Source organism: Paralichthys olivaceus, chromosome 12, assembly GCF_024713975.1.
Source record: "Paralichthys olivaceus isolate ysfri-2021 chromosome 12, ASM2471397v2, whole genome shotgun sequence".
NCBI classification, from domain to species: Eukaryota; Metazoa; Chordata; class Actinopteri; order Pleuronectiformes; family Paralichthyidae; genus Paralichthys; species Paralichthys olivaceus.
In genome coordinates this window covers 13,672,154-13,744,242 of record NC_091104.1, presented here as the reverse complement: position 1 = coordinate 13,744,242, position 72,089 = coordinate 13,672,154, and the positions used below count along the sequence as shown (strand labels likewise).

Sequence of the window (72,089 nt, the reverse complement as noted above, 5' to 3'; positions counted from 1 at the left end):
GCAGTATTTGCTCGTGAGGCACAGTACATGTGTGCAGTTCTTTCAATGTCGACTTAAACGTTGATAGACTTCTGAATTTATATTTGACTGGTGGCGACTCACTTGACTGTGCCAACCTTTGAGAGAGAGGAGAGAACATGGAGGTAGCTATACAACTTTTTATAACTAGTCACTGATAAATGAGACACAAAGCTAATATAGGTTTTCTGTTCATATCCATTTTGCTTTAAATAAAACTACTCAGTTTCTGCTGTATATAAAAATTGATGATATGACAGCTCCCTCAAAAGTGAAGCCAAAGTGTCTCAGTTGCCACCTGGTGGCTGTAAACAGTAGATGTCATACATTCTGCCTCCTCCATGTTAGCAAATGGGACATCATGGACCAAACTTAAAAGTCATTTTTTTCTCAAAGATAGTTTCTGTCATTTTATCACACTGATTTGTGTTCAAGTGGAAATTTCTTGGTACGTTTGGTTTACATTAGTTATTTAATGATGTAGAAATGGAGTAAAAGTGTGTCTACGATATCACAGCTCCATCCCCCTATTGCTACTGCTCTGACATTTGTACCACGTTTGTATCTGAGATAATTTGACAGATATTTTCTAGATAGTGATGGGGAAGTGGAGTCATGTCCACCAACTTTATAAACAGTATGATAGACAACAAGTAGCCTCTTCCAGCACCACCTGTTTAAAAAGGTGTTTTTTTGGTGGCTTACTCCTCTCCAACAAAGACAACAATTGTAGCATTGGTTATAAAAGCTGCTCTTGATTTAAGACTACAAGTGCATATCCTTGTATCACCGTGTTTCTGTGGCAGTTTCTGTAATTCACAAACTTCAATTTTACCTCCTCCTGTTTTTATTCTTATAACATCTGTCAAGTCTCTGTTGTTGTGGAAGTTGCTTTTACCTTTCTGGAACAATGTTTTCATATTGCCCTCGTGGTTCTTGCATCGCTTATTATCACTTGAGATTTTACTCTGAAATAGAGGAAGAGCTGAGAGGTAGATATAGTCAGAGAGAGGTAGAGAGTGAGAATGTGTGAGAGAGAAAAAAAGAGGGAGGAGGAGAGGAAGGGGAGGGGTAGAGACAGAGTAGCACATCTCTTCATCGCAGGATTTTATCTGACTGTTTGGACAGATTGGTAGAATTCAAAATGCAGCAGGGGCCTGTGATGTGGCAATGAAGCGTTTGCCTTTGATCCCGCCTCACTATTTTTTTCCCCCCTGCACATGTGCACGTCAAAATCAATTAGATCAACTCTGAAGAGGCGAGGCAGCTGCGCATCCGCACAACAAACCTTTGCATCACCTTAGTTTACTAACAATCTGGTTATTATTCTCACTGTCAACTCACTGATACAAACTCCAGCGCTGCCGTCACCTGCATGCACAACAAACTTCAAGGTGTGTGAAAGAAGAAATGGTACACAAATAGAATATCCATCTTAACAGACAGAAACACATGCTTACATCCTAGCCGCAGCTGTCAATTACCTACAAAAAAACCCTCTTTGATAAGAAAAATTTGAATCCCCCCCTCCTTCGTTGCTCGTGGAGTGGCTTTTTCAGATGTCGTAGCACTTATGAGAAATTTGTGACAGCATCAACAGCGCCTATTCCCCATTCAGCAGCATTAACTCTGTGCCATGTGTCTAACAAACGGAGGCCATTCTGGAGCCCTTAATGACAAGGCTGCTCCGCTCCTCTCCTCTCCCCCTCGCTCTTTTCAAATTGCTCTCTAAATGAAGTACAGCTGTGTGGACCAGGTGCTGCCATCCCCCTTTCAGAAAGAACAGGAAATTATGAAATCCCCAAATCCTTCACAAATGGCGGGCAGGAGGGAAGGTTGGAGAACGTCAGCTCGGCTTGCCTGGTCTGTAGCTACATGTCTCTTGTTGGTGGATTATCTTTCATTCGCGTTCGCCGTTGAGCTCTATCCATCCACCGCTCCGAGCCCCCGACCCGTCACTTACGAGTGTCAGGGCATACACCAAACGTGCTTATAGGTTCATTCAGTTGCAGCGTAATTTTGACTGCTGGTGTAATTTTTAGAAACATGTATTGATACCGGTGGGTGTTTCTCATCCCTGCAGACTTTGGGAAGCAGCACGAAATATGCGGCTTGATACCTGATGTTAGGTAGGTTGCAATTACTGAAAATAGTTTTTTCATATGCACTTGTGTTCCAGAGGCTTCCCCTGACATTTATATCAATCCTATAAAAGGTTTATGACTAGGCTGAATAAATGAACAGTTTTTAACATAAACGAACACCCTGTGATCTTTCTTCATCCTTTCATATTAAGGTTTTACTGAAAACCTGCTCTAGCAAACACAGAATCCTGCTAATATTCAAAAAGCTCTGTGTTTTTTTCGTCTGTGTTCTAAACAACAGAAAGAGCACAACTGCTGAAGTAGGCCTCCTGCTCAGGAGACTGTCAATGTGCAGCTGTCAATGTCTCCATAAAGCCCCATATCCATAATAGACAAAGCACTCATCAAGCCTCAGCTTCATCTGGCCTCCCAGATGCCCCATCACCAGGGGCAAATCCCATCCAGGACTGAGCGGCGCACCATGCAGCCAGATGTGAGCTGGCAACATGGCCGTGGGGTCAACACATGGCAAAGGTAGACTCAATAAATGAATTATACTCTGATTATCATAAATGTGGCATCTGAGCATGGCGCTTGTATTAGTTTGGAGGGGAAATGCTGGGACATACTGTATCAGCTGCACTGCTGCCTCTTAAACACACAGTCACACAGAAGCACTGTATGAAATAGTATGAAATGGATGAGGTCCATATCACATCAACATTAAGGACATAAGAACCTGCATATTTTTTTGGTGTTCATTAACATACTACTCAAACTTTGTGCAAGGAAATTACAGGAGGTAACATGATGGAGCCAAAAACATATTTCGGATTCTCAGAATGATTCCATGCCATATGCCCTGTATTTGTACATAATTCCACAATGTTCTAGGTCGCTCCCCCAAACATATTCTGTTTCGTCATATGCCAAAAAGACCTTTTTCCCCCCATCCCTCCCTTTCTCAGTTTGACACGTTTGCATGCGGTATCTGGCTGCCCTGGCTCCCTGTCTTCCCCTTTAAAATGCCATGCCAACTTCAGAGGACCCAGGTGTATGGGTCCGTTATCAATTCCACTAACAAGCGTGCTTACTGGGATCACAGGACGCGTTGTGGTTTGCTTTAAAGTCCCCGTCTGTAGCCAAGGCTGACCTGAATTGGAGACATGCAGCCCCCTGCTGATAGCAGCCAACCTCTGATGGGCAGTCCCTCTCCGAGACTTGGCCAGCACTCTGCCTGGGAAGGAGGAGGGGAGAAAAGAAGAACTCTTTGAAATGCTGGAGTTCCATGAAGAATTGAGAAGCAGGACAGAATCAAAGGCTTCTGTATATAGGAAAGGAAGAAGAAAAAATGTAGAATCAGACTTGGAGATGAGGAAAAACGGATGATCAGGAAAAAAATCCCACCCACACATGCATAGGTTACATATACACTACTAACAAAGGACATATCTTAAGTTGCAATGGAGACTTGTCTATCTCTTTGCCACAGAGGCTTTCACATGAAACCTACAGTTAGAATGATGCTCCTGCAGCAATGAAAATCACATCACACTCTGCAGTACATGCATGTGTTGACATCAAATAGCTTATCTTTACCGTCCCACATTGGATCATGTGGCCACAGAATATTCAAGTATGAGATTTGTATGCGTAGAATGTTTGTGCATATGTGGGTTTGCACAAAGAAAAATAAGAAAATGGGTGCATGTGTTAGGAATAAGTTTGCAACTCAGCTCTCGTTGCTGCTTGTATTAGTGGTGGTGGTGGCAGCCCAAGGCCATTATGTCCAGGTGGCCTGGAGGATGCAGAGGCTTTACTGGGAGCTGACACCAAACACACATACACACACTGTGCATGCACAGAAAGCCTCGCAGCTGCTCAGGCCTGCTGCATGTCAATTAGGACTGCAGAGGATGTACAGGGACACATGGACATTCACACAGCACATGTATAATGCATGGCAGGTTGGGTGGACTGGTTTGAGGTCTACCAGTAGAGGCCTATAAAGAGAATAAATATATAAATATATATATTGAGTTGAGTTGATGCTTGGGCACCATTTGTGTGTGTACCTGTGTGCTTGTGCTGTGTTGTTCATGTGGTTTACTGTATATTTATTGGTAGAGCATCTTCTCCTGCCCCCATGTACCAAGAAATAAAAAGGGGGGATGGAGGTTATGTGAGAAGAAATGAAATGAAATTGTTTTGACAGCCATTAATTCCCCAGAATCTTCCCTCATTTCCACTCCTGAATCAAAGTGATTTCCACAGCGTAGTGTTCAGTCTCAAGCCGGATACTGGATGATAAAACATTTAATTAGCCGTTGATACCATGAGATTCAATAAGAACATTTTCTTTTTTTTTTTAGCATCGGGGTGAAATTAATAATTGCATATCTTAAAACCACCATTATAAGTTTGCATACTCAAATATTCTATTTTTGTTTAAATTACGATGTGAATGGGAAGTTTTCCCCCCCAAGAAAATATCGCTTTTAAGGTCAGAGCAAGTCAGAAGTTATCTGCAGGAGCTCGCACATTATGCTGATTACTCTTATGAAAATTGCATGTAGAGGGGTGAGGGGTCACCGCATCTTAATTCCGTTTTCATGTTTTGTTTCACAGTAGCCAAGCTGTGGATGTCTGTGTGTGAGGCGCTGTTCGCTATTGGCCTTGACAGCACGTGGTGTAATTGGCTCACTAAGGTGATTCAGTAATCGCCTGAGTGACACCTTCCCTGGCAAATTTTGACACTGGAGGTGGATGAGGATGCGGTGGGCTTCAAGTGCCAAGGGAGCTAACCTTGTACGGGAAACCAAATTTACAGCAGGGAAAACCTGAAGGAGACCCACTTCATTCAGTGTATCTACATCCTACTTCTTTTTCTCTTACCTTTATTGTCTTGAAACATCATTTATCCTTGTTCTGTTTTTGTCCGTTCTCTGTTTGCTTCCTTTTGGACCTCCTCCTCATCATCATTACCTTTCTTCTCCTCTTCTCCCCTCAGTCCCCACTTAGTTGTTACCACTGCAGATGATCGCTGATACTGCCCGTCCTCTCTTCCTTCCATCTTCCCTCCTCCCTGCCTTCCCCTTGTGCACTTCCTTAAACTCCACTTTTCTTCTGCCTCCTTCACTTCCTTCTCCTCCCGTTTGCCCCTGGCGTAGCTCATGGAGAGGAGGAGCAGCCAGCGCTGTTCTGTTCCTCAGGACTGTCCTCCTCGTGCAGAACACAGATGGTTATTATGGAGCTGCACATAAATTGATTATGTTGGAAATTAACTGTTGCTGTCAAAGGCAGCCGCCAACCTGTCCCAGTGTGTCCCTGTGCCCGCTGATGCATAGGATCCAGCTGATGGACCAGATGTTTGCACAGTGCGCCACTCCTTTTAAGGTCAGCACAAAAGTGGTACGGGGGCTCTCTGATCTCCGTTACTTTGTACTTTCAGCCTGTACGCTTGCTTCTTGACATTTTTAGAAAGTAAAAATTGATCTTCCGAATTTGGATCAGATGGTTATGGAGTTGTAGCGATTGATGTGTTTCATTTCATATCATTTTTAAATTTCATCAATATATATTTCTAGCGTTTCTTTTATTTAGATTTTTTGACTGCAGGATTTCTGCAACATCTTCCAAGAATGGAGGCTTCTGCTAAGTAACATTTAATCTATGGGAGGTTGAAGTAGGCCCAGTGCTTGTGCCAAAAAACCATGTAGTCTCTTCCACAGAAGCTGCATGCCAAGAGCCTCCAAACGCCGGCTCTAAGTAGAACTGTCTTCCAGCAGCTCATTACAGGTTGGTCTGGATAAGCATGATGGGTGACTCCTGGCTGTGGCCCTCGGGGGACGGAGCCACAATGCCAAACTCAGCAGAAAGTCAGGTCTTGGGAGTATTGCTACATCATTTTCCAGGCCTGACCTTGATTCCAGGCCCACTCCTGCATGTTTCCGTATGCATGGCAGAGTACGGAGGGCTGCCAAAATCTGAGCCAGACAGGGAAGAGGAGCCCCCTGTGATTCATACACACACACACACACACACACACACACACACACACACACACACACACACACACACACACACACACACACACACACACACACACAACACACAAACACACACACAGACATGGGCCAAATCCCATCACGAAGGTTAACTTTCATGGAAAGGTAAAGCTAAATAAGTTGTAACATATCAGATAAGAAATGAACTAGGCTACTTAAAGTATAAAAATGTCTTTCTATCTTTTACAACACGTAATATCATAATTTTAGGTATTTCCCATTTTCCTCTTCCTGCCTGTGATCATTGCAAAAGGCACACGCTGCATGAAGTCAAGTACACGGCTGGAAGCTCATATTTATAGGAACATTTTGTTCTTGTTTAATGTAAAATTCTGGTTTGTTTTTAGATTCATGAAAAGAAATGTCCTCTCTGATGCACCTCCAGTGTGGCTTCAGATATGTTAATGCCTCTCAAGAGCAAAAGTCTCTTAGAGCATTTTGATTTGCAGCACTCAGAGGAAGCTGAAGTTCACTCCAAGAACCTTTCTGGTGGAAAGTGTTCGATGCTTTTAGCAGCTCGCCGGAAGAATAAAGCGTCGCTGGTCAGTGAACTAGCTGAATCCTGTCTCAGGCCAGAGAGGCATAGTGACATGAATATGAATGTCAGCAGGTGATAAACAGAGTGGATTTCTGGGACGTGTGACTGTGTGCGACACATGCCCCTCACACCCCAGATGTAGGCGAGCTGGGGAGGCTGCCACTCAATTTGACGACATCTGAGCAGTTAGCAGCAGTATTGGCCACGGCAACATGACTGTGTGACGGCAAGCCTCATAGAAAAGTTTGAATATACACAAATTATATACAGCACAGACAAAGAATTACCCTATCTACTTTCTGCTATGCAAATGTTGTTTACCTGATACTGTGTGTTTCTTACTGGGAGTGAAGTTGGTAAACTGCTCAAATGAAATCTCTATGTGAATATGACCTTACTGCAATTATGATGTTCGCATAAGTTTCTTATAGAATGTTCCATACATATTTCAGTTTGCATGCTACAGAGAAAAGTCTTATTCAAACTATTGTCTTAAAGGTACAGTGCGTAAAATTTTGTGATATCTAGTGTTGAAATTGCACTACTAATGTAAAAATCATGGCGGCCTCCATAGAGAGGGTCCCCTCGATGCAAATATAAAGTATTTAAATATAAAAGGCCTTTTCTGGGGTAAAGAAAACTACAATTCATACAATTTAGATGAAACGAACTAGTGAAAACATCATGAGGATTATTGTACATTCAATTTCTGCCAATAGATCAATTTCACCTAAATCTTACACACTGAACCTTAAATCAGGTCATTCCTCACATTACTAATACTTTGATTTAAATGGTGTGTTAGCATTTGTTTAACTTTTGAATCTTGAAGAAAACTCTTCAGAAATCAATATTTCTCAGAGCTGAAACTTCGTAACTGACTTCACTTATGGTCTAAACTGGAAAATGAGATTGTCCAGATAGTCTATTTGTTAATTATCTATTAAAGGTCAATCCCACAATTGTAACATTTACTATAAGACAAGTATTGTCACCAGTAAGTGTGCATCAGTATAGTAGTAATCTGGCCACATTTAAATGATGTATAATGACAATTTTTAAACTGCTAATCAATGTTATTCCTTAGTTACAGCGTTAAAACTGATTTAATTACTAAATCAGACTAAAAAAGTTTTTAAAAAATGGCTGAATTAGTTAAAAACTTGTTAATGGTTATAGAGTAAACAAATGAGTGTAACTAGATCTATCCAGCACTGGTCGAAAGAGACCAAAGTTAAATCTAAATTAAAGTAAATGTGCTGCAGATAGTAGTTACTGTAACTGATTTCTTACTTTATAACTTTTTTATTTCTGTAATTTCTTACAGATGCTCCTGTGCCAACATGTTTTCACTGTTTACTGTATCGTAGAGTTGCACTGTTTACTCTAGTCGGTCTTGCACATTAAGCAGGATATGTTACACACAATACTTCTTCAGTGAAGGACCCGTCGTATATTATATGGTATATGGTTTGAACAAGTTTATCTCTTTTTACAACACATTTATGTGTAATGTATTTCAACAGGCAGACAGAGTGAAAAAAGGGGCAAAGAAAACAAACCCATGATTTTAGAGCAGTACGTGTTTATTATTCCACAACTTAGATTATAGGAGAGAAAAGGCTGGAGGATTTCTGGTGGTTTACTCTCCTCTGTATGAAAAACAGGCAGGAATCTCCTTTTCTTCTCATCTCTATCAGGCTGGAACACCTTGGGCTGATAGGACCTCAGAGGTAAAAGCTTAAATGAAATTTTCCATGTTAAAAATCCGTGTGCGTGTTCCTTTTCACACCTGTTTGAGTGCATGTGTCCGTGTGTGATTGTCTGTGTGGGTATGTGTATGGTAGTGGTGGGAGATATTTTCCAATCACCGCTCTGCCGGTTTCTCATTGTTCTGGGAAGCTGTTTGCCACTCTGCACGATTAACAGTATTATCTGTACCGAGCCCAGTCAGCCAGCTAGTCCTTGGGCCATTGTGTTCCCGTCAGGGGTGAGTGCTCTCAGCGCAGCATGTCACGCTGTACCCCCCCGACAGTAGGGACAGGCTTGGTTAGGCCCAGGTGGGACGTTCTGGCATTTGGGCACTGTCCGCTGCAGGAGGGAAGGTAGTGAAGGGGGAGACGGGGGACATTTTTTGGGGTTGTGAGTGGTGGCAGAACGAGTCCCTTTGTGCAGCCAGAGCCCCAGTTCAGGGGTGAGGGGGTGAGGATGGTAGGACCCCCCGGGGGCCACCTTCATGTGCCCTGAGCATCAACCTCCATCTGGTCACTCTGCACAGAGGACAGCATCTGTGACAAGCCTGCTCTTAGAAGTCACATAGTTCTTTCTCTGCCAACCCCTCTCTCATATTGTCACTCTTCTATGTCTTTTATCGACACATCACTGTCTGCCTTTATGTTTGCCAATATGAAAACTTTGAATTCACAAAATAAATGCAGAAAGTGTGCATTTTTGTTGAAGTTTTACCTAAAAATGAAAATTATAAACAATAAAGTTTATGGTTATATCATGTGTCAGCAACATTTCTTTATCATTAGGGGTTTAATACAACATCATAGTAATCATTGCCAAATCTTTTTTTACATTTTTTACCCCGTTAGGTGAGCTCTACTTCTACTACAGTGAATGCTTTTACATTTTCTTCAGAGGCTCTCATGCTCCTGTGAAAATAAAACCAAAGAGTCAAATATCAAATAAAATGAATTGGCCTTCATTGGCCAGATGATTTCCAGTAGAGCGACAATAAATCAAAGTAAAAAGCAGATGAAAAAACTAGAGGTAAACACTCTTTTGTGTCTTATTTGATTTGTTGATGTATTCTCCTCTGATGTAAATACCATATTAGCATCTCATTGACAATCTACTAAGCTCTGCATCTCTCTTCCTCTTGTTTCCTCCCATCCTCTCTCACCGCTGACCCCTCTGCCTCCCCTTTTGATCAACTCATGAATTCATTGCCCCGCTTCTCAGGCCCTTCTCTTCCTCTGCTGCTCTTTACCCCTCTTCCCTATGCCATATAATTGACTCAGCTGCAGCCTTTGTGATATAATAGCTAGTTTACCTGGCAGAATGACATTTCACAGGCCCTGAGCCACCATAAAGCTAATTGTTCTAGAGCGAGAGGGAGAAAGCGGCGTATATGTGTGTGCAGCTGACGATAAGAGGAGAGTGGTCGCTCCATTTGTGCTGCAGAGGCTAACGGAGGGTTAGAAGTGACATTTACAGTATCTCCACACCCAACCTCAGACCCAGCCGCGGCCCGATGTTTTTCTCTCTGTCTCTGCCTCCTGCTCATTCCTGCTTGAATTCTGTCCGAATTACCTTTCAAAGGCCGTCTTTAAAATAGTTTTATTCATTTTAATAACTGTTGTGCATATGTGTGCATGCAAGTAGTCAGTACATGCTTCCTCTAGACCTCAATCAGTCACCCTGCATATGAAAGATAAGGTTTTTAATTAGGCCCAGTGGCTCTACTTCTCCTCTCAGTGTTCAGCGTGATGCAGAAGGAAAAGCATAAGGTGGTTTCTCTGCTCTGTAATTCTGACGTGCTGTTCCGCTCGCTCAGTGCCGTTTGCCCCGTCCATCTGTCTCCTTTAAAATGAATATATGGTATAAGTGCATTTGTTCTAAACAAATGTCAGCTACCGAATGAGACGCTCCTGTTTTAAACCAAATATATCACAGCACAGATGAATTGAAGCCCTCTGTCATCTTTGAATTTGAATTTGAACGCCTGTCATAAATGTTGAGGGAAAATATAACACAGCTTCATGAAATGTATGTACCTGTGCCTCAACTTCTCCACAAAACAATATGTGATTCTCATTCTGCTCCATTGTAAAATAGTGTATCACGTGGGGGACCCAGGAATTTAGATATATCTGTCCATTATTCCCCTGAATCAGATGCTTTATATAGAGCCTGACAGCACACTCAGAGAGCAGAGACCTGCCGCTGACATGTTTTGTATCGATTCTGTGTCTGACTTTCAGATAGCCTTGTCTTGTGTTTCAGCAGAGGACGAGGATGAGATGGAGGGACAAACAGAGAGGGAGGAGAGAAAGCTCCCAGAGGGAGAGCAGCTGCTCAGCAAGAAGATACGTTTCATAATGACAACATATTGCTATTGATTCCGCGTTTGAATGGGAGCATTGATTTGATTGAACAGTCATTACATCGTGGCCCTTACCAACCATAATGTGATCAGACTAAAAGCATGTCTAATGGTATCTGCTCAAGGAAGAATTCTTCTCAGTGTGCATGTTTGTACGTCTCTTTGAAAGGGTTAGATGAGGAGATACATAATGTCTGTCTCAGTTTTGTAGTTGATTTCACGACCCATAACTCGACTTGGACTTGAGTATTGATAAGTTGGACTTGGGGCTTTGTTCTTGAAAGTTGGTGACAAGGACTCTTCATTTATTTTTTTGTTTTTGAAAAAGGCCACAATATATTTGGCATAAGATATTGTAATTGATATAAATCCTGTTACATTATTCAATTTCATGCTAGTTTTGTGTGGATTCACATGCATAACGTCAGTAACACTTAGTGCTATGGTGACAAAAAAGACACCCTGAAACATAAACTTACATTAACAACAGTCTTGATGACTCAGAGTCAGAGTCAGGTAATGGGGCATGAACTTGCTAAACTCTTGTGTGGTGACTTGGACTTTGATTCTTACTTGAACACTTGACTTGAGATCAATGTGTTTCCTCCAGTAAGACACCAAAAAGGGTAAAAAAATACTATTAAATGATTTCTGTCACCATGTATTATGTGCTTGTGAACTGTTCCTGAAATGATTCCTGTTGGCTACGGGCAACAGGGAACTGTAGAGGACCTCTCCCGCAAGGGACAGACTAGGATGTTCTTTCTGAGGAGGCTCGAATCTTTTAACGTGTGAACCAGGTTTTTACTGATGTTTTACCAGTTTGTGGTGGCCAGTGTCATCTTCTTTGGTGTGGCATGCTGGGCAGGTGGCACCAACAAACTGAACAAGCTGGTGAGGAAGGCCAGCTCTGTTGTAGGGATGGAACTGGACTGTGTGGAGGCAGTGACTGAGAAGAGGATGAGAGGAAAACTAAAAGCCATCATGGACAACCCCTCTCATCCCCTCTCTGCTGAACTCATCCAGCCACGTGTTTCAAAGTGCTTGGGTGGCTCCTTTTTGCCATCAACGATTGAACTGCACACCACAATCACCAACAGTCAAATACTGAAAAATATATCACAGGAAAGAACTGCTGCACATTTTGCACTCAATATATTACAAAGAATGGACACATTGGACATGAACACAACCCTGATCCCCATCTCTATATTGCACATTTTTGAAAGAAAACAGCCTTGTGTATATATAGTATTATATCTACTTCTGTGTATACTATTTCTATTTTTATTCAAAGTTTTTGTCTTACTATATTTTCCCCTTGTGCTGCTGTGTCATTTGTAAATTTCCTCTACAGAGGATAAATAAAGGTTCATCTTATCTTTATAGTTCATCTAGGAATTATGGAAATAAATTCACAAACATCTACAGTGATGGTACATTTATGAAGCCTTCATTTTCAGGTTTAGTCATGCTCTAAGTATTTATTCTTTTCCTGTCATATATTTAATATATGGCAACACATCCATCAATAATGGCAGGTTTTGAGGAGGCATGTCCGCCTGCCTCTGTTGAACAGACTGCGGGATGTCACTGCAGCATCACTGCGTTTCTTCTGCTCTGTTCCTGTCAAAAAACCCACAGGCCCACCCATCCAAGATGGCCTCTCTGCTTCCCACTTAGAGAAATAGATGGAGTGTTTAAGTGTTTTTGTCGAGTCAAATGGCACCAGGCAGATGACTGCATTCCATTACCATAATTTACCCTGATGCAGGCTGTCTGGGTGTATCATCAGCAGGTCTGTTTCCTGCCCTGTGGAGCTACCAGGAGCTTATAGACAGGTGTAGCACTGCACAGTCTCTCTGAGAAGCTCCTCGCAGGTTCAGATTGTTGCGTAGTTATGCAAAGTTTTGTTTGTTGCCTGCCACAGCTTGTCTCCAGTAAAGTTAGCTCCACTTCCTCTTCTCTGGTGACAGCTGAGGGGTGCTGAGTGGCACTCGTCCGTCAGTCTGTCTGTGTGTCCATCCCCACCTGTCTCTCTTTGCCAAAGCTTTCTGGGGCTGCCCGCGCAAATCTGTCAGGCAGATGGGGGGCCGGCTTTTTACATGTCACTTGAGGGACGCCCAGACAACACAATCTGCGGCCCACAATGCAACGCGTTTGAACCTTATGAAACCCGAATGGAGAATCGATGCAGAGCCAAGCACGGCCCAGATTCTGTGAAGAATCCCTCGCCTGTCTGTGTCTACCTTCTGCCGGGCTCCTTTAGAAGAACTCTGCATCTTTTATTTATCCCGTGAAATAAGGCTGGACCCTGACAAGAGCATAGGCTGCACACGCAGACACACTCTCTCTCGCACATATATACACACACAAATGGGCCTCCTTCTGTTACTGAAAAGTCGGCAATTATGGAGAGAGAGGGGAGGGACAGTTGGGATTTGCATATGTCGCTGAGAGAAGAAACTACATCTCCCACAAGGCCCGGCGGTGGAAATGAACCAGCTGTCCATGGTTTGTAGATCAGATCCCATCCTCTTGATTACGAAATCACAGAATAATAAGGACCAAAAAGTTGTGGGCCACGCTGTTTGTTCCTCCTTTGTTGTTCCCTAGAACAGAAGTTATTTTGCTTCTGCTGCCTCCGAGCTGTTTGCCATGTGCCAATGTTTGGTGCACTGTGCACCACTTGTTCTCCTTCTCACACAGAAAATCAGAAGGCTCCAGCCCTGCCCCTCCAAAGCTGTCATGTGAACTCCCGCCTTTTGTTTAATTTACATTTTGAGGCACAGCCCATCAATTCCCCCTCTTGCCACTGCCCCCTGCCAACACCACCACCCCGACACACCAACTGGCTTCATCAAAAATGCAGAGTTCAAACTAATTAGTGACATTTGGCCATTTGTGAAACTTTTTTCCTCTCTGAGTTCGGCTTATGTCAAGCATGGAGGACCAGAATACTTTTAATCAGTTTGAAACATCTGAATTCTAAAACTATTTGCATGTTTAAGTAGAAATCTAATTCATGTTATATGGTATCACAACACTCAACAGACAACCTAAAGTGCGTATAATGTGATTTAATCGGTTCACTTTCAACTTTCCATGCCTCAAAATTCAACAGATCAATCGATAGCACATTAAGCAAGTTTCACAAAAATAAAAAATAGTTAGCGTGAGAGAACATATGTACAATTCACTGATGCCTTTCAGCAAATTTAGAGGTTTGCCTTTGTCATGAGAGACATCTGTCTCACTGTTTATAAATAGCTCTCTGAGTGAAGGCAAACATCTGTAGGGACAAAAATAAATAAATGATGTGATAAAATGATGACATGAAAGCTTAATTAAACAGATAAGTATTGAAGTTTTGAAGTAGAAGCTTTTGCAGAAGTGTAGATCTGGGGATTGGAGCTGTAACACACACACAAAACACACACGCACGTGCACACACACACACACACACACACACACACACACACACACACACACATACAGGTCTGTTCAGTGTGACTTGGCCTGTGCAGTGATATTTTCAAAGGGTGTGTGGTTAGGTCTCTCTGTACTGCCAGCTGTTCTTCAGTGAGGGTGCAAACAGGTGCTGTGCATATAATTTTTTTTGAAACCGCCTGTATTTTTAGCTTGACCACTGTGCATATGCATTGAAATAGTCTATAAATGGATCTGACAATCTAAAATGAAAGTCAAAGTTACCAATTCAATAGTTTCATGTTAACCAATTATGACATCTGTGACTAGAGTTGCTCATAGAGACGAATCTACAGATAATTATCTCCTGCCTCCATCAGTTCAACACAGGTTGTTCTGTCAGCAATTTTAAGTCCCACAATTTTGCTGTTGTGGTTTTCTCTGATCTCCCATATCTGCATTGTTTTTGAAATTGAAATTGAAATCCGTGAAAACCTCTGAACATCCTGTAAACTCTAACCCGAAAAGAACCAAACAGATCATGTGTTTGGCTCGGGGAACATTTAGGAGCTGAAGAGCAAAACATTTAGAAACTGAGCCCTATAGTGAATATTGAACATGATACCAGATAGCGTGAAAGGTTTTTCCATACAATTGATGCACATGTCAACTTAAAACCTAAAGAAATGTCAGTCTGTGAAGGTAATAGTGTAATGTCTTCTTTGTCTTGTATGAGAAAATTACACCTGATGATCGGAGGTTAGGTTACAGATGGTTTATTGATGGTAGAAAGTATGCGTTAGCATTTGTCAAGCCTGGACGGCCTATGAAAAGACACTAGTGGTTGTATTATGTAATATGTATTATCCTATGGTTTTGAATTTATCTGCTGCTTTGATTTATTTAAAAAACTCTTCTGAGTTCCCAAGGTAGATGGACTAATTTAATGACCAAAACTGCAGTTGGTTTTATTAATATTAATTGCAGGATTTACAGCAATGTCAACAAAGCATTTTCTAATTTAGCATCGGCACAAAAAAAATCTTTTTGTCGGGATGAGAAAGATTCCTGCTGTGATGATGGAAGTTGTCTCCAGTGAGAAATGACATCTGATTCAGCTCCACAAGAAACAAGTCATGACTATGTGTTGTGTCTCTGTAGTTACAATTTAATACAGTGGGGCCTAATTATTCATAATGTCACAGCACCCCCTTCAGCTGACTCACCAGAAATGAGTGACATCTCTAAACTGTGCTGTGTCGAGGTGTGATAGCTTTGATTTGACTTGTTGGAACTTCAAACATATTTCTAAAAATTGAAAACAAGCGTGGCTGCAAGGTCGACAGTTTCTGCCAAACTTTCCTCCACTGCTGTGTTTCCTGTAGAGTCTGGGTGAGAGGGGAGCACTTGAAAATGAGCGAGCAGCAGAACATGGTGAGGGATGGAGCAGTGCAGGTGAGGAGAGGGGAGGGGAGGTAAAAAGCTGACAACGTTAATATGGAACCAAAAGGAGAGCGCAACCTGGCAGTCACTCAAATCCTGCACCTGCACCTTTATAAAACAAGCTCTCCGGTGTGCTTCTCTGGCTCCCTCTCTCTCTCTCTCTTTGTTTCCTTCATTTCTCTCTCTTTCACCCTGCCTCTGTCTCTCTTTCTCTCCTTTCCATGTGCTGTGGCTTGGGGCGTTGTCATTTTCAGCATGTTTTCTCTACACTGTGCACTCTCTGTGTGTATTAATTGCAGCCATCCTTGGGGAAGGAGAGAACGATGAGGAGGACCTGGTCTAGAGCAATCGTGCCAGGTTCTGTGGTACGACTCAGCGTGGAGCTACAGGCACCTGGTCTGCCTGAAGGGCAGGAGGAAGGTAGACTTGCTTTTTCTCTTCTCTCTCCTTCCTTCTGCCCTCCCTCCTGTTCGACCTCTCTCTCTCTCTCTCTCTCTCTCGTGCTCTCTCTCTGCTCTCCTCTTGCTCGGAGAAAACAGCTGCTGTACAGCCTGTGTGCAGGCTTCCCACCTTACCTGCCCAACCTATCCCATCAATCATGGCACACTGCTCACCACTGTTTGTTTGTGTGGATGCAAGTGTGCTAGAAAGAGAGAAACTTTGTGGGTCAATGACTTTGAAACAATTTATCCAGGGAGGCCTTAAGCCACCGTAGCAGCAGATAATGCTTCATAATTCGTAATAATAAATCAGAAACCAACCTCAACAACTCTTGTTTTGGAGCGGACACAGGATCGCCAACCCTCTGCATCCATGGGCCGGATTATTAATATCACTTACGACTATTTTGCTTTATTACAACTTTGTCTAATTTTGAATGTGTTGTTCATCATTTCTAAAAATGTTCATCCCCAAAGTCATTGCAGGAATCTGGGAACAGGGGCGTTGCAGCAGGGTTGGACAACAAAACGGTTGATTATGTTAGTCCGCAGCAACAAGAACTTTGTGAGAATGATTGGCTTTGTACAGGATCTGCAACATTATGAACCCTTGTAATAAGGCCCCCATGCCTTTTTGGTTTGATTCGATGTTGGGCCTCCCGGATCTCTTTTGCCTAGGCGGCCCTAAAGTCCTGAAATGCTCCTTATCTGGAAGCATGGCTGAACTCTGCAATAAAGTGTTTAGATGATTAGACAGGTTGTAAATAGCTCAAACTGAAAGTGAGATGTCAGTAATAATCCCTCTTTACATAGGGAAACTTTGCTGCTGCATCTCAGTTAAAAAGAAATAGCTTGACATTTTGGGAAACTGGCTCATTCTCTTTCCCGTAGGGATTTAAATTAGAAAATTGAGGAAACTGCTAGCAGCTGGTTAGCTTGTAATTTTATGGGGGGGCTCTTGGACTGAATTATATCATGGGTGAGCACAGTAAGATCCTGAACTGTTAGATTAAATAGCTGAGCCTGGGTAGAAATAGTTTGGTCCATACTGCTTCTTAAACGAGAATGAATTGTTTTTTCACTGATTAAACAAATGCTGTGTAATGTGTTAATAAGAGACCGTTATTTGCAGGTAGATTTTGTTACATCTGAACAGAGCTGGGTGAGCTGTTTCCTCCTGTTTACAGTCTTTGTGCTAAGCTAAGCTAAGCTAGCTGACTGCTGGTGGTTTTACCATATAGGGATCAGAGTGGTTCTGATCTTCTTTGTTCACTTGAAGCATCATTAAGAACATTTTCATTTAGTGAATTTGAAGCCCAATCATAAATGATTCAACTCCTGAGGCAAAATTATTTCCCATATGATTGTTGTTTATTTACCACAGAATCTACATTTTGTTCAAGTATTTCAAGACTCAAACTCCTTTCTTTTTTTTTACTGAAATTACATTCACATGTTATAAGTGTTAAACCGGACTGTGATGTGCCTCTGAGGCCACAGTGTGACTTGGATTTAAAGTCTGCGGTGCTTTGTTGCTTCATCGCTGCTCTTTGGCCTTTCCACTCAACTCTGACATTCACCATCAGCTTTGTGGCCATATGTGCACATGGTGGTTGAGTGATGAAAAAGTTACCCGTTTTCATATTCAAGTCTGACATATTGAGAAATGGAAAGATGCTCGTGGAGCGCTTGTGGGCAAAGACAGTGACATACGGACACAGTTTCTCTCTCTCTCTTTCTCAGATACACATACATACACACACAACTCTTGGTCAGCAGCACAGATGAGTTCTGGGAAAACAAGCAGCTGCAGGAGGAGGAAAGGACCATAAGGCTGGACGGCTTGCCAAATTTCATCATCTATTATGGATTGCCTGAGATGCACACTCTACTGCAACCAGGGGCATGTCTCAGATTCACATGCAATCACAAATCTGTGCTCACACACACATGCGTGCTTTCGTGCACTTTAATGTTATGTTGACACACACTCATTCATGATGCATTGCAAGATGTCTCCTTTATGAAGTTAAATCTTTCATACAAGAGAATTCAATTACAAAAAAACCAATTATTGGCATTCATTGTTTCTTTGTGTGCTAATAATCTATTATTATTATTATCTATTATGCGTTGAAATGGCATTGCAGTGACTTTTTTCAACACTCCCACGAGAGGTCACCAAAGTTAGAAATTTTCAAATTCTACACACAAGACCTTAAAGGGATAGTTCGCCCAGAAATGAAAAGTCACTCATTACCACTATGCCAATGGAGGGTTGGGTGAAGTGTTTGAGTCCACAAAATACTTGAGGAGGTTCAGGGGTAAACAATGTTAGAGCAGACTCCAATACAATTGAAGTAACGAGTGACCAAAGCTTCAGACGTAATAAAACAACAGAAAAAACAGAACATGCTGCCATACTGCTGGTGTGGTGTCATCCAAGTGTCTGCAAGCCCAACATTCAAATTTGACTGAAAACGAGGTCATTTAGAACGTGTTTTAAGCCTTTAATTCACCAGAAATGGCTAAGCTAGCAGACTTTAGCATTTGTAATGGTCGCTAATGATGCCTTTTTGAGTCAAATTTAAATGTTGGGGCTTGCGGACACTTGGATGACACCATAAAAGCACAATGGAGGCATGGTATGTTTTTCTGTCACAAAGTTAACCCTGAGACTCCAGAAGTGTTTTGTGTTTAGTGGTGAGTAGAAAATCTGTGAATTTTAATTTCTGGGTGAACTATCCCTTTAAATTGAGAATGAATCAATACATTGGAGTGCAACTGAGACTAAATGTGTCCAGATACACAACCACTCTCTTAGTTTGAGTAAAACCAAACAGCCGACAGGACCACTTCACGTAAAGAAGCATAAAAACATTAGAATCCATTCCAGATGTCAGGTTTGTGGATAAACTTGTTGCACTGCCACTATGACAGCAAGTGTGGTGATGTATAAATGATGGGATAGATTATTACCTCCACAAAGGAGGGTATATTTTCAGCTGCGTTTGTTTGATGGTTAGCAGGATTATGCAAAAAACTGCTGGACGGATTACAAGATTTTGATGCGAATCTGGTGAATTTAAATGTGGTTTGATAAGGGGACTGTTGAGCCTTGGCGGAGGTGTGTGTTCTAGTTTGATTCTTGGACTGTCTTTAATATTGTTTTTGTGCTTTGGCAAAACGTGTAAATGCCATGCCAATAAAGTTTATTGAATTTAATTGATAGCCTACATGACATGTTCTATTGGCAGGAACTACAGATATATAAAGAACCAATATTTATAGAAACAAGCCTAGAGAAAATTGTTACCACTAAAAATGATTGATGGGTGATTTAGAAAATGTCAATAAGGTACTGGCAGATCTCCTGCAGATGTTGACATGTGGGTGGAGTTAAAATGCCTGACGTGTGTTTGTGTGTGTGTCTTTTATAACTTTTCATTAAATGTACAAACTCCACATCTATTGTGCTGCTTGTATTTGCCTCCTAACAATAAGGGTTTGTTTACTACGCGTCATGACCTTTTGTTTAATATGCTAAACTAATAATCATCTGCTGCATAGCTGACGTTTCTTTATCTGCTGCTGAATATCAGGTAGATTGTTGGGTTCACTTTTATTCATGTGAATCCACCAGATAGTGTGTGGCCTTCAGAGGCTTGTGGTGTTCGTTGGGAAATGGCGTCACAGAGAAGATGCTCAGCAGATAGTATAATCCCTTCATGGGCAGAGGTGCCTTAAAGCAGAATGGCCACATGGCAGCTGGTGACCAGTCCACATATAGTATATGTAACAGCTGTTGTCAGCCTCGGTATCTAATGTGATTTTGTGCTGAGCTGGGTGTATGGTTGCTGTGAGGGATGAGGTCAGAAACGCCAAATATCAGCTTTGTACACAATCTGTATTCACAAAATAAATGTGTTTTACGTGGTTTGGCCTGTAAGATAGAGCTAAAGCAGACATTTTGATTGAGCTATGTAGTGCTCATTTGCAAAAACTCGCTCTTACAGCGGCTCCTGCAGCTGGTTATATTCCATAGATCCAATTCATACATATAGAAACACTTTTTCTTAAAACCGTGGTTAGAAAAAGTGTAGTACGTAGCAGTTCTCCCAGAGCATAACCTGCCCTGAAGTCCAGACAAGGTCTCATAGGGGAAGAGTTTATTACCGATTCGTAGTGTCTAGTGACCATCTGACACCAAAAATGAATCGTTCTCTTCACTGTTTAATGTCCGTTATACAAATTAAGGGTGTCTTTTAATCCCAAAAGTGATTGGTCAAATGCATGACATAGAAATAACGTGTGTAAGAGATGGTCTTGTCTTGTATTAGAAGTAATACATTGCAGTTTATCTGCACATTTGTACTGACCCTTTGGTCTCATTGAGTATTCTACAGATGAAATGAGATGTTCATGGTGCTTTGTTTTAATCAGTTTGCTTGTGTTTGGTGGTAGTGGAACATTTAGGTGAGTGACTCAGTTATACCGTAGACGCCAGATATACGGCCTCAACAGCACACAGCTCATCCTGTGGTTACATTTGGTCTTGGCATTCTTGGTCCCATCTTCAGGAAGAGTGGAAATGGGATAACTTGTTGTTGTGCGTGTTTGTGTATCTTTTCAGAGGGAGCACTTTGGCAGGCACCATTACCGCCCAGCAGTAAATTGCCTTGTAAATTACAGTGCCGGGGTAATAAAGCCAGATTTGTATATCACCGGGAGTGGAGACTGTGTCTGTCTTGTAAATTTAATTAAACAGCAGGTGCAAAATCAGGTCATATGGCTTTGATGTGCCCCATGTGAGAATGACAACCAGACAAAGATTCTAATATGGGCAACATTTACATATTTTTGCATGCGGCGGGCGGCTTGTACGGAGGTAGGGGGAGCCTAGCCTATCACCTTGTAGTGTATTAAATTTCCCCCAAATTAAAGAGGATTCAAATTAGCTGTCACCTTCAATTTTAATAGATCTACAGCAAAATAAATGGCGGAGCTCTTAAAAAACAGCCTCTTGCTTGTTTGGAGTGCACATAAACGCAGCCATTACCAGCACCTAGTGCCGACTGCAACACTTTCAGACTAATTGGCTCTTATTGCCTGTCTACTGTACATTACACAACATCAGAGCTAAGCCATTAGAGTGCAATTCAAGTACTTCCCGAGAACCTCAGTTAAACAAGATGTGACACCAAGCTAAACCTGCTCATGCAGTATAGCGCATTAGACAAACTGGGATTTTCTAGCCAACTAGAATGGTGTTTTAATATAGATCTCCTTCTGGCTGATGTGCACTGAAGCCAAAAATCATCCTCTTATGGCTGCGCTTGACCTGTGACACTGTCAGCGTGCTGTCTGGGCTCCAGAAGGCCCCTTTTCGCTGTATGTCGGTTTGAGCTCTCTGCCAGAGAGCCTGCGAACGTGGCGGTGGCATCAGTTGACCTGACGGCAACACCTTCGCTTGTTTCTTTCTTTCTTTTTTTTTTTTTTGTTGGGAGGAAGTGGTTGATAATTACCACCTAGGATGTAGCCATCTGTGCCACCCTTTCACGGCCTGTTAAGCTCGCTTTTCAGAAAGTTTACTGTTGACAGAGGGCACACGAGAGGAGCGAACGCCAGAGCGTGTTAAAAAGACTGCACACTCAAGCAATATTAAAAGAAGCGCTAAGGAGCTGATTCACAGGCGGAAAACGGAGAAGGTGGCAAAGGAGAATGAGGAGGAGAGGGGTGGGGGGGCAAGAAATAACTGGTGAAGTTGGAAGGGGGGTTCGGAGGAATGGTTGAGTTTGATTTACACTCATTAATAAATATGCATCAAGAATAGAATAATGCCGGAAGTGAACATAAAAACATTGACAACAGAGTGAAGCAAATATTTTTACACAAGTTCACAACCCTGATGTAGTTTTTGTCCCAGCATGCATCCAGCTATGTAACATCTCATCATACCCATCCATCCATCACTCAGAGCTTCCTATTGTCGTCAGCCATGAGGGACACCTGTGTTTCTGCAATAAGGCAGCGGTTATCGTCAAGCTGTCGGATATCTGTCACTGTGGAAACCTCTGCTGTCAAAACCTGTCAAATTTCTCAGAGTCTTTAATGAGAAAGAGTCAAGTTGAAACCACAGGCAGGGACATGTGTGTGTGTGTGTGTGAGGGAACAGGTGCGTGACTGGAAGCTGTGGTGGTCGTAGGAGCTCGGTACAGAACATAATGTCTGATCGCTGACGGTTCCAGTTCCACTGATCAAACACCGATCCACCGTCAGCGACTGAAAGACATGACTGACGTTACATAAAGAGCAGTGAGCTGGAAATTCTTCCAGCTCCATTTCAAAAACTTCGTGTTAAGTCCACAGATGAAAATAAGTTTTTTTTTTCTGCACTGCAACCTCAAGCATTTGATAAAAGTCCGTTTGTGGGCAGCGTGAAAAGGAAAGGCTTCTGTCTAAATCTGAATCAAAAATTGGAAAACATTTATTGGAGTGGTTCTCCCACTGTTCTTCTTACACCTGGCAATAGCGGCTAAATCCTGTTTGTATTTGACTATGTGCTCATTGTGAACCAAATCCCAGGGGCCTGCGCTGTTCCCAGATATGTCATCATGACAGAAAACAGAATTTGCTACTTTCCCCGCGGCCCTCAACAACCATTATCCTCAGCAGGCAGGCCCGACATCCCAACAGGCCTGTCAGGGGCCAGGTGAGGAGGCTCAGGTGATTGACCCCAGGCAAACTTTTCCCAGGCAAAAATTGAGAGAAGGGAGGGAGAGGCATGTGGAGCAGGAGAGCAAACAGGGGGGGGGGGGTGGGCTGAGAGAGATGAGTTTTATTAAGGTGTAGAGTCAAGGTAAAGGGAGAGGAGGGATGTGATGACACATGAAGAGTGTGTCACTGACGGGTTCTTCTTCTGCAGAACCCTCAAGTGTAAATCAACAAGGACTGACAGTGTTGTATTTAACAGTATGATATACTGGATACAGCCTGAAAGGTATCAACAGTGCTGATTGAAAAATCCAGTGCACATTCACAACATGATGTTTATAGAGTAGAATAGAACATGCTAAAAGTGAGACAAGAAAATTACACCATTGTGTCTGTTCCAGAAATGTGACGCTGAAGCCAGCATCCAGTTAATTAAGCTTAATTTAGCTTATCTTAGTTAAGCATATAGTTTGGACACTGGGGGCAGGAGGAAACAGCTAAACTGTTCAAAGAAAATGAACTACAATTACACTCCGTAAATTGCTTACCTCTGCCAAGGCCCGACAGTCTCCTTACATTCAATTGGTCTGCTCCAAATTGCACACACTTAAAGATATCACTTCCCATAAATATGCCTGATTTTTATTCATCAATTCTTGGGAAATTGGTAAAATTGTCATAAAGTGTTAAAAAAATTCCACAATCCACGACTAAATTTAACATGTTCTATCTTTGCCAATCTCCCATCCTTCCACAAAGTTTTGGGGAATTTGTTTGCGTAATGCCGCTGACAAACACTCAAACCAACAAATAAACTAACCAACGTACGGAGGCAAAAAAACGTAACTTTACTTGGCTGAGATAAATACGTGTCTGAAACCACTCTCTTTGTATATTGTATCACCCGTCGACCATGAGTGTCTGAATTCTGAGTGTTGATGTATATAGGTCCTTCAAAAAATCCACACTGGAACAACAAAAGTAGTGATCGTGTCTTTGTTTACAATCCCAGAATGCAATGTCCCGCATGTTAGCGTCAATTGACATTTCAAAGTAATCACACAAGCTGAATATTATAATATATCAACTGGATTGGCCACAGCCCCCTTGTGAGCCTCAAAGGATAAGCTGTATGTATGGATAGATGGATGGATAGATGGAGATCTCAACTGACCATTGAATAAACTATCGAGTGTCTTTTGTGCGATTTCCGACACATTCTACTTTTTATGGTTGCTAGCAGTGAATTCTTTTAGTCTGTGCTGGTTGCCTGGCAACCTCACTGACTTACACAATTCAGGAAGACATTTCAGATTAAATAAATAAGATTTAACAATTTGAAGAGTGAAGATTAGAACAGCTGATCAACATTTTCTCATGTTTTACATTTTGAACAGAGCCAGACTCATTGATCCAGTGGTTTCCAGCCACTGCAGCAACGCACAATGATGAGAGTGGTACGAATCCTCTAATGTTGATGCATTGTCCTAAATGTCGAACTATTCTTCAATGTTGATGCATACCAGAAGTTAGCGTTCTGTGCATCATCGACAACACTTATTTTTTTTAGAAAGTAGCTTTTTCAATCACAATCTCAGTGATTGTCAGAACAACATCAACACACGTAGTTCATCCTTTGTTGTTGCTTTGACAAACCACAGCCCTGTCTTCCTGAGCCACAGGAAGCTAATGAGCGCTAATAGGTGTCACAGGCTTAAGGGACAAAGACCAGTACAACTGCATGCTGGGATAAAATAGATCAGAGGCGGGACCCTGTCAGCACATGTCAGTCACCGGTGGATGTACAATGGCCCCTGGTCGCAGTCAGACTCCTTTTGTGCTGCATGTGCAAGTATGAGCAAACGCACAAGCTTATTATTAATCCTCAGCCCCCATTGAGAGCTGGCAGGGAGCTCTTAGCTTTTAATGTCAACATGTGTTTAGTCCACTCTTCCCTCTGCAGGGGCACACGCCTGTCAGCGTGACATGTCAGGTCTGAGGGAAGAGCCTCTGGAATAGGAAACGACGCTCACCAGGACAGAAAACAGAGTTGTATTTTTAATGCTGTGCGGTGGACTGAAGTCTATAATTCCTGTGCTCAGTAACATGTGAGCACAAAAATAAAGACGCTGAACCACAGAACGAATCACTGCTGTTTGACCCCAGATGATTTGACATTTATTGGATGTTGGATGATTAATAACAAAAAATGTGCAAAAGAAGATTATAGGAACAGACGTGTCACTTTCTAGAATTCAAAGTATTTGAAATCGAGGTGTGTATCACTATTGAAAAACAGACTGTGGTATTTTTACAGAACTCTAGTTCCCTCTTCTGGCAAACACATTTACCATTTACAGCCAAGTGGATCTATCTGGTTCTAACTGCGTCGTAATGCTGTGTAGATGATACGAACGTGAATCCATCATAAGAATGTTAAACGTCCCTCGACACTTTTTAAGAAATTTACAAACATCAGTAAATTGAAACAGCAGTTTATTTAATGACTTCTCAAATATTTTCAGATCATAAAGCAGAATAGTGTATAGTAGCCTTGAACAGGGAAATATGTGTATATCGCTTCTAACTTAGAGATTCAGCTATGCCACCAGTAGCAGTGTTATAGATTCTAACTCAGACATGCTGTTTTAATTTCTTTAGTTGTCGGTGACCAAAGACAGCTGAGGTTTATTTAACCCCATGTATGTTTTTTTGTGCAGATTGCTGACTGGCTTCCAGGAGGCAAAGCTTTCCTGTTTTCTTTTCAACTGTTACTGAATTTGCTTTTAAAATTTCTATTTTATATGGACCACTGGTTTCCAATATGTGGCTTGAGACATCTACACAAAGTTATAGATAAAAAAAAATCATGAGCTGATTGCTGGGTAAGGATAATAATACATATGAATATGAATTTATGTCGGACTTGTCTTTTGAAATACCGGACAGTCTTTTAGCCTCATATGACAACAAAGTTTAGAGACTGCATTCTGTCACGAGGCAAGTAAACTGCAGCACATAAACTGGACGAGACTATAAACAGAAATTGATTGATTGACGTTTCCAGAGCCTTTAATGAAGCCCTTTTCTTCTTTGCATCCACTAAACACTACTGAGACTAAGTCCCGTCTGTATCTTACTTTAGAGGAGATCAGTCCAAGTTGTATTTGTTCAGAATATTGACTTGACTTCAAGTACATTGACTTGAGTGTAGTGAGATTGTTCAGGCCGGTTCTAGCAGACAGGCTGAAAGGTTGAGTTGGTTGTGTAGTTTGTAAGCACTAAGCAGAGGAGAGGGTGCTGATGGGGAGCAGGAGGACACCTTGGCAGCGGGGTGTTGGAAGGTAAAGCCAGAGCAGACCGGCTTGATCGGCCCACAGCCAGCACACGTGTGATAGCAGAACCTTGTGTTCTGTACAGAGCAGGTGCGAAGGCCTTGTCTCGTCTCTTTTCATCCATCCCTCTCTCGGTGATGCAGCTTGGCTCTTCATCTCCTGTTTCTCTGAGCCTCGGCTCTTTGTCTTCCAGGCGATACACTCCTCCCTGTCTCTCTGTCCATCTCTCCATTTCCGTCCCCCTCCCCAGGATCATACTTCATTTGCTCCAGATAACACATCAGCTTCAACGCCCATCCACAAACCCTGTCACCATGGTGCCTGCAGATGGTAACTTCCTGTGGTCTTGCCCAGTGATTGGTGGAGAGACTTCCAAACAGAGAACAGCTGGTGAGGGATGATATATCACCGAGCGTTTGCACTTTCATTTTCAGGGTTGTCTTGTTAATGCTCCCAATCCAGCATCTGGCAGGAAATAGACACAAAGGCAGAGAGAGGGAGAGAACAACCTGTTCTTTGGCAGACCTTAACAAAAGGCTGACACATGTCTGATGAACAGACAGAGCTGCAGCGGAGCACACAGTGCAGACGGCGCTGCCTCCGATATGAAGGAAAAGACGCCTGACGCAAGTAAAACACAGCCGAGACGAGAGGATGGGAGCGTTTCCTACAAATGATTGTTGTTGGTAGCAGAAAATGAAATCTGCAGCATTCAAAAAGTTAGTCTGTAAGTTATTAAGTATGAAGATGAGAACAAATACGAAATGAAAAACAAATTACACACTCATGTGTTATTCATTTTTCATCTTTGATGGAACAAGCAGTAAATTGCTAGTCTCAAATAATTGTTGAGTATCTCCTTGTAATAGTAAGAACTAGAATGGCATCCAGTCAAGCACGTGCCTCCGCCAAGGCCCAACATTCCCCTTTTGAAACCACATTTAAATTGCCTTGATCCAGATTTATGTGGCTCTGCACTAAATAAAGCACATTCATGAATACCAGTCCCTCAAACATGCCTGATTTTGTTTTTCATCAAGCTCCATGAATTATTCTCTGAGATATGAACAGAAAATGAAAATAAATGAATGCATCTACCTCCTGATATGGATCCACACAAATAAAACATTTCATGGAAAGCTGTTGAGTAGTTTTTGCATAATCCTGCTAAATAACTAACAAACAAAAACATAACCTCCTCAGCGGAGGTAATAAACACTCAAGAGAAAATGTAGATAACTCTAAATAATGAATTCTAAAGTTGTACTTATGGCTTTTATTTGTTCTGTTAAAGTTATTATTTTTCATAGTTGTGCAGACTGATTTAGAAATTATGATTTGTGTTTCTATTCGTGTGCTGCAGGTCTCACTTTCAACACCAGAGGGAAGCATTTCACAACCGAACTGGACATGGTGAGTTTGACATTTTCAAACACAGGATTGTAAATGAATGACGAGAGCAGAATCACAAAAACAACAACCTTTAATATCTGGTGTCACAGTGTTAGTGGAACTGTAGATATATGGAGATGTCGAGTCTAAAGTTGTACAGAGCTGATTCAAAATGCCAATTTACAATGTTGTTCATCACCCGGGTCAATCAACTTCCACTGACTGAACGAGAGACATCGTTTACCACCTCTATAAACACAAGCCCTGTATACACACAGCATATAATCCACTCACTGAACTGACTGATTGAAATTAAATTGACCAGTCGAGGCTGAAGAATTCTGCTCTTTAAAAAAACTTAATGCAAATACAACCACTATGATGTAACAGAGGCATATATATAAAAAAAGAAACAACAACAACAAAAAAAGGAAGATACAGACACATGAAGTTGTTCATTAAAAAAAACAAAACAACCTCTGGTCAAGAGGGTGAACACGCTACAATTTCCAAAGATCTTTTGCGGCTACAATATAGTAATATTCAACATGTAGAAGTCAGAGAAAACTCATGCAGCGCCATCTCTTGACACAACAGGTTATAAAATATTCAATTGCTGCTCATAAACAAACTCGATCTTAGGATAACTGCAAAGTAGATCTGAAGCTTTTAGTAAAATACACTTGCATCCCCTTCACGGGTCAAATGACAGAAACCTGTAACTCCGTCAAACCGTCCCGTTCTACAACTGTGCTGATGGTAGGCGACTTTAAATCTTGAAATCAATGTTATTCTGCAACATGACGGATGTTATGCTGTTTGGCCCTTTTCTGTTTTGTTGCATAATACAGCGGATACAGTGAGTAACGAAGAATGTTGTGTACAAAGAAAATGGAGGCGGCCCTGGTGTTAGTTGACAATTTTTATGCTATTTTCCTTGTGAATGACTGTATTTGAAAATGATCCTGGTGATATCAGAGCCCTGATAGATTTTAAAAAGGTGCAGATGCTCTCCCGCTCTCAACTTTTCTGTTGCGAGACTTCTCCATTAAAACACAGCAGGCACCACACACACACACGCACGCACGCACGCGCGCACGTGCCACAGACCATACTAAGAAGGAAAACAATGAAACCATATATAGAGTGAAGCGCTTACAGAAAGAAGCATTAAAATATTCTCCACTCAGTAAAAACTGTAAATATGTTACAAATACACGGTCAAAATGCACATACAGTAGACAGTTCTGTTTCCTTTATCCTGTCCAGGAAATCTGCTTGGCACGATTGTCATTAAAACAACAAAAGGATTCTGGAATTTCACTTTTTAAGCATTTAAGGAAATAAAGGTACAAATTTAGGTTTGGCTTTGATATCGATAGATGAGGTCAGTGAAAGCGACAGGCTACGGGTACGGTACGCAAAAAAAATTAAGGCTACTAATAACACGGAATATAATGTGGAATATCAGAACTGAGTTTATGAAAACAGAAGGGAGTCGTCAATGATTAGCTACTGTTAACTATTGACCGCCTTTTTTTTGATAAGTGTAGCCACACTCATGAAATGCTACATGAACACTGGTGGATTCAGTAAGAAGGGATAATAGCTTTAGCTTTGCATGGTAGCAAAACAAAAAAACTAAATCTGTTTAAAACTGAAATATTTTGTTATTTTTCCATTTTACTGACGTAACATGAAAATATTTTTTTTTTCTGAACAGGACTCCCCAGAAAAACCAAAACGAACATAAAAATGGCTAAATAAGCATTTCCCTGATTAAATAAATGTCATGATATGCACTGTGACATTCTGCAGCTTTCACTACACAATCCTACCACTGATGCACAGCTGATTATGACCCATCCAGAGCCTTCAAGAATGGTAATGTACAAACTTGCATAGATAAAGTGATATAGTATAGAGCAGCTTCATAATTACGTGCCCAAAAGTGGAACATTCTTTTTGTATTTAGGCTTTTCAGACAATCCCTGCGAGGAATAGCTGCTTGCTGTTGGAGGACGAAACGTCGACACTCGGACCACTAACGTATGCAAGTTTGCAACATGGGCCGGTCGGTATTTGTAAAGTCTCACAGAACGGGATGTCGAATCATTGGTGGATGGATGTGGATCAGCACTCGTTCTCAAAGAGGCTTAAGAAATACAGGTCCTATGTCACACACACAACTTCAGGTGACGGTTTTCTTTTTTTTTTTCTTTTACAGTATGGCTATAAACAGTGTGGCATACAGGTGACATCATAGAATCATCTGGATATAAAGGGCTTCACTGTTATGCTTTAAAAATGTCTTTAAACATGCTTTCCCTGGGAATATTTGGATTTTGACTTTTTTTTTAAAGCACAGGGGGGAAATGCTAGATTTTGGCTCTTCTTAATTTAAGGCTATTTATTTCTATTTGGCTACTCTACCACCTGGAGACTGAGAATTACAGGAGTGACATCTCTTTTCAGTGACTTATTAAAATGGTTCCACAACACGTGGATACAAAATCTGACCTCTGATAAACTTAATGCGGAAACTTAAAGGGGATCACCACTCAGTTTGGAAAATGTCTTGATTCAGCATCATGAAAATCTGGAAATGTAATCTCTATTTTACAAAGGTGACTCCAAAGTCTGGAGGTGCGTCAAGGAGAATGAATCAGGAGACACGGCAAAAGAACATTTGTGCACAAGCTGATATTTAACAAAACTACTTGTTGTCACTTAGCCAGAGAAAGTAAGTGTATGTTAGTTGTGAGTGGAAATCCCCTTTAACAAGTGTACCTAACAGTTTGTAAAACACTCAAAAAGTACAACACAGACACTAATCTGAGCACAGTTCTATTAAAAGCGACAGGTTATAAAACATTGACATCATCAAGAGGACGTGCTGTACATTGAGTTGAGTGACAACAGTCTCCCGTCTCTACCTCAGTCGCGAGCATGACGAATGAATCCGTGTGCAAATCGAGTGGACACCAAACATGCGTGGTGCGACTCTAATGCTACTGACTGAATCTGTAGAGCTACATCAGGTGTGGCGGTGGATTAAAAAAAGCTTTTGTTGCGTACGACAAACCGACGAAAAACAGAGCAAACGTCTTTTTCTGCTCCTGCATGAAACTGTCCATACAAGAGAAAAGCATTTCTTCTTTACATTGATTTCTTCCCCTTTGTACACACCCACAAAAATACCACACCACAGTAACCCACAGTGAGGCCCCTTGAAGCGGCTCAGTCTTTCTTCACATCCCCTAACCACCACCTTCTCACACACGCGGACACCGTCGTCCTTTAACAAATCTGCCCTCCTCTGACCTTTGACCCTGCACGTCTGCACAGGCCAAGGTGTAGAGTTGCTTTTCTACCATGCCTCTCTTCATGCAGAGCGATGGATCCCGAAGCGGCCCGTGTGGGGCTGGTGCAGGCTCAGCCCAAAAAATGAAGCGCTCGAAGCTGGTGGGAGGAAAAGAATGTAAAGTGGTGAAAAGGAGGGGAAAAAAAAGATGGCCCATCCTTGGAACGGCTCTCCACTCCGGCTCTTGTAGCGTGCTTAGGTCGGCAGAGGGTCGTCGTCGCCTTTGCTGCACTTGCACTTGCAGCAGAGCACGATGGGAGTGGCGAGCAGGAGGAACGGGGAGGCAACCAGCAGGAGGAGGCCGAAGCCAGCAAAGATCCCCACGACCTGCACGGAAAACATTTTTTTTGAACGATCAACTCCAAACGTCTAAGTGCTCCTTCAACAGCATATTCTGAGGACAGACACAATGTTTGGAAGTACAAAAGTAAATGCACTTTCAAGAGACAATGTGTTAAAATGATTTTTGTGTGTGACATCATCGTTTCCACAGGTCTGGCTTTATTATAATTTTTTTCAAGCAATCTGCACTACCAAAAGTTGTCCAGCAGAGGTCGCTCAACAAAACTCAACAACTACAAGCTTTTTTTCAGCACTGTGGCTTCAAAATGTTTCAGAAAGGTAAATTTATCTCTGGCAGTTGAGGATTTTCTTCAAGTAAATAAAGATGGTGTAATAATTAATTAAGTTTTTCATTTCAAATTTAATTAATTCTGACTTTTCAAGATTTAGTGCTTGGTCAAATACTCAAAAACAACCATGCATGGGAAAATTTGCAATGTTAAAGCAGCAAAGGGAAAAGTAAGAAATAGAAACATAAGTAAAAGTAATAAATATTAAAGATAAGATATAAAAACAAAGAAATAATATAAAAAAGAGAAAACAGAAATAATATATGTAGAGTTTATGTAGTGTAATTGCACTGATGGTTAAACCCAAATGATTGTACATAAGTAAATCATTCTCAAACCAACTGACACACAGTAATACATTACATTTCACTCAGTGGAAAGTGAATTTTGACAGTAAACATATTTGCGACTTGACATCATCCATGTGTTATTTGCATCAGGGCAAGGTAGTTGCTTTGCCACATGGGGGCGCTAGACACAAAGAAATTCAAAGCTACGAGATGGAATACATAACATCCAGTCACATGCATAAGTGACTTATAATAGCACGATGCTCTCACTCCTGTATTGAGGACAAACAGATGGAATTTTTTTGTTTACTTGCTGGCAGGTGTCTGCTCATCATTGAAAACCACACAGCCACATCACTAACTGTGTTTTTTACATTTAGATTATGGGCTGTACAGTTGTGAGAAGTCTGATCTCCTGTTTTCAACTGACGCTGATGGTGCTTCCATAGTGACCTTCCCTCTGACTGATGCAACAGCTCTCATGTAGAGGAGAAGTTTATCCCAGGATAGGTTTGCTCTGGCACATGTTGTATTTATGAGGGAGGCTTTTTAGATGTGAAGGAGCGAGGAGGGTGAAACGAGGAGAGCAAGACGGAGACAAAGACGGAGACAAAGACACACAGCGGCGGAGCTGTAGCTGCTTCCACCAGCTGATCTGTAATCATATGACTCAGTCTGCCCCACTGGGCAACAGATGCCAGTGTGTATGCTAATGTTGACAAAATAACAAGTATGTTGGACAAAGAGACGTGAATGTTGATTATTTGCCTGGGGGAACACTGAAGAGAAATTTGGGAACTGAACAACAACAACAACAACAGCGTCAGCCTCAGAATTAAAAAACACGCTATCATGAGGGAAATGACATGTCATGGTTAATCCTTCCATTGTAATCTGTCATTTCACATGTGGGAAATTACATATAATACCCAATCCTTTCTATGTAATCTGTCATTTCATTCGACTACCTACAGGTGAAGAAGTATCCTTGGTTATGTAAACCTTCTTTTTTTTTGTGAAAAATGTTCATAATAGGCTTAGCTGGAAACAGCACGACACTGACCAGCAGACATTTGTCGCTGTGTGCGGATCAAGCTGTCCTTTTCCTATTGTGCTGTCAAGATAATAGTTGCCCACTCCTGAAAGTGAGTGTGTGAGTCAGGCAGAGAGAGGGAGGTAAAACGCAGAGAGCATGTGTACAGCCACATGCTGCAGCTTGGACACGGGCGGGGGTGGAACCTGAGCGACTGTAAAGAGGATGAGGTGCAGAGGAAGATGGGTTCTCACCTGTGTTCTGTGCCAGATAACAGACGCCCTGGAGTGGCCCAGTTTGTTCCGACACGGCCCTTTGTCATAGTGGATCAGGAGAAAGTCGTCCTGTTGTCAGACACACACACAGACACACAGACACACACACACACACACACACACACACACACACACACACACACACACACACACACACAATACAGAATACAGATAAAGACTGACCATTAGTGGTTTGAAAGACATGGACAGCTGTTCAGAGAAAATTGCTTTTTAAATGACCTGCAGACCCGGAGGTCTGCACACACACATTAAGATTACATAAGGCACGAGGCTCATAAATCAACCTTATCCACGTCCAAGCTGTGGCTGTATACACACGTCATTTTCAGCCTCTTAATGAATTTCATGAACAAAAAAAAATCCTATTCCATCCTTATCAACTCCAAGTTAAATAATGATAATGAAAACTGTTGAGACAAACGATGTCTACAGCATCAGTGTGTGCAAACAGTGTTCCAATATTTAAATGTGCAGAAGAATGAGGAATAAAGACATTAAGACCAACTCACGTCCAGTGACTCCAGACAGTACCAGCAGAAGGCGTGTTTGCAGTTCTTGCACATCATCTGTGCGCAGCCCTCGTCCCTCTCGATGTAAACTTTACATTTAGGACAGCGCTTGATTGGTGCGTCGTCCTCTTCGTTCTTATAGAAAGAGCTGAGGAGGAGGAGAGAGACACAAGCCTGATATAAAATCCAAAACCAGTCAACATTCACACTTTGAGCAGTGTGGCTTCAATGCACTAATCGATATTTACAATCTCTGGCTTAATAGGATTGTGAATGATGGTGGACGGCTTTAGTCTAGGAGCTGATAATTCTTATAAAAAAAAAAAAGCCTTCGTCACTAAATGGCTTTAAACTCCCTCCCAGCCTTTTTCAGATTCTGGACGAGCATTCAGGAGGCAGGACATGATGCATAGTTTTGTTTACAGCCCGTTGATACTGGCGTTAACGTCTTATATGTGTGCATCTCCTCTTTTTCATCTTGAGATATTTGTATACATGGCCACTCGCTCTCTAAGAATTTCTCCAGACATTTTCCTGCCGTATCCTCACATTGGTATCTATGCAATCACCATGTTTTCCTGCAATTATATAACTGCAAAAAACTGTGATTTAAAGAATAAATTAGAGCGGGGGGTGTTTATAAGTTTGTGTGTTTAAGAAATATGAAATGATTAGTGATCTGTGCATTTTTCTTCGATAACCAAGCGCTCATACTCAAAATACAAGTCTTCGTTCCCTCCTGTTTGTGTCAGTTCATCTGTGTCAACTTCTGTTTCTGTGAAGGACTGATTCCTGACTTTTGGAGTTGAGCGGGTAAAATGTCATTCTGGGCAACGTCCTTTCATTTCCAGACCAATCCTCCATGAACTGATACAACTGTAACACCTCCCAGTGCATTCCAGCACTTCTGCACACATCCATTCATCTGACATCTGGCAGCTGCAGGACTGCTCCAAAAAGGCTTAAAGGGAGGCAGAGCACCAGATCCTGCATTTAAATAGCTCCGCTTTTTTTCTTCTTCCGGTAGCATCCTCCGAAAAAGCTTGTGAGTCTACGTTCTACATTGGATGAGTTAAAATCCTTTAATGCCTGTATTTAAAGACGAGAAATCTGAATGAGAAACTGACAGAAGTAGACAGTGTCTGATGAATGTTCACTTTAGCCTGCTGTATAATGGAGCGCAGAGGACTGGGAGTTCAAATGAGGTTTTCTTCAGTCAGAAAGGGCCTGAGGTTCAAAGATGAATCAGGATCCAGCTTCCTGAGACATCCTGGTCGTGAAAAGGTGTAGTTCAAACACCAAGGCTCTTTACATCCAACAGTGCTCCTGCTAATCCCCCGTCCTTTCAGTGCGGCCTCTGAGCTCAGCCCTGAACCTGAGGGAGGCTCTGCAGAGCTAATGACATTTCCAAACTAAGAGGATATCACAAAGGAACAGGTCAGCAGCATAAGACTGTGGGCAGTCCATCCTCCACCCCCACAGAGTAGATAATGTATTCTTAAAATGCCCACCTCAGATCGCTTTACTGCAAGTGTTGTGTTCAGCAGATTGTTTTATGTCTGACTATTAATTTATGCTCGAGTCCTGGCTGATGCTCAACAAAGCAGCCAGAGCATCTGTAAGTCTTTATCTAAAGCAGCGCTGAATGGATCCTGCTCTGTGTTGACATGTTGCCCTGAACTCTGTCAGGTGAGCTGATGATGTGGATGATTGCTCCACCACGTCTGAGAAGATGAATATGATTTCCAGGGGCAGCATCGGCAAACGAGGCCTGGCACTGTTTGAAGAGTTAGTCTAATTCTTTTTTAAATTATTAATCTGTTAATTATTGTCTCTGCCGAGGAGGTTATGTTTGTGGTTTCGCAGGATTACTCAAAAACTACTCATCTGATTTCTATGAAACTTTTGTGGAGGGGTGGATCATGACCTGTAAATGTAGGTGTAGAATCAGATCAGGGACCGAATCCAGGATTTTTTTTTAAACTTTGTTCAGCATTCAAAGTCAGGGCGTTTTTAACATTTTCATTGATTCATTTATCTAAATAAAAATCAGGATCTAGTGAATTTAAATGTAGTTTAAGACTGTTGGGCTTCGGCAGAGGTTTGTGCTCTTCTGAGATCTGTTCTATCTATTTAATAGTCATCATATTTCTAAAATATTATTAGATTAGTATTATTAGTATTAATATAGATTATTAGATCAAACTTTATTTAGCTTCATATCACAGCAGACCAAGAAAAGTTGTGGTCCACGTATTGTTCCATATACAGTTCAGAATATGTAGTGCAGGAAAAAATACAAATACCCGAGACATGAGAGATGAAACTCTTCCACTAAATATCATCATATATGATAAATAAGTGGACAGGAAGCAGTACCTGTTTTCTCCTGGTAGGAAAGAGGTAATTGGCAGGTTGCTCTCCTGGCAGGCCTGACCCGGGTGCCAGTTGGCTTTGCAGGCTGAGCAGAACTCGAGGGCACAGACGGCGCACTGGACCAGCTGGGGCAGCGCTGGAGAGTCCGATTCCTTGAGTTGGCACACGGCCTGGCAGGTCGAGGAGGGGCACCACGTCCGACACGGGTCCAGCAGCACCTCTGATGGCACCAAAAAGAAAAGATACCGGCGTCATGGAGATTCACTTTACACAAATGTAAAATAGCATCTTGCTTTGGATGGTTAAGTGGTCCGTGCAGAACCATCTACATGTCTAGACTTCTATATTCAGCTTTTTGTGATTTGGAGAGTGGCCCCTCTGAGGACGGTACAATTGACTTACAAATTTGAAAAAGGACTGCCACACATACAGTTTTTTAAAATGAGCAATTTTCAAGGCTCACATTTGCATCTGCTTATGTCGGGGAAATTGCTTTTTGAGTTTTTGGCTAGTTCTCTTCTTACTTCACAACGTGATGCACTTGTCCTTGTATCCTCTCCTTCCTTCCTCATGCCTCTCTGCCAAGAACTCGGAGCACACATTCCACATGCACTCTTAGCTCAGCCTGACAAATATGGAACGGTTACAGCAGCCGCTCTGCCTGAATAGACCGGGACATTGATGAGACAGCTGACTGCCCTTATTCAGGGAGCATCAACAGCTCTTTCTGAGGTTTTCTGAGGATTTGCGGTCATTAACAGGACCCCTGTGTTCCTGTGTTTGTTTGTCTTTGCGTGTATTTAATCCTGCAAGTGTGATCTGTGTGCTCTGTGTACACTTTGCACCTCTGTGTAGGTGGAGAACCTGCAGGGTGACTAACACCACAGTGTGAGCACTGCTTGGTTACTGCCTGCTCTCGGTAGCGATGGAACTCTAACATTACTGATTAGCACGTCTGGATTGACAGCATGGAGCGAACGAAGACCTGCCGTTATATTTCCAGCACTGGTATCCAAGGAAGGTTAACATTTTTTCTTCAGTGCGAACTCCAGATGCTGAACACGCAGCCACACACTGAGGCGAGAGATAAAAAGGATTTAATTAAATATCTGTATGCTAAGAGATCTGCCTCCGTCAGAGTCAGTCAGACAGTTTGCAAATCTGGAGACAAACCAATCCAATTAAAATCTCTTTTAGCCAAGTCTGGGAGACTTCCCCCTTCATGTATATTTGATGGGAGTTGGTGTTACACTTTGATGAGGATGAAAGGGTTGAACATTGCACTACACATCAGACAATTAGGCCTGAGTACCTGTCACATGGATACTCCTCGCCTGCCTGCGTGATTATTTGCAGTTCATGAACGAACACAGAAATTGTCAGAAGACCAATTTTTTTTTTTACTCAGAGCAACAGCAGTAATGAAAGAAAACAGACAACTTAACAAACATATGCCAGTGATGACTGAAACTTGCGTAGCAAAAAAGTCTTTCTTAAAATTATTTTCTATCTGCAGATGCCCCGTGGTGTGATTCAATAGCAGAAACTTCCACAGGGGGGAAAATGATCGATTCCAAACAGAGCGAGAAACAGTTCAGCTGCACGTGCGAGGAGGGACTGTCGTCATTCTTTTGTGTGTGTGTGTGTGTGTGTGTGTGTGTGTGTGTGTGTGATGGTAAAATACAGTATCCCTGGAGGACAGGAGGATCCACGTGTCTTTGAGGCTGACAGTCATTATCCACACACACACAGACACACAGACTGAGGAGCGATCACTGATGCACTGCGGCTGCTCTTGCACTGACTCACCCCTCTCGAACTGAAGCTTCTTGTATCTCTGCATCATCTCAGTGGCCACCATGCACTCAATCTACAGGCGGGAGAGAGGTGGGAGGGGAGGAGGCAGGTTATTGAGCATATTTATAGACAGAAGCTGTGAGCAGCAACTATACATTCAGTATGTGAATGTTATTTCCAGGAAAATGTAAAATTCACATTTCTACAAGATCACCTATCACCATTCTACAATAAGGCCATTGATCCCCATCTCAGGTAGAAAGAGAATCAGCAGAATATATTCAAGGTGCATACGCAGGCTCAACCAAGGTTTATTCGTTTACTGATGAAACAAATATTTGGGCTTTGTTAAAGAGCAGTCAATTACAAGGTGATGGCATGGCAGTCAGAGCGGAAAGGAGACGCATGCTCTGCCTGACAGTCAGGTGAGTCTAGGGTTTGGTGAGACGGATTGATCAGAACCATAAAGCCGTGGTGTGCTGAACCATGCCAAGGCTTTGCGGTTCAAAGCCTTCGTGAGTAACTCTGTCAAACAAACTTCCAGGAGGATGTAGAGTGCTCTGCCCTCGGATTGACCCAATGCTGGGAAGACACGTCTGCAGGAACGCTCATTAAGATGGACTCAACACAGTGGCGGTGGTAACAAATTCAGTAGCAGTCAGCTTGAGTCACACTGGAGCCTTGAGTGAGAATTAAGGTGTTTAACTAACTGCAAATGTCTTAGTGTCACCCATAAAGCATAAATAAAAACTTAAGTTGCCATGTACTTTTTTAGCTTTGTCTATGTCCCGGGGGGCAAACTTAGACGCGTTGCCTTCACATTTAGGGAGCTATTATGTCATGCATCCTTATTTACAGTCTATGTTTACAGCACATGTATTACCAGTTCTGCACATGCAACATTAGCATGTACATACAGTACATTTGCATGTTTTGTAAAGTACAAGCAAATACCAGCTTGTTGTGTAACATCCTTGCATGCACAACATAAAGTATATTATAGTGTGAGAATAAAAAGACTAAAGACTAACGATATTCTCAGTCCAGAGCTACGAAATGCTGGATATTCAACAGCTAAATAACAAACTAATCTCATATCTCTCAAGGTCAAATTTTTTCTTGATCAATACCTCATTTTCCTGCAAGTGTCCTCTTTTGGGACAGGCAGAGTCTGGACAGCTAATTGCAGTTTCAAGGCCTTCTTTAATCAGGAGTTCCACATACTGCTTCAGGCACTGAGGGAGAAGAAGACACAAATAAAGCACAGACCCAGTTCAATATCCAGTCAGGCAGTAAAATGAAAAAAAGAAAAAAAACAAACACACACAGTTGGTCAATAATCTCTGACCAAAGAGTCACTTTCGATCATCTCTGTGTGAAAGAGCTTAAAAACGACCCCTGCATGAATCAATAGTTTTATTAACAATGGATCGAATGTGTAGAGTGAGAGGGTTCACCAGCAATAACAAACTCCAGCTCATAAAAGAGTTTCAGCTTCTTCCAGCTCAATGGTTTGGTTTCACAGCTTCACAGTTTTAGGTCAGTTTCAGGTCATTTCATTTTGTTTCTGAAAAGCTGAAGATAAACCCACTGGTCACTACCTGTCTAGAACCAAGACATACAGAAAAATGAGCATTTAGCTGGTGTAAACCAAAACAGAGATCAAGAATCAATATTAAATGTATATTTGTCACACAACACAGCTTAAATAAATGATTATAACACAATTTTCCATGTCAAATTTATAAAGATGAAAATATGCGGCTGAAACAAAATCAATTATGCAGCTTTGTATAAAAGTAACACATGACCCATGTAACCTGGACAACAGGCTCTCTCAGAAAAAACAGATTTACATTAATATCACCAGCCCTATACAAAGCTAAAAACATGGGTGAGATAATGAACTTTAATTTATGGAATGAATATGCACCAAAGGAAATTCCTTGCATGTGAAAACCTACTCAGGAATAAAACCAAATAATGGGCTTTGATTCTACGTTTATTTGTTGGTCCAGTAAACTGAAAATGACTCAAGTGTACTTACTTAAAAGAATATCACAGATAAACATGTTGACTCTTTGTCCCTCTGTGTATTTACATTGTGCTCGACCTCCAGAGTAAACTCTACCTGAACTTTGGAAACCACCACCACCCAGACTGGGTTCTGAGAAGTGGCTTCTATTTTTACTGGCTATTCTCTGACATTGTCTCCTCATCACTGGACTTGATTCAAGATCTGACAGCTGTTAATGTGTCTTTGCACACCGGTTCAGTGTCACACAGGACCGATGAGAGATTTGAAATAGATCCACACAGTGAAAATCCTGTGTGGGTTTTATTAAGTTAAACTAGATTTTAACAAGTGCTTTTGTCTCTGATGTGGAGCCAAATCTTCTGGAAACGCTTGCCTTGCATATGCCAGTTTCTTTGGAGACGTCTATCCTTTCAAGTGCGTAGTGAATATATTATCATATAAAATAGATCTAAAGAACCTTATTTATAATCCTTTCTGTTTTTTGGATGAAATCATCATGCTGTTGCTGCTTGTAAAGTCCTGCTCACCAGTGTACAGAAGACACATTGGCACTGTGTGATGGTGGTCATCTGCTCCAGAGGGAACTCTCCAAGGCACAGCTTACACGAGACCAGGGGGTCCACGGCCAGCTCCCAGGTGGGACGGTACCGTGCCGTGGTCATCTTCACCGCCACAGAGCTGAAACACACAAGAAAAAAAAGAACTCAGTTTTGTTTGGGTCTGTCTTCACGAGGAATCCAGAGTTCAAGAAGAGCTTTATTTGTTGTGACACAATCAGCATGACGGTATGAGCCCAGACTGAAAATGCATTGTGAGTCGTGTCCAGTGACTGTTTGCGCACACAAACCAGCCAGCTGAATGCAGAATGACACCAGCTCTCCGCCTAAATGGCCTCTGTCAGCTGTGTTCATTTTTATTCCAGGCTCCATACTCTCTGGCAGGCTCAGAAAACTCCTGTAGCCATCCGCTTCCTCAGCTCCCTGTGAGATTTTCACTCAGGATGAAATAACACTTTTTTTTTTCCTCCACCGCGCGTCATCGCATCTCTTTTGTGCAAGTCAGGAGAGGTTATTTTAGGCAGCCTCATCTCGCTCTCTCCTTCCCTTCTGTGTCTGATAGCAAAGAGCACCCACTCACTGTTTACAGGAAGTAGTCCCGCGCACACACGTCAACGCTGTCAAACTCTCCCTGTGCTGCTTAGCAACCGGCAGGAGGAGGATTTTGGAGGTGGAGGGAGGAAGAGGGAGCAGCACGGCAGAGGAGAAGAGATGGGGAGTTTGCTTTCTCTGGTCACACACACACACACACAGTGTCTGCCTCAATGTGCAGCTGCTTGTTTGCAGACATGGAAGAAGAGCACAGCGAGTGGGAGGAGAGGGGTTGGACAGTTCACGTGATCGCTCTGTGGACTCCTGTGCTGACTACATGTGCCACCCAAAGAGGGGAGTGGAGAGGAAAACAGAGAGTCTGTGTGTGTTCTGGTTTAGCAGAGATATGTTATCACATTAAACATCGCCACTACTAAGAACACTCTTTTAAGGAGGAACACATGGGACGGAGGAGGGATTCTTTTATTTCATAACTTGCTGTTTCGTTGTCACCATAAACACAACCTACAGAAAACACAAACAATATTGGGCAACCGTCAGCATCAACATCTCTATTCTCTTTAAGCTGCTCAGTGATGCAAGAGGAGGAAGGAAGAGGATGCACGAGAGTATCCTATGAAGGAGTCTATTATTGGATAGAAGCTCCATTGGAAATCTATAGGTGATTGGATTCTGCAAATGCTCTGACACACACTGCGGTTTTGTGAACACACAGGCTAAAGACATGGCAGCACAAAGTCAGGTGTCACAGGCCTGTGGTGTCATGTTGCTGGCAGCAGTGCTGGATCGAGGGTTTTTCTAAATCAGGGAACATAAAGGGGCAACATTTAACACAGAGGGCCCAACATCCATACGCTGTTCCTGATTCAGTGAGGTGCACACTTAAGTCCTTCATTGTTTACTGTCAGCTCTATAGCTTTGAGCAAAGCCACACATCATTGAATGTATTTTGATGATTCTTCCTTGATCAAGCACATTGTGTTCTTCTATTTCCCAGTTGTCATATTTAATCTTAGTACTTCAAGTAAGTGACTAGTTTATAAAAAAATAATCACGACAGGGGTACTTCAGGGGGCCAATCAGATTTCTGCTGGAGCCAGTGCCCCCTGGCCCAGCCCCTAGATCCACCCCCGGCTGGCAGGAAGCTCTGTTATAAAGGTGCTGGTGTCAAAAATGTAAATGTCAAATGGCAATTTGTCATCAGGACAGAACCAAATACATGATGCCAGGATGAGTGGAAGCTTAAAGGTGGGTCTGACAGTTTATCAAAGTGCAAAGCAACCTCTAACAAGGAGTTTGAAAAGAAGGAAATCGCAGGTAACGCATCTGTCATGAAATCTTTAAAATAATTTAATGTGGCAACAGGAGCTGAATCATGAACCTCGACAGTATTATTCTGCCAACGTGCACAAATTGACCTTGCAAAGACGAAGAGGTGACACCTCCATGCTCACATACGATCAAACACGTCAGGAGACGGTGTTAAAACTGAAAAAACCCAACGTGTGGAGAGCTGAATCAACACGTTTGCGGTGGAGGATTGAAATGAATCAGTTTCTTTATCTTTCTCTTGGTCTGAGCTACTCAATACCATTCGCCCTGTGGCTACAGAAAAAAACCCTGCTGACAGTAAAAAGCAATTCAGTGAACAGAACAAGACTCTCTATAACACTGTGTGCTTTTACATTTGAATCAGTTTCTCTCCTCCAAAGCTTTATATTGGCTGTGAACGCACTGACAGGCCGGGTCGATGAGGACAAATGAAATAGTTTTGTAAGGATGGCCTGAGGAGGAGAGAGAGAAAGGAAGGGAGGGCAACAAAGGCAAAATGAGTTTTCAGGAGAAAAGGTGGTGCAGTGCGATGCTGCTGCTGCATTATTAACTAGATGGGCCCATTATCCCCTGGAAAAACACACACATGTCCAAGTCCAGGCAGTGGGATTGTGCATGTGGGCCTGTCGTGCTCAATGTGCTGATTTCAAACACAGGCTCTCAGAGGAGTGTATGCGTGAAAAGGTCGAGTCAGTGAGCAAATGAATCCATCAAACGAGTCAGAAGTGAGTCAGGAGTCAAACATCCATCCTGAGCAGTGGTCACCATGTGTCAGTCATCAGGCTGCAGGAGCTCCACTTATAGCTTAAGTGGCTGCAGCGGCATCCATCTGATAAAGACTCTACATCCAAGAGAGAGTCATAAACACACACTCTAACAATCCATCGCATAACAAGGTCAGAGTTTTAACTGAGGAGCAACAGAACCTGAGAGGTCTATGAAATGAAAAGGAAATCTTCTTACAGCACACATGATACCACCAATTCAAACTTGGACAATGAACTCAGCAGATTTAGTGTCTATAAAGCTGATTTAACAACAATGGCTATCAAGCTGCACCAAATTTTACACACTCATAGATATCAGTTTCCTAAATATAACTGGGTTTTTTTTCATTCAGATCCGTTACTTTACTCCCTGGGAAAATGTTGAGAAACACCCTATCTCTAAATTTTAACAAAAAATAAATTCCTTGATCTGCCCCCTGATCGCTAATCTGCAAATCAGATCAGCAAATGATCTCACTCCAGTGATGTCAACCTTTATCTGGCACTTGACAGGATCATATAACAAGACCAGACACACACAGTTGTATATCACCACACAGTATATCACAGTATAGTGACATTACTCTGTGGGAAACTGGATCATGCCACTTTCAAACATTCAAATTCTTACATTTGTAGATCCCGTAAAAAGAGAGGCATCGAGCAGAGCCGGGACAAAAACCTGTCAGCACATCTCATCTATGAGTGAAGTGCAGGGAATTTCACAACACTGTAAGGTAACATTTGGAAAAGTATCCATCACTGTAATGATCATTTATGATGTCTTAATTAATAGATGGTGAAATGAATCTACAAAGCACATTTAAAACAGTGTTGACCAATGTGCTGTAAAGCAAAAATACATGGAGAGAGGTGCAACAATAATAAAATATAAAATATAAAAAGGTTAAAAAAAAAGCGAATAAAAACAAGTTAAGTTTTAAGTTTAATGAAATACTTTATTTTAAATTGGTAAACTGCATGGTAACTTTTACCCCTGAGCCTGAGAGGGGGCAGAGAAGATATGGTTAATGGTTAACAACACTAAATAGAAGATGAATCAATAATCAAGCAAAACAAACATCAACTGGTTCTAGCTTTTCTTTTTGTGCTTTTTTTATTGAATATTTTAGTTTTGAACTGTTAGAGGTCAAAACAAGTAGTTTCATGAGAATATGATAATAAAATGATATCTTTATAATATATACAGTGTATTTCAGTGAAGGTTGTGGTTTTAAACTCTTTTTTATGATCGAAAATGACTTGATTAACAATTTTATAAATCTGAGGTCAAACCATTGTGTGTTAGCTCATCACTATGCATTCCAAAATATTGAAACATACACATATATGTATTTTTAGCCTCTGAGATATTTTTAATGGCATTTTCACTATTTTTCAAAACTAATGGATGAATTTATTAATAGTGAAAAGAAGAAGAAAAGATTTTTTTAAATGTATGAATACAAATGAGACTGCAACTAAAATGAAACTTATAATAACGTAGATGACTTACTATTTTATTAAAGATTATTAAATTATTATAGAGGTAATAGTACTAATTATAATATTACAGTGAAATGTTTGAGTATTATTACAGCTCAACACAGCAGCACCCTGAGTGTCTTCACTGTTATTCTGGTCAATGTTCACGTGAGACCAGCGCAACTGAGGCAGCTGTTTAATGTATAAAAATCCAATTTCTCACCTGAACTGACTCCGGCAGAGACGATACGTGAGAGCACATTTCCAAATGCTACAACATGAGGCCGCTCATAGCAACAGCACTGCAGGTTTCACATTCATGAGCTAAACTCAGTGAAATCTCAATGCACCAGTCATTCCACTGGCTCCAATGGAAGAGAGAGAACATTGAAAGAATGTGAGATTTTCATCTGTTTCAACTGTGTGTAATTATATAATGGCCCATCACAGCATTGCATAAGCATCTATTTATATACTGTGCCTCACCTATGGCTGATGTGAAAGAAAGCTGCTAACAACTGTTGGCTACTGTGGGAGTGAGAGCAGCCCACTTATTTTCCCACTCATTCTCTTGCAGCACGTATGCACGTCCTTCCAACACATGCTGGAGGCTGTCTTTCGACTCAATTATTAAAATCTGCTGTCAGCCAATTAGATGAGTCAAAAAGAGGACAACAAGGCTGCATGGGGTTCGTTTAAACTACTTGAACTGAGTAAGTGTTGAAGTGGGATATTTTCCATAACATTTCCGGAGGAGAAATTCATTTTCCACAAGTCTTCCTGCCAGCCCCTTAGAAAAATGTCAGAGTGAGCCCATGTGAGAACACAGCAGGAAAATTCACAGCTAGCAAGTGGGCGTGTTGATGATGAGATATATGCCTAACTAAAAACAAAGCAATATAATAATCTTATGATGAAAAAGTGGTTTCATACAGAAGACGCAGAGAAAGATGTCAATGTTCCAGACATTTTCCAGTTGATCCAGAGAATCTCCAACTGCGTTCTTCTGAAAGGCAAACTTGGCCTTCAAGAGTTTTGAAAACGGCTCGAGACACGAATGCAGAGCAGGAACGAGGGTTGGAAGCAAAATGATCATTTCCACCTGCAGTGTCTGTGTCATAATTTGCTGCAGGGAGATTAATGTGGTGAAAAGGCTGATATGATACCAGCTGACACAAACACACTCTGACCGGTCTCATCAGCGAAACCTAATCTCGCCTCAGGTTTTCTCTTCTCTGTCTGGCACACTGCTTCAATTTAATTCCCTCATTGTCTCACAGGACTTGCTGATGTAACTGAAATCCACTGACACATGTGTTATGATCACATCACATGCAATTGCTTTCACCTCAAAGTCCATGTATGCTGACTCACCTAAAATCCCAGCACATTCACAGCAGAGATCATTTGTGGCTAAGGAAAACAGAAACCTCGATCGGGCTGCCTGCACAGGACCGAGCGAGCCCAGGGTCCGTAATGACCACTTAGCGATCCTGCCCGCTGCTCCGCCCTCCCCTGTTCCTTCCTGCCTCCCCTCCCTCAAGAGCCCGGTCCTGCTCTTCATGGCCAATTAGGAGGGCTTTAAGTTTCACTTATGTCATATCCTGTCAGTGTCCACCGCCAAAGAGAAAAGTGGGGAGAGACAGACGGGGGAGAAAAAAAGTGGAAAAGAGGAGATGAGTGGCAATGTGCCAGTTTCCCTTGGCTCACCTTTACTGTCTGCAACTACGTCCTGTCACCTTATTGTGAAAGTTCCAACTGGGCAACAGAAGACGGAGCAAACAAACATGAAAGAATAGACAGACACGCACATGGTAACAGAAAACACACTGCAGACAGACAGAAGCTTACAGAGGCTCCAGGGGAAGCATGAAGTATTTCGCTCACACTGGAAAAAGAAGTTGTTTTTCAACTCTGAAAAAAGAAAAAAAAAGAAAATGAATTCATTTTATTTTAAATTAAAGTTATCAACTGTGTTAATATAACTAGGCAATAATTAATAACTTATTTCATTTTAATTTTAACAAACTGAATTCCTTTATGCGTTACCCATTAAGGTTGAACAATTTTCTTTTTCAGTGCCTAAATGATCATCTGCAAATGATTTTTGGGATAAATGAATTACTAATTTGAATTTTTTGTCTTCAGTCAAATGACATATCAACAGACTGATGTTACAGGACAATCCAAATTTTAAAAAAGGGGAATATTCTAGCCCATTCTTCAATGACTGTTTATATTTAGCTCATGTTCTCTCTCGTTTATGTGCGTCTGTCACATTTTGTTCTGAAGGCTGCTGTGTTCACTCCCTGGTGACAACATGAAAGAATACCATCAGAGCATGGTGGGTAACATGACCACTGAAGGGAACAAATTAAGCCAACTGCAGACACAGACATCTGTTCAATACTATTATTAAATTCTCTCCATCTTACAGCGAGCGGAGAGTAAAGGCTGCTCATAATCAGCCTTGCAAGCAGATGAATGAAATGCAGTCGTTCTAATAGTTCTTCTAATAGAGACCAACAGGAGGTGCATGTGTGGAAACAGATGTTCCATGAAGAAGTCCCATGTTAAAGTGTGCAGCACATGACTGATGGTTAAAACAGTATTCGAGAGACAAACTCTGCCCTTGCCTGGATAGAAATCCACATCTTCTGGATGAGTCACCCAGTGAGAGATGACTCCTGTCAAATAGCTGTGCATATGCAAAACCACGATTTCAAGGCCACAGCTGGGTAAATAATAAAAATAACTGGTGATGGAACTCAGTCAAGCTCATTCCTCCAAGGCTGAACAGCATGATTGTCTAGTTCTAATGGTGGAAATATAAAAGATACACATGAAGTGGTGTGGTAACATACAACATTGTCACAAAGCATAGTCCTGAAAAGGGGAAACTTAAGATACGCGCATTATTTTATTCCCTGACAACTACAGAAAATGATAATAAAAAATATCTTATGATCTGCATCATCGTCAAAATGTCATGTTCATGGTCCAGGCCCCATCCCTCCACCAAGTTTGGTAGAAATGAGTTAAGCAAAAAGACAGAAACAACCCCTCCTTGGCAGGGGTAATACTTTGTGAGTAAATTCACATTCTTCTATTGACGCAGTATATCAGCAGCATGCAATTGGAAACAATTTGCATATTCATATTGTGGATAATCCTGGAATCTCTGACGAGAGATTGGCCGCAGCGAACTACAGACAAGTGTCCTGCCCTTGACTTAACTTCCACTGTTATGCATTCAGTTATGCAATCACACTCATTGTTAAACACACACACACACACACACACAGATATGAGTGTAAACAGCACTTGCATAATGGCTGTAGCAAGTAAATGATTAAATTACACTGATTTATCATCTCGAATCAGTACAAGTGTTATTTTAGGGAGGATTCTGAAAAGTTTGAGGCAGCATATGGAGGAAGGAACAAACAAGACTCTGCATTATCACTGGGGTGTGTCAATGCCAGCTAATGGCAAATATGTTGATGATTACCAAGTTATTATTAGATAGGTTTTCTTCTACACTGCACATTGGATATGTTTACTGTCATTGCAGAGAAACAAACCTATACTTCTTCAGCCAGTACAGAGAACAGGAAGCTGCAGATGTTCAGAAACAGTTGAGCAAGCTGCAGCAAAAACCTCTCACTCATATCTCTGGTATAAATCTATATGTATTATGTTGGTGTGGTTTTATAATGCGGTTGTTGTGAGATAATGTTAACGTGTACTGAAGAGATATGACACTGATAAATCATATTTCCAGTGTGTTTGCCAAGGCAGAATGTAGGTCACCGTATATACAGGCCAAAGGTTTATATAGATCATATAATCATGACACAACACTTCAGTCATACTGTATGTACACTCAAGAAAAGATAAAGCAGCGTGTGTCAATTATCTCAGACATTTATCAACTGACCACATTCATAACCCAAAGCGTGCACACGCACACAGGGATGCTTTCTTTTATTTTTGGACAGCGCCATTACTGAATGTGAAAGGTGACATGGCTTCATGGAGTGAGGGACAGCGGTTGGGGACATTCGCCGTCTGTCCTTGACATGGAGGGGGGAGCTGGAAGAGGGTAGAGCCAAGTGAGTGATAGGCCTAGTTTTTCCATCACGCCCTGAGGAGTTACACAATCACCCTGATGTATTTTGGCATTGTGAGTGGCGTGGAGAAGCTGTGTGTGTGTACGTGTGTGTGTGTGTACGTGTGTGTGTGTGTACGTGTGTGTGTGTACGTGTGTGTGACGATGTCTAGCAAGTGTGTTGAGCGGTTTGGGTCAGACCGACAGTGACAGTGGTCATGTCAGGGTAAATGGGGCAAAAACACCGTAGTCTCATGTCCACTTGGTCTCTTGCCATTTTTCTGCTGCAATGCTGAATATCCTCCGAGTATCAGAGTGCGCTGTTACTGCAAAGACTGATTCGTCTGCTCGGGCTGGTTTGTATTTACTGGACTGAGTTGCTTGATGGTAATAACCAGATGGAACACGATGCAGCATAACACGGCTCGATAATTTTATTTTGCTACATTAGTTTCTTTTAATCTGACAAATCTCTCCGTCTGTTTAGGGTGAAAATTGTTTCTTTATCAAAGTGAAGGAGAAATCTGACAGAGTTGGATGATAACAAGGTAAAACTGTATTTACAAATACAATGTGTCTGTTTCATTACCATCATGAAAACAAACCCCATTCTGCCGCATGTGGAGATGCATTCTGACATCAGGTGTGAACCGTATACTGAATATAAAGATGGAAGACGTGTCTCCACTTCCTCCCAATGAGGCCAAACTATCCCAGATACGAAAGCTGCCAAGTTGTGCATTTGGAGCCAGATGTTGCGCAGTAGCAATCGGGGGGGATGGAGGCGTGGGAGCGAGGTCCTGTCGACACATGCAATCGACCAATCGTGAGTCAGTCAATCGTCAGGTCTCACCAGGTTTGTGACACAAAGTGACACATTTTAAAACTAAACCTGATTGCTGTTCATGTGGAGGTGTCCACTTGTGATCAAAGCACCCATGACAGAACGGGGTCACAGAGTCTAATCGACGTCTCTGTAGAAAGGGAGAGCCAGCCTGGCAGGACAGACGGCGTGCTGTTGTGCCACACGTCTGCAGGAGTCTGCCATGGTATCTAAAAATCACACCCTGGGGCAGCATTATCTGTTTTGGCAGCAGGATGCGTTTAGAAGAAGCCTCAGAAGCAAGTTTACACTGAGGAGACATTTGACACCTGCCTTATTGAAGTTATAAGTTTCCAAAGCGGTTTTCCCAACTGGTAGAGAGCCATCTGAATCTTTTTTTATTTTTTTTACCTAAATTAGTTCCACACCCCAAATAACTTCTCAGCACCTGGAAGAGATGAGACAGCGAATTACACACCCTGCTGTTCTGATTTCACAAGAGAGAACGCAGCCCCCCCCTTATCAACATACTGGTGAGCAACATGAAGAACAGAAAACGATTCAGTCTGAAACAAGAAACTCTCATCTCATCAACATGACTAGACTGTACTGGGCAAGTGACAACAAAGGTCCCTACAACACAACTAACAACACATAACATGAACTTAAAATGAATCTGCTCGAAAAGTCTTCTCCCCCCTGGCCCAGACATCACCCTTCCACCAAGTTTCAAGAAAATTGGTCGGGTTGTTTTTTTGCATAATCTTGCAGAAAACAGAAAACAGGTTGTCTGAGGTAATAAAGAACATAACAAAAACAATACGGCTGCAAGAAGAACGTCCTTATTTGAGACGGCAGCAAAAGACTTTGTTCATCTTGCCAATTGCACAAGTGCTAAAAACGAGGCACTGAGTGGCGACAATGGACTCGCACTGCTCTGGAGTTCCAGTCTTCATGTTTACATGCACACTATAACAGGATTAAAGTGAATAATCAGATTTAACTCTCAATTGGATGTGCTGACAATCTTGAATTCTACATGTATTTACAGCCGTAGAAGAGGAACATTTTCATACTGTCACAATGCCGCTCATCTGCCTGTGCACATGTCTGGACTCAACCGCTCAATTGTTTGTGTCATCACAGGAATTCAGTTTGTCATTGCCGTCACTTGTTCTCATGGGACCACAAGTTCTCTTTGTATTTACATCCAGAAAAAATTCCAACAAAAACAAACTCATTTAAAGTAATGTTGTTTCAAAGTTTACCCACTCTCGTTGGTTAATGTTGTTAAACTTCATTAGATTTCCTTGTGAATTTCTGAAGAGTGCATACCTCCACTGCGGCCCAACAGTCCCCTGATAAAACCACATTAAATTCAATAAATCCGGATTTTATTCTGGATCTGCACCAAATTACACACCCATTAAAAAATATCAGTCCCCTGCACGACTGATTTTTCATTTTTATTAATCTCTGAGAAATCATTGCAATGTTACAGACAATGATCAAATTGAAAGGATTCTTCCCTGACTCACACATAACTCATCAGGTTTGTGGTGATCTGTTCAGTTTTTGCGTAATCCTGCTATTTTGCAGAGAAAAAACAAATGCAGACAAAAACATAACCTCCTCGGTGGACTTGATAAATGTTAGAAAAATGTGTCTGCGATACTTAGATTTGATCAATTGTGTCTGAGTAGAAAGTTTAACCCGAGAGAAAACTAATAAAGACTGAGCCCAACTTGACAGGCATTCTGTTTTTGGTGTCGGAACCCGACCTGAAGATGAATACTAATGGTTTTCAAGACAAATGAGTTCTATGACGTGCAGGCAAATGCTTAACAAAACTCTACAATGACAATGGTTGTTTTTATAATGTCAAATTTTGGAATAATAATGGAAATGATGCTTTAATAATCAGGACGTTAGTTGCACTGTGACAGTTTGGGTGGAAGTTACTTAAAACAGGGTCTGAACACATGAATAAAAACATGCAATTTCCTTTTTCTTTTCCATGAAATGAGATTTGAGATAAGCATATTCTCGTGGCTAACTCTACAGCAAGTTTACAGCATGCGCCGATGCACTTCAGTTTAACAGTGATTGATAGACACTGTAAATGGAGATGTGAGATCTTTCTCTCAGATCTGTCATGAGAACACTACATAGTTGGTGCTGCGCTCATGAGTGTGACTGCTGCATGCTGAGGACTGCAGTCTGGACATCTGGACAATAAGAGTTCTCATGGTCAGAGAGAGAGAGCCACTGCAACAGAGAGACACTCAGAGTCTTAATCTGTGGGTTACGATGGCGCTCTCACCGGCGGTGGGATAAACAATTCACAAGCAATTTCAGTAATCTCAGAGTTAGAGCAATTCAGACCAAACAAAAGGGCACAGACTGGAGAATTTCATATGCCAGTATCTCATGCACCCACTTTTGCCTGCTCATTCCTTGCAATCTCTCCGTGGCAGACATGTCAACAAATCATCTCCCACAGAATGGATTGCTCACACCACATGCACCTTTAGCACATTCTGTCTCTCACTTTATGTTCTGCCCTGCAGCCCTTATCTTCCTCGCTCTGGGTGAGCCACTGTCACAGCCCCTCGGCCCCTTCAGAGCAGAATGGGAGGGAGGAAGCCAGAAGCGACAAAAGGAAATGCGTTGACATCCTGTTGTTTGTTGCTGATGCACTGAGGATGTAAATTATTGTAGATGACGAGGACAAATGCACGTTAATGGCCAAACATATTTCCTGTAGGAGGAATGTGCTGCAACTTCAGACAAGATGCCAATTCACAAACAGATACAACAATATAAAAAATGGAAACGTGCAGCAATAAATGCACATTCGCTCAACACAACGGAAGTTCTCTAGGGCCTCTAGGGGGAGCACTGAGTGGAACAGCTTGAGCTTTGACCTGAGGGTCAGGAAACAGACGTACGGAGCAGACGAGACTGTGAGAGAGAAGGCTGAAGTGAAGAGGCAAAACAAAAAGGGTACATATTTATTTTCACGTGGTTCTTGTGACCTTTTAAAATGTGGAAATATAGTGTAATTTCATCCTAAACATTTGTGAAGTCTTTAATCATGGCCAAATATGTGGTTTTATAATGTGTTTTGCGAGGTCACAGCAATCTTTGACGACCACATTCTAATCAGTTCATTCTGGAGTCCAAGTGGACGTTTGTGCCAAATGTAATAAAATCTCCTCCAGGTGTTACCGATGCGTGGGTTCACAAGAACAGGCTGGGTGTGAGATCACAGTAACCTTGACCTTCAAACAACAAATTATAATGAGATCACCCTTGACGCCAAGCGAACGCTGGTGCCAAATTTAGGGAGATTCCCTTTGAAATTCTCACGAGATTGGGATGGACGGAAAGAGATCTCAGAAACATGATATCTCCAGGGACAGAGCCACAAAAACATAAGAGACTAAGTGGAGCTGCTATGAGAGAACCACTCACCAACACATGATGAATTAGTTTACTAGGAAACCACAAAATAATTAGCAGTTGTTATTTAAAAGTAAAAGTATTATTTTCAGAAGCTGGACCCTTTCAGAAGCTGGTTACCTTTTCTAAGGCCCTGACGTGATTAAAGGTGAATTGATGAATCACTGAATGCACTGACCATGTTTTCTATTGGTAACTGTGGCATTCTCTGCTCAACTGATTCTTGCATGAGGTCCATTGTTGTTGTCACTGCACTTAGAAGTCACACTAGTTATTTTGTTGCATTTTTAAACACAACAACACTATTTTTCTATTGTGCATTGTCATGGTTGTGTGTATCCAAATCAACCATGACTGAAATCTTGATTATGATAGAACTGCAGGCTGCAGGTACACTGAGAAGTAAAGAGAGTCTCCAGGTCTTAGATTGTTACTATATTTCAAATATTAGACCAAGTGCTAACACGATCATTTTATACAAGCATATGCCCAAACAAAGACAGCAGGCTGCAACGTCACACGTCCAAATCTCTCCAGAACTTGATGTAGCCACTGTGCCGTTCATCCGTGCCTTCTTCCCCCGCAGGCATTAGCTCGTGCTTCACTCCACGCCAGGTTGCTGTAGCTTTTTTTTTTTTTTTTTGGCTCACCACCGGCACTCCCAGATCCCGGCCTACCGCCTGACTCATCTACCTCTACTTCAGTTAGTGGTTTCGGGCATTTCTGAGGGTGACTCTCGTCAGAGTACGGGACTGAACGTGTTGTATTCTGCTGTTGTCATGTGTAGGTGGAGGCAGACATAGTAAGAGCGAAGGGTTTGGCTTATTCCCAGTAATCCGTGGGAGCCACACAAATATCTAAAATTGACATATTTTAGAAAGCAAGAATTTTCTGTGTCCTGTAAAACTACATTATAGCTGTGTTGGAAATCACCACACAATGATGTTACATCTTCTACACTGGAGCCATTTTTTGCAGTTATCAGTTAAACAGAAACAAAAACAGCAGAATTACAGTTACAGTTCTTAAAAACATTGTTATGTCTCTCATGAGGGAGGCAGAGTGCGGATGGATGATGCTTGAAGGCAGCTCAACAATGGCTATTTGTTTCAGCCTCTGAAGAAGATGAACACATAATAGTGAGATCATAGGGCAAAACAAAAAACAGGGTGTTCATTCTGAGGTTTTTTTTCTTGACTGAAGTGATTTGGCCTCATTGCATTGTTTTGTGTGGAATTCACTCGATCCCAACGACTTGCTGCACATTGCACATTCCTGAAATGCTAACTCTTGGAGAGCATCTGGTGGGTCAGCAGAATCCGTGGTTCATTTATTGCGCAACAACGGCTCACTTTACGAGCCCTACCTGTCGGAAAGAATGAAAAGTAAAATGCCAAAGCATCCATCTGGAAGGAGCGCAGAGTGTACATGATGCTCTGGTAACAATCCCTCATGATGCCGTCTCTAACTGGCTAAATGCACGCCATGACGAGCAATCTCTGAGCAATGATCGTTTTCAGGAGCTATTTCGAGGTAGTGAGTACAACCCTCACACACAGTAAAGCCTGGACAAAGGCACCACCCTGAACACACACACTCACAACACCCTGCTGAAATGGCATTTAAGCTGTTGCATAATCCTTAGCAACCGAACTGCACACAGGCAGACAGCAACCCCCGAAATCAGATTACAGCAAAATGACTTGTTCTCCAGACAAGTCGATGTCACCACAATAAAAGAGCGGTAACTTGCTCTGCCAAATGCCTTTAGAAACTGCACTTACTTAACCATGGAGCTTTTAAATTTAGTGTTGTCTTTTCCTCACAGACCCTCCTGAAGTGAAACCACCCTAACAAGATGTTACAGGTAACAAGTAACTGACAGTAATTGACTCCTAATTACTGGGTACGTGTATTTAAACTGAATGGGTGTCGCATTTCTAGCTCATCTCTGTCTCAGGGTAATCTGCTTAACATGAGGTGAGGCTGTGTGATTTAGAGCTGATCAGGGTTCTTGCACTTCCTGAACCAGACAGAGGATCCACATCAGGATCTGGGCATTTGCCTCAGACTCACTCAGGTCTGGAAAAACAAGGTCATTTTCGCAGACACATGTTTTGTGATAAGACCAGAATGTGAACTGACACCCTGAGACTGAAGGACCAGAGGGTTGAGCCTGACCTGAAGATGTCAAATTTCATTTGACAAAGAAAAGGCTTGATATTTTACAGTTTAACACAGAAGTCCGCCAACGCCCAACAGTCCCCTTAAGAAACCACACACACATCCTCTAGATCTGGATTTTTATTTTGGTCTGCACCAAATGCACTCATACATATCAGAACCCAAAAGAAGTCAAATTCTTTTTTATCAAGCTCATTATTCTGAAATCAGCGAAAAACATCCAAAATCCTGGGGCCGCACCCCCGTTCGGTATCCTCACCAACATTAAATCAGTTCTTCCATGACTCGTATCGCAGCCTTCTACCAAGTTTCGTGGAAAGCTGTGCAGTATTTATTAACGCAATCCAGCTAAATAACATAAAATGTAGACAAAAACTTCTTGAATAAATATCATTTTTGGATGTAAAATATAAACATAAAGGATTGATCGTGTGTTCACTCCTTGTAGACTGGAATGGCACGGCGAGTTCTGGGCATCATAACCTCATTCCTCCTCACTCTTAAGTAAACAACATCTCCACGTTCCTCTGGGAGCCGGCCGACTGCCGCCGGTCACTCAGAGGAATGTTTTGCTGTTTTGCACTCAACGTTTTTCCCTTGTTTTCAGCAAATCTGTAACAGGGGACAGCTTGATGCATTTATTCCCATATGGGAGCAGACTGTTTCTGAGAAGAATGGAAAAAGTTAATCACTACATCACCTGTGAAATAAACAAGTTTCACTGTAGCTGCTTTCAGACGAGCATGGAAGGAGATTTTTTCCTGATGTGTGTGAGTCTGTTGCCTCAAATGTTTTCTGGAACTTTTCCTGGCAAGCCCAAGTAAAATGTGATGAGTGGGTGTGTTGATGATGTTTTGAAACATGCAGGACGACAATCTGGAGGAACACAAAATCCTCAGAATGAAAAAGAGGCATCATGCACGTAGAAGATGCCGACGAGGGCGTCAACTTGGAAAGACAACGAGATTCAAGAGCTTTTGGTGAGAAGGGCCGACGCTGCTCTTCAGGTGCTCGAAACAAAAACACTCAAATTCTCCGCAGCAATATTTTCATGTCACGTCCTGCCTCTTGCATGCTCTCTCTTGAAGGTTCTGTAAAACGCTCCTGAAGTTCTGAACGTGTCTGACCCGAATGATCTCCTGCTGCGTTATTCATATGTCAAAGGTAAACTCCTGGAAACGTCGAGATACAACTATCCTCGTGTTCATGTCACTAAACAGCTTTCGATCGAGTGTGTTTCATTGAGCAGCTGCTGCCGTACGTCGGGAAGCATGAAACTGGAGAGAGAATCAATAGCGGACAATCAGGAGGACCTTAATCGTTTATAACAGGATGGAGCCCATATGTGCTCTTCTTTTGAATGAATGCAGTTTATGAACCTGGCACAGAGACAAACCAGGCTTTTAAAGGCATCATGTGGAAGTGAAACACTTTTTCATATCGACACTTGACAGTAAATGGACGTTAGGACGCTGACAAGGGCTTGGATTCATTTTCTGAAAGAGACAGAGGAAAAAAAACACCTCACTGTCGGTGTGTCTGTAAAGTACAAAAATGTGAGCCTTCCTGAGAACATCAGAACACCATGTACAGGTATGATGCATATCAGCAATTCGACTTTAATGTAACACACACACCTCAGAGTCTTGGCCCGTCACAGGACCGCTGTATTTCCACCAGCCCAGTTCTATAGTTATATCTATAATCTGCCTGTACCCTGAGGGGGACCTGCTGCTTAAAATGGAACGAGCAGGGCGCAGACAGTGACCTTTCAGAGCTCAGTGGAGCCATCCGCTCTGAGCATGTAATGCTCCGAGTTCAGATGCAACACTGTGCAGCTGCCGTGCAGAAAACAAATAGAAGCAAGAAATGTTTCCACGATTGCACGTAAGAATTCACAGCTGCCAGAGAGTGGGTGAGGCTGAAAGTCAGGTTAGAGTCTGGTTTAGGGCCAGGGTTAGAGTCAGGATATTGCCAAGATAGAGCCGGGTTAGAATCAGATTAGAGTCCAATTTAGAGTCAGCGTTAGAGTCAAGTTTACTGCCAGGTTAAGAGTCAGGATATTGCAAGGATAGAGCCGGGTTAGAGTCAGGTTTAGAATAAATGTAAACTTCAATTTAGATTCTGGTTTAGGGTCAGGGTTAAAGCCTGGGTTAGAGTCTGAATAAAGTCAGGTTTACAGTCAGGTTAGAGCAAAGTTCACAGTCAGGTTAGAGTCTGAATACAGTCAGAATAGAGTCAGGTTTACAGTCAGGTTCACAGTCAGGTTAGAGCCAGAATAAAGTCAGGTTTACAGTCAGGTTAGAGTCAGGTTAGAGTCAGGTTTACAGTCAGGTTCACAGTCAGGTTAGAGCCAGAATAAAGTCAGGTTTACAGTCAGGTTAGAGTCAGGTTAGAGTCAGGTTTACAGTCAGGTTAGAGCCAGGTTAGAGTCAGGTTAGAGTCAGGTTAGAGTCAGGTTAGAGCCCTGTTTAGAGTCATGATGAGTTCCTGTAATAACGAGGAAATGGCGAAAACAAGCACAGACAGCTCTTTATAACTCACAGTGATCACAGCGTGTCACAGGGAAGAAGAACAGAGGAAGAGAATAAAACCTTTACCTTGCTTTCTGAGATAACGCCGTCTTGATGGTGTAACCTCAGCAAGGGTTGAAAAGATGATCTCCTCAATTGGATTAACGAAGACGGGCCAGGCAGTCAGAAGGAGCAGGAGAAGAAGAAGAAGGAGGAGGAGGAGGAGGGTTTCTCTGAAGGGGTGATGCCCATGTTCACGATGAGCTCCTCCGCTGTCTGGGTGGAAACATTTGACCCGCTACTGTCGCCTGCAGCGCCTCGGATCAGGCCCCGGTGAGACACTGACAACCATCGGTGGAAGACACAAGCACACCGCAGATGAACAGGCTGCAGCGGCACTCTCTCCTCTATCTGCCCGGCCCCACACGGTTGTTTGTGCACCGGGACATCGGTCTGTGCTCGATCCGAGAACAGTGCGCGGCGTCCGGCCGTCACTCCAACACACGGACCCGTGCGTAATAAAGCTGCGGCCTGTTGACGCGCAGGGATCCGGGGGGTCGGTGTGTTTACCTCCGCACCGCTGCTGCCGCTCTGCTCCGGAGGAGATCAGCTGCTCCGCACTGGAGAGACGCCATTTGTCCGTGAGAGGCCGCTCTGTGCTGCCGCCCACAGGACACAGCAGCAACTGCAGCCCTTTGCACAAGCGACAGCGCACCCTGCTGGTAGAACACGGAAAACGTGTTTTTCTGCTGTTCACTCAACATCGACTCGTTTATAAACACGTCAGGACATCATGGTTGCATTAGTGATAATCGTGAGTTATGACGTAATATATAGCATTGGGACAGCTGAATTATCATAAATCCAGTAATTCTTTATCAAAAATAAATACAATAAAAATATGTGCACAATAATAATTACAAAAATCTTAACAAAAAGGTGGGCAATGGATTGAAGTTATTTTATCAGCCACGTAACCTGAAACTCTAGTGGTTCCTTCACAGTACAGTGATCATACAGTGTGTTACTACCTCCCTCTAGTGGTGCATGTCCTTATTTTCTGCTTTTAAATCATGGATCAATACATTCAACCTACAATACAAAGCAGATGGATGGAATTTAGTTTTTGGTGCTAAAAAAAAGTTACTTATTTCAGCATTTCTCTACAGATGTAGAGATATACTGTCTTCAGTAAAACCACCAGAACTACTTTCTACCAAGGTAATTTTCCATAGTGAAATTGGACAATTTTCACAGATTTCAGAGAATAGTATTTGGATCTTGATGAAAAAAAATCAGGCATATTCAGGGGGACTGATATTAAAGAGTGTGTTCAAGTTAGAGCAGATTCAAATAAAAATTTGGTTCTATTGAAGTTAAATGTGGTTTTCCTTGGCGTAGATGGGAACTCTTCTGAGTGCCATTCTGAATCAACATGATTTAATTTGCCTTCATTGAAAAAGGATGGATGCAGGACTCTCAGAGGAAATTTCAAAACTACAGGAAGCTGAGATAAAGGGTAATGTCCTGAGTTTAGTGTCAGTATTTATGCCGATCACTTGATAGAAACACCAATACTTTCTCAGATGCAGGGTTCTGAGGTGGAGAAATGTGGCACTTCGCTATAACTAAATAATCTAAGATTAAATAAAATTAAGTAAAAGCATAATAAAATATTATTTTAGCATGTCATTGTGTCTATTATTTTCTCTTTTATACTGGATACATGTCAGGAAACACATAATTTCATTTCTCACATTCGTAAATAGCTTTTTATTGTGTACAATTAGACTGACCTTTAAATCAGCATAGAGTGTGTGTGTGTGTGTGTGTGTGTGTGTGTTTAGAATTATACTTGTGTGTAGGGAAGCATTACATTTTGGACTTTCCTTCTGTGTATGGCCTTGTCTGGAAGACGATCAGATAAATGCAGAGCAGGGAGCAGATGCAGTTGTAGAACTGCAGCAGCAGCAGCTTTGCAGACACGACCACAGAGAGACCATCTTTAAACTGATCATATCACACCTGCTCTGTTCGCACGGTAGATGTGATGCATGTTAAATAGAAAGCTGCAGAGTGGAGAGAAATAAGATCAATCGCCTGAGCTACTCAAATGTTTCACTCTCCAAACGTGAGAAAATGAAACTCATTCTGGTGTTTAGTGTGAAGCTTGGTAAAATGACAGAATGTGAAGCTGATGTCATGTTTTGTAGTGTTATTCCTCCAGATGCTTGCCTCCCTGTGTGATTTGTCTCATGACCTTACTCTGCTTTATTTCTGTCACCAAGGAGTTTATGTTTTCGTCTGCGTTTGACTATTGAAAATGGTGAAAATCCAGATCCAGAGTGGATGGGATGTGTTCGACACACAAGGTGAACAAGGTCACCTGCAGCCATGTTGAGAGCTAGTTGACGGAAATATCTGAGGATTACCATGTTCCCTCAGAGGGGCCAGAATATCACACATCTGCTATCAGCATCATTAACTCTGATGTTTTATACATTTTTTCTAGAGGCACATGAAGCCTTAAAACGGTTACATAAACAAATAGTGTAGAAAACAGAATACTGCAGCTTCAACTGTATCATGTAGAGAACTGGGGCGCTCATGTGCTAGAGGAAGGTATAGCAGTGTAAACCAAGTAGCCCTTCTGTCAATGTATCACTGCCAGGTGGTCCACAGAAGTGTGTGTTCGTGTATCTCTCTCTCTCTCTTCCTCCCTCCCTCCCTCCCTCCCTCCCTCACAGCAGCAAACTGATTCTGTCTGTTCTGCAGTGTGGTGACATCATCCCAGAAGCGAAGGCTGCACCGGAGCTGCTGCCCAGCAGAGCGGAGGCCAGAAGTAAACCAGACTTCCCTGTCATTGTCATAGAGAGAGAGAGGCCTGGACGCCACAGGTTAATGCCATTAAATAAATATAAGATCAGTTTTGATGTATAGACGTCTCGCTAAAGTGATGGCCGGCCGTTCCCTGTTCAAGCTATTATCTGCCAGCGAGCTTTGCCTAATGGGATATCACATATCATGACCTCAGTGAAGTTACATCACTGTGAAAGATGGTTGATTTAATAGTTCACTCATCCAATTTGTTTTACAAACTTCAGGAAAATAGGTGAGAAAGAAGTCGAGTCGACTCATGAGATAAAAGCAGAAGGAAAAATCACAAGTTTGATCTTTTATGCTCTGAAAATCTATGTGTTGCTTCTTTTTCTGGGAGGTGACATTCCCATCACAGGTAAGACGATTCTGAGGGATATTCAGGGGCCTGTTCTACTGTGTCCCCTCTCCAGTGTCTGTCCCCCTGGTGGGCCTGCTTTGATCAGAGACCACCCCTCACCCGCAGGGCCTTCCCCCGCTCTGGGGAACTAAATCTTAGCATAAGAAACAGACCAGCGGGGCATGAAGACACCTGTCATCGCTGACAGGGAAAGCCAGCTGAGATGTTGCAGGTATAGAGTCTAGTTTCGTGACCTTTTTTTCTCTTGTAGGAAGTTGAGGAGGAAACAGGGGACAACAGAACTCCCTCAGCAGGGATCTAGACTTACAACTCGATATCTAACATTTTGTCCTAGTCTAGCAACGAAGCTTGTCACCCAATAACACAGCCATCCATCATTCACCCTTCAAACCACCATCCACTATCTGTCCCCAGACTACGGCACAGCGAGGTAGCTCAGAGTACACCATTGCCACAGCAGTGAACGAATCCACTGTGCAGTCTTCCAGCTGTGTACGGAGGTGTACTGTGCACCTGGCGGGGGGGGGGCTGTTCCAGCTCAGCCTGGTGGTCTTACTCACTCTGGATGCTGTGGAGAGGAGGCTGAGAGGCCAAAGAATGACTGAAGAGGACCAAGAGCTGGATCACAAGCTGCTGCTCAGAGTCAGGTGAAATAGTTGGATGGTGATATCTTGCATACCTGAAAGTTTACATTTTAAAAAATTGGGTATTTAAAGCTCTGCAAAGGGCTGATAAATAATTCATGAATTTACTCTTCAATAATTAAATAAGTGAAATGTCAGAAATGTCCATCATGATTTCTCATAAACCCAACATGATGTCTTCAAATTACTTACGTGCTTCCGACAGACACCAGACACATTAAATTTACAAAGCACAGCAATAAATTCTTGAGGTTAAGAGCCCTTTTATTTGAATTTCAAATGATTAATCGATCCTAATTGAAAGGATTTCTACTTCATTTTCTGGCATTGGACTCATCAATTAATAGACCTATTATCACTAATACTGTGATTATTTTTTTTATTCCAGTGGGGGGAAAAAATCTAGCTGTAATGAACTGTAATGTTCCTGATACAAGCTGAGTAAAAAATCCTGAAACATGTGGAATTGCACATGAATCAAGTGTTTCAGCAAAAAGTGACCACAGTTTTGAATAAAAATCACCCTGTTTTTCAGGATATTGTAAAATAAATTGTAAAATAAAAAGTTCTGATAATGTAGGATTGCTTTACAACCACATATTTATCTAAGTGAGGTCCATTACATGATACCCACAGAAAAGAAGAGAGGGAAAACACACTTCTTTATGTGACGTGTGGTTGGATGTTTCGCAGTCTGCGATGAAGTAAAGTTCCTTGCGAGTGTGAAAACATGAAACCACAGATGGGTACAAACTGTACAGCACGTTTCACTGAGTCAGGTCAGCTCCGTCTTAGTCTGATCCATCAAACACTTAACAATCAATTACTCTCTCGTGGGGGAAGCAGCTGATGAGAAAGAACAGGTGATTAGTTGCTGAGCTGTTGTGCTCCATTAAGCTGACCAAAACTCGAAGGCACTGCCGGCCCAGTTAGTCTCTGCACGCAGACAGGTCGATGGCTACTTTCATTCATCCTCTGGCCTGACATAATGGCCTTTCCACATGGGACAGCCAGATGTTGGGCCAGCAGAATTAGAAAATGCAGGGAGTCGACTGCCTGCCGCTGAGAGAGTGAGAGATTCTGCAGACTTAGTCAATCACTATCATGAGGACTATTCTTCATTTGTCTCTGGGAGCGGCTGCACACGGAGCCATCTGTGTTGTTTCTCCTACTGTATTTCTCAGTTTACCAAAACTGTGGACTGTCAGCGTCCTCTGACTTGTTCTGTAAACAGATTATGCAGCATAATGTCTGACTTTGTTTGTGTGTCTGTTCCTGCACTGATCTTTACATAAGGACCATTTGAAGCATAGACCCTACAGAATGAGGACACTTTTGGAAAGTGAGGACATTTTGACCAGTCCTCACTTCAACAATGGGCTGTTTGAGGGTGAAGACTTGATTTCAGGGTTAAGGGTTAGAATTAGGGTTAGGGTTAGGCATTTAGTTTGAATGGTAAAGGTTAAGGTAAGGGGCCAGGGAATATATTATGTCATTTAGTGTCCTCACTAAGATAGAAGGACAAACGTGTGTGTGTTTGTGTGTCTGCACAGGCTTACTGGAAGATCAGCGGCCCAGCTTGCATCACTGTGGATGCTAGTCCTTCCTCAGACAAAGTGCTTCAACAAGTGCTGTTTTTAATTAGGGGCAAATGCCACTTGTAAACAGTTCTCCATCTCCCCTGCTGTCGGCCAAGCATCAAGTGGACGCGGTACCTCTTCTCCCCACTGGGTGCCAGTAAGATGTTGTGAATGTGAGACGGACGGGAGCGAGGAGGAGAAGATGCTGTTTGGAATGAGTAAAGGTTGAATGGCCAGGGGCCAGAAACTCATGCTACAATCAGAAATACATATTCATGTAGACTCACACACAGACACACACACGCACAAGTATTGTCGCGAAGAGGTGTGCATGAACTGACACTGAGGAAATGGGTTGAAGCAAAAATATAACACGCAAAAATCATTTAAGTTCACAAACAAACAACATCCAATACAGAGTAAACCATCAAAATTTAAACATAGAAATAACAAGAGTAGAGCCCACACCAAGACACAACAGTCCCCTAATGAAACCACATTCAAGTTCACTGGATCCAGATTTTTACTTTGATCTGCATCAAATTTCACATTAGTCCCCGAAACATGGCTGATTGAGTTTTTCATCAAGATGACTGGTTCTCAGAGAAATCTACAAAAATGTAAAAAAGATAAATAAACGCCCTGTAATGTTAAAGAAAGTGAAAAAAAGTTTTTTTGGGATCCACACCAACATTTAATGGGTCCTCTCCTGACACATACACAATTCTTCCGCTAAGTTATAAGGTAATCCTCTCAGTAATTTTTTTGCGTAAACCTGCTCACAACCTGGAAATGACACTAAATCTGATTGTCATCTTTCTTTAAGTCTTTCATAAGCCGCCTAAGTTGGTTATTTAAACCTGTGTGTACCATGAGTGAACACGTGAACACATTGTTTTCCATATTCAAAATGAAACGGAGTGAAGTGATAGTGATTCCCTTTAGTCCAGCTCCCTGACACTGATCCCACTTGCATTGACATCCTGTGTGACTCACAGTGGAGCTACAGAGTGCACTGAGAACATAAAGCACATATAGTGCTGTTTGTACTGGATGTTCTCATGGGCACAAGTGTGCACACATGAAGGTACACATGCAAACTTGTGTAAACACACAAACACATATATGCACACACAAGCAAAAGCGCATGCACATTTACTAAGAGTGTAGACTGTAACTCATTTATATAGGGAGGAAGTGTATATTTGGCCTATGTGATGGGAAGATTAATTGGGGGTTTTAGTAATTATGAGCTTGGCAAAGCTGCGGGCTGGAGAAGACAGAGTGACCCATCTCTTTTACTGTGATGCATCAGCAGAGCGCCAACCACTGCAGACCCTATTCATATGGCAATTAATGGAGCACTGTATATCAATGTCATTCCAACGCTCCCCCACATCAGCGCATGGATTACTCCTACTACCAATTACAGCAATCCAATGTTTTACTGAGTGGAGAGGTGCTGTGGATGCAAATCTTACTATCACACGTAATCACATAAACTAAAATAAGGTGTCATTATGTTTATGGCTTATGGAATCCATAGGTAAGTATGTAAGGGCGGCTTCCTGGATTCATGGGTCCTCAGCTGCCTGGTGACGCCACGGATGTGTGGCGTGACACAAAATAAATGAAGCGCAGGCCGGTGAGGAATTTTGATTGCTATTAACACAGTAGTCTCTGTCTCGAGAGATTCCAAAATTTATGAAATAGGGAAGAGAAGCAATTAGGCACCGTGCCATACATCATACCTGAATGCAAAGTTGAGTGTGCCTGCGGTGGCTGCCATATTTCCATGTCAGATGTTGTTATTCGTTGTTATTCTTGGCAAGAAAAAAGTGAGGGGTGATTTCATGTCATTACCACCCCTCAACACGACTGTGTTATGACATTAATGGCCCATAATCACAGGACATTACACATGAACTGAAAATAATTCTCGTGTTTTTCCTCTTTTTTGAGACATTAGGGATTGTTTTAGTTGTTTCTGTCAGACGGCCAGGATACACTCAGCGGTTTTAACGATAACAACAACTCACACATTCACACATTCACACACACACACATACACACACACACACATACAGAACGTCTGTGTTTCAAAGTTGAACTGCGGTCTGAGTAAAAAGTTAATAACTAAAGCAACCTGCTTCCAATCTGTGACCTGAAGTTTTGTGATTAAAGCCCGAGCCACTTTTAAGAAAAAAGTTGGATCTGTCTGAGAGCTGCAGGAGGAGCCTTAGTGTTACACACACACACACACACACACACACACACACACACACACACACACACACACACGTCAATGCACAATCATATACTGTACACTACACAGACACAAAGTAGCAGAGGAGCACACATGCACACACCTCACCCTGTATGGGGCCACTTTGCACTACACTCCTCAACTTCAATATTTCATCTGCACAACAGAGACGGAGCAGCGGAGAGGAGAAAAGCCCTCCATGAAATAATTAAAGATCCAGCAGGGATGCAGCAGCACAGCAGCCGCCGTCCCATCCTAAGTAATAGATCAAATGAAAGCTGTCCCTCAGATCATTAATAATGAGTGTGGTATGGAGACTGAGGGGGTAAGGGTGGGAGGGGAATGGGAGGGCATAGGGCTGGTACAGGTTGGGGGAGGGAGAGTGGGCATCGAGGAAGCACAAGGTGTTTTTATATGTATGTGTGGTTGGGGGTTTGAATAGTAGTCTGGGTCCCTTGGCAGAGACCCCAGTGGACCTCACTTGGCAGCCACATGAAGCAGCATGGCAAGAGGAGTCATGCATATGATTTGGCACCAAGTGTCTGCCAAACTCTAAAGACCCGACAGCAATGTCTATATACATCGCTTGTCAAATAAACAACATTTTAGACTGTGAATGGGCAGGTTAGCAGCGGCTAATAATGCTCCTTTCAATCAGTGGGGCCCTCGGAGCAGCGCGGCTGGATATGACGGCAGATTTTGAGTTCACCAAGGAGACAGAGGAAGGGGATGGGGCTGTCTATGATGTGGGGTTAGGAGGGATGAAAGAGGGAAGAGTTGTTAGGGAGAGGCAGAGATGGGGGAGGTGGTGGGGGAGGTGAGGGATTGGGTTAGAGGATGCAGGGGTGGAGAGGGTTGTCATCTATGGGCTCATGTCCCTCCAGATTCCTGCAGCTGGCAGGTATATCTCCCAAATACCATCCCCCAAAACCAAATAGAGCATATAGAGTTCCCAGAGTAGCTTAAAATACCATCAGAGGTCTCAATAGTCACCAGCCTCAGCCTCCCTAACAAATGCTCAGGTTGTATTGGAAGAATGTGATTAAAACAGAAAACTATGGCAACAGATTTTTTTTTAATCACAGACAGCGTAAAAGATAAGCTCTCACATGAGAGAGAACTGCATTGCAGGCCACTGTCTGCGAGGACAGTAAAAACTTTATTGATGATAGCGCGAGCAAGCACGAGGCAAGGTATTCTATGGTGGACTGCCACACTCTAGATAATTATTGGAGAAATCAACACATTTAAAAAAAACACCCAATGTTCAAGAAAGTGAAAACAACATTCTTTGTGTCGACTCCTGATCTGGATTATCACGGAAATTAAATGAGTTCTTTGTTAAATCATGCCCACCCCTCCACAAAATGTAATGCAAATCGGCTGAGTGAGTTTTTTGCATAATCCTGCTAAACACCAAACAAATGCAGACAATAACAATGATTTAACCAGGAGGTAATTTTAAGTTCATGAGCAAAGTTCTAAATTCTCATTTCGTCAAACCAGCCCAGTCTCATGTACATATCATTTCAGGACATGACCCCCCCACACACACACGTTTCCATAGCTGCACACATAAAAACACACCACATATATACACACCACTACCGCTTCCCTCTGAACACAGCAGGTGGCTGCAGACACCCCAGCGCCATTGTCTGTGAATGACGGGTGGTAGGATGTAAAAACATGACGGGTGCAGGAGCTGAACTGATCAGAGGTGAAATGTTTCTCAAAAGCTTTAAACGAGGTGGAAAAGCTAAAAACGAAGGCAGAGATTGAGAGAGGTATTACTTTGTCAGGTGGAGAAAAAAAGTTTTGAAAATATCCCATCAAAAAACGGACGTACAGTATAATTCATACCAGCTTTTCTTCATCATTCTTCCTCTTTGTCACACTGTCTGAATACGTATTGGCAGGGGGGCCAAAGCAGCATCTCTGTCGGTAAGTGCGCGTATTAGACACAGCAGGCTGTTTATTCACAACACCATTATATATTCAGGTTGTGCTTATTTTCTGATGTTTTCAGGGTATAGGTGTTGTATAGTCTGTGATGATCGCATGAAACCTCACCAGTTTTTGCCTGGCGGCTGTTTGGGAGGCTTCACCAGGAACGGTTAAATATTTAAACACTGCTGTGAGATCTCATTAAAAACAACACATCAGCCCCCATAAGGCCCCTACAGCACTCCCTCGCACACTCCCCAAAACCCAGTTAGAACTCAGTGGTGTGTGACAAAACAGTTATTGTCTATTTACCATGGAGGACTTGTGATAAATCATCATATCCTGTCAAATAAGGCAGCTGGCAGTGGTGTTGACAAGTGGGTAAGTCGTCGTATCAGGGAGGAAAATGATTGAGAGTCAGTTGTGTTTTGACAGCTGCAGACAAGCAGCAATACGGCAAAAACAAAATAACACGACAACTAGACCAGGCCAATATTTCCATAACACACATATGAAAACAAGACGGAGAACAAACTTCGTCTCTCTGGAGTCGTCTTGCCTTCTCACAAAATCTGGGCAATTAATTCCAACGCTATTGTTTGGGGCTTCCCTATTTTTAGCCTGGCTGCCCTCTCAAATAAATTGATTTCCTGTGGCAAACTTGGAATGTTCCTTGTGCGCCATGTTTTCCCCCCCTTCCAAACACACAAATGCCGTCCTTCTTCCCCCACAGGAATAAATCAAAGGCAACACAGCCAAGTTTCTACGCAGCTGTGTGTGTGCATCTGTTTTTATACTTGAAAACGGTTTATTTTTGTTTCAGTTCCATTAATGCTTAGGCATGTCTCCTACTTCATCAGGCATCAGCAGACAGCTGAGAAGCTACTTGCCTGACAGGCAAGTGGCTGACTGACTCTCAAAATACCTAAACCGACTTTTTCTCCCTCTCCAGCTCTCTCTCCCTCTCTCTCTATCTCTGGTCTTACTCTTTGATTCCATCTCTCATGAGACGCAGAGGTCTGGTTTATCCGTGGTCCCTACCACAGAAATAATGGCTCGGTCAAAACAGACTAAGCTCTCAGATCGCAAGAAGATATTTAAACACCCGGCACTACACATAAATAAAAGTAGAGCAACTTGATCCTGGATTCTTGTAACAGTGTCGGGGGAGCCGCTGGTCTTTGATGAACACTACCAAAGACAGATGCACGGTGGTTGTGTGGGGGGGTTGTGTGCACTTGCAGGGAAAAGAAGAAATTACAATGCACAGGCTGACAAAGAAAGTGAGAAAAATATTGAGGAATATGAATCATTAAGCAGAGCAAATGTTTACTCAACTTCACAGGGACAACTCAGTAAAAGTGCACCGCGCACTGTCATATATCAAATTACTTTTTAATTACACCGCTGTTAACTCAATGTGAATTCATGAGTGCATTTTTAAAATCAGGTGACCGGGGACTCTGTGAGGTGCGTGTGTTCCGGTTTCTGACGCCATGTGAGGAATAAACGTCTGTAAAGAAGACCTTTGGGGTGTAAATACAGATAGTTATAGAGAGGGAGAGAGGAGCGAAGAGAGCTGGAGAAATGAGAAAAACATAGCACTCCATCCCAATTCCTTATCCTGACTAAGCCACGTGAATCCCTCTACACCCATTTAGCTTGCTCACTCTATGGCTCTCCTGTGAGAGAGCTGAGGCGCTGCCTGCTTTACAGTCTTCTCACTGCACCTCGGAAAATATTGAGTTCATAGCCACTCATCTCCATAATCAACACCATATAGCCAGCAGCCTACAGGGGGGACTGTGAGCTAACAGGGGAGAACGATTCACACTGGCTTTACCTCCCAACTCTTCCCACAAGTCACTGCTGCAGCCTTTTTAAACAGAGTTTAGCGAGCTGTCCTCGGGGGCCGATATGTAAGAGAGGAAATGTTTTCATAAGTCTCAGTCTTACTCACTTTGAAGCGCCACCAATGCTGTCCATCTCTGATAAGAAAACTTTGCTAAGAAAGCCTGTGGTCAACCATGTGTTGAATACGATATGGAGAAACATTGTAAAAGTAGCACCTGATCCTTAGTGTTTTCTATATCGTTATTTTCATCCATTAAAAAATACTGGTGGCTGTTTGCTTGGCCTGTGTTAATGCTCTGGAGCTACTTCTGAATTATTCCTTATCATTAGTGAGGTGTCCTCACCACAGGAGCAGTATGGAGGCATTTAACGATTTTTTGTTGTTGTTTTTTCTGTTTGAAGAAGTTGTCAGCATTAACTTCAATTGTATTGGATTTGGCTGCAATGTTGTTAAACTCTAACCCTCCAAAAGTGTTTTGTGGATTCAAACACTTCACCCACCCCTCCATTGGCATAGTGGTGAGTAGATAATGAGTGCATTTTTTGGGTGAACTATCCTAAAGAATCAACACGCCAATTTTGTTCCGCTAATAAGAAGAACGGAGCGAACCACATATAGAAAGACAGACGTTTGTGGAATTAGATTAGTTGTTAGACGAGATAATGTCAAGTATTGAGTCACATGATGCAGAGTGCCATGGCAGCAGAGCTAAGAAACCTCACTTTTATTTCGAGAACACTTCGACCCAGGTAAGTCACACTGTAAAGAAGTAAACTAAAACTGCACCAGTGACACAAAAAGAAAAAAAACACATCTTTCCTTTCCTTCCAAACAGCCTCAGTAGAGCCAAGTGATGATGTAGCTGGCTCGAGCTTGGCTGGAGCAGTTATCCATCTCGCCCTGTGCTGCCAGCTGTCAGAGTACACAGCTCCAGCTAGCCGCCGGTGGCAGGTGTAATCAATATGGACTCCACAGAGAGTTGCACTACCAGAGGCCAGTCTCCACTCTCTAACCCATCTCTGTCTCTCCAGGGGCAACAGTAGGCAGGCGGGTAGGGAGAGTGCGTTTGATGTCTCCTCCGGGCCAAGATGGAGCAACCCACTATAGCTGTGTAGCAGGGAGATGATTAATCCTGCCGATTGGATGCAGCATCATGTTTGAGGTAGAGTAGACAGTTTTTTTTATCTGACTGAGGTGAGTATACTGCCTCCTGCAAGAAGTTGTGTTCTTATTAATACTGTATGGAGGGAACAACTGTCACCTGGTGCTCAGGCAAACATTTTTAATATCAATTAAAAAAAAAAATAAAGGTGTCAACATCATCATTCATAACATATGCTTAATATGTTATACAACAGCTTTACGTTTGATGATGACATTAACACCCACAAACACAACATAACTGTACAAATAGTATTTCCATTAACCCAACAATGTGGTTCATAATAAAATAAAGATGTGAGCATATGAGCAATTGAAATTACAGGGTTACATTTTGCACCTACAGTAAAAGATTCTGGCATGTTTTAACACGTTTGTGCATCCAATCAATTTTGTATTATATTTAACCTGCTTGTATAAACCATACACAGTCATTAGCGCTAATGATGCAAAGTATAGTGACGTCAATAAACATTTGAATTACAAATAAAAATGGACTAGTTGTGTAGGAGGTGCATCATTATCACTGATTTGAGGGAAAGACAGACACACACACACACACACACACACACACACACACACACACACACACAGTAGCCCCCTGAAGGTACTCACTTCTCCACCTAATTTAAAGAGCCCTCAAAGCAAAGCAAAAGAGAAGAATAAACTGTGAATTTAAAATCATCTTTCTTTTTAACGACTTGTTGTTGCCTTTAAAAAAAAAAAAAAACTTTCTCTGAAATGTTTTCAGGGGATCTGCGGAGGAGTTCTCTAATTTAAAATGGTGTAGATTTTGCCCGAAGACAAAAAACATATATTATGTATTTGCATGTACTATGCATTTTTTAGCGTATTCTGCTCCATATGCTCACACTGTATAAAAGCACTTGCACAAGTGAAATATTTAAGTTGGGATTTCTTCTCCAAATTCTTGTGTCTTAGAGGCATTTGTGCTGTAATTATCACATGGGTTGGTTTTTGCTTTTTCGAAAGAAAGTAACTTTGTTTGAGCTTGAATTGTGTTTGTATTTTACAACGACAGCGGCAACAGTCGTGATAGTTTTAAATTTATCAGGTTTAAAGTTAACCTGCAGAGCAAATTAAGCTGTTATGTGGCATAATAGCCCATCACAATGGTCTGACGTTCCAGAGGAAAGAATGGTGCGAGTTCAAAAGCAACCGAGTCATCTTTCACAGGAGTTAGAGGCAACTGGCAAATCTCAAACCCTCCTGACAAAGGCTGACCTCTGGGTTACCCTGAAGGAAGTGCAACAACAAAAGGCTGAGATACTATTACGAGGTTAGGTCTATCTCACAGATGCATGCACCCCTTTCGCTCCACGTTCACACACAGACGCACCTACGTGAACACAGGCTCACATTCATAACCGGGGAGGAAATGCCTCTGACAACCAGTCCGCTCTGCAGCAGAGATGGAAAACAGAACAAAACAAAGCTGCGTAAGAACACTGACCATCAAACTGCTCTTCATAAGCAAAACCAATTCTGCACCAATACTCCCACACTGAGGTTGTTGATGGATTCTTGCCAAAAGGCGTCTAACTGAAACATCCTTATAGGTTGTAATCATTCTCTGTCTTATTGTGATTAATATGCACAGTGAAACATTTTAATTTGAAAAGTCACCGGTCCGTTGGGTTTCTCCGTTACAGCCATGTCAGCCCTGAGACGCCCACGCT

The 72,089-nt window shown here is 42.2% G+C and overlaps 2 protein-coding genes and 1 long non-coding RNA gene across 6 annotated transcripts; 2 read left to right on the top strand and 1 right to left on the bottom strand.

Moving 5' to 3' along the window:
* Positions 1 to 2,099: 2,099 nt before the first annotated feature.
* On the top strand, positions 2,100 to 4,286 carry LOC138412425 (uncharacterized). The gene is made up of 3 exons (XR_011244809.1): positions 2,100 to 2,147; positions 2,404 to 2,636; positions 3,071 to 4,286. It is a non-coding gene; the product is annotated as an uncharacterized lncRNA (long non-coding RNA).
* Positions 4,287 to 27,647: 23,361 nt separating this feature from the next.
* On the bottom strand, positions 27,648 to 58,359 carry rnf144aa (ring finger protein 144aa). Of its 4 annotated transcripts, XM_069535671.1 has the most exons (9): positions 57,786 to 58,341; positions 46,313 to 46,516; positions 40,437 to 40,587; positions 39,002 to 39,106; positions 37,884 to 37,944; positions 36,078 to 36,294; positions 33,699 to 33,846; positions 33,148 to 33,237; positions 27,648 to 31,265 (listed from the first exon to the last, which is right to left on the bottom strand). In XM_069535671.1, the coding sequence occupies exons 3-9, from the start codon at positions 40,569 to 40,571 to the stop codon at positions 31,134 to 31,136; spliced, it is 888 nt and encodes a 295-aa protein (XP_069391772.1). In that variant the 5' UTR covers positions 40,572 to 40,587; positions 46,313 to 46,516; positions 57,786 to 58,341; the 3' UTR covers positions 27,648 to 31,133. The 4 variants fall into 4 exon arrangements, with proteins under 4 accessions (XP_069391772.1, XP_019940725.1, XP_069391770.1 ...); XM_020085166.2 differs by lacking the exon at positions 46,313 to 46,516 and having other exon boundaries at positions 57,786 to 58,359; XM_069535669.1 differs by lacking the exons at positions 46,313 to 46,516; positions 57,786 to 58,341 and adding an exon at positions 40,751 to 41,017 and having other exon boundaries at positions 29,768 to 31,265.
* On the top strand, positions 56,115 to 63,793 carry cmpk2 (cytidine monophosphate (UMP-CMP) kinase 2, mitochondrial). The gene is given in 9 exon segments (XM_069535729.1): positions 56,115 to 56,165; positions 60,107 to 60,190; positions 60,474 to 60,578; positions 60,580 to 60,595; positions 60,934 to 60,972; positions 60,975 to 61,048; positions 61,050 to 61,064; positions 61,351 to 61,578; positions 63,098 to 63,793. Coding segments are annotated over 9 exon segments (759 nt in total). The 3' UTR covers positions 63,245 to 63,793.
* The last annotated feature ends 8,296 nt before the right edge of the window (positions 63,794 to 72,089 follow it).

Coding starts and splice junctions, on each gene's coding strand:
- rnf144aa (XM_020085166.2), bottom strand. CDS start 40,571: ATGACCACGGCACGGTACCGTCCCACCTGGGAGCTGGCCGTGGACCCC. Junction 37,945..39,001: donor GACACTTGCAGGAAAATGAG/GTATTGATCAAG, acceptor TCCCGCCTGTAG/ATTGAGTGCATGGTGGCCAC. Junction 36,295..37,883: donor GAAGCTTCAGTTCGAGAGGG/GTGAGTCAGTGC, acceptor TGGTGCCATCAG/AGGTGCTGCTGGACCCGTGT.